This window comes from Diadema antillarum, unplaced genomic scaffold, assembly GCF_040938485.1.
Source record: "Diadema antillarum isolate AM-2024a unplaced genomic scaffold, OU_Dant_1.0 scf00000007, whole genome shotgun sequence".
NCBI lineage: Eukaryota > Metazoa > Echinodermata > Echinoidea > Diadematoida > Diadematidae > Diadema > Diadema antillarum.
Window position 1 is genome coordinate 4,295,534 of NW_027270896.1, and position 64,093 is coordinate 4,359,626.

The 64,093-nt window shown below is 37.8% G+C and overlaps 2 protein-coding genes across 2 annotated transcripts; both read right to left on the reverse strand.

Moving 5' to 3' along the window:
- Positions 1-223: 223 nt before the first annotated feature.
- LOC139717287 (development-specific protein LVN1.2-like) lies at positions 224-12,467 on the reverse strand. Its single transcript, XM_071628782.1, has 7 exons — positions 12,170-12,467; positions 9,882-9,991; positions 6,539-6,696; positions 4,383-4,473; positions 3,970-4,158; positions 2,567-2,661; positions 224-1,240 (listed from the first exon to the last, which is right to left on the reverse strand). The coding sequence occupies exons 2-7, from the start codon at positions 9,976-9,978 to the stop codon at positions 1,163-1,165; spliced, it is 708 nt and encodes a 235-aa protein (XP_071484883.1). The 5' UTR covers positions 9,979-9,991; positions 12,170-12,467; the 3' UTR covers positions 224-1,162.
- Positions 12,468-17,059: 4,592 nt separating this feature from the next.
- Positions 17,060-26,380, reverse strand: LOC139716742 (development-specific protein LVN1.2-like). Its single transcript, XM_071628277.1, has 6 exons — positions 26,284-26,380; positions 23,787-23,944; positions 21,651-21,741; positions 21,223-21,411; positions 19,793-19,887; positions 17,060-18,559 (listed from the first exon to the last, which is right to left on the reverse strand). The coding sequence occupies exons 1-6, from the start codon at positions 26,378-26,380 to the stop codon at positions 18,482-18,484; spliced, it is 708 nt and encodes a 235-aa protein (XP_071484378.1). The 3' UTR covers positions 17,060-18,481.
- Between the last annotated feature and the right edge of the window lie 37,713 nt (positions 26,381-64,093).

Below are 64,093 nucleotides of genomic sequence, written 5' to 3' on the forward strand. Positions count from 1 at the left end.
GTCATATCTGTGTAGGAAATAAATAAGAAATTGTCAAAGTATGACACCATCAACTTGGTGATTTGAATATTCATAACGACTGGTAAAGAAGTGTTTCTGAAAAAAAAGAATGTCTTAACTTCTTGATTTCTCACTTGATTTTGATCATTTTTGCATTGTTCTGCAAGGATTTTTGTTTCTCTATTTTAAAGGAAATTTATAAAATTCTGGAGTGGATTTCTTCTTTTAAAGAGAAGACATTACCAGGGCGCCCTCATTTTAAAAGTGATAGGGGCATTCCCTTGATAGAGACGGGACATAAATCACAAGGGAGACTGAAATGGAGACGTATCATGTCGGAGGAGAGCAAAGGGACACAATGTTCGAATGATGCAAAGTAAGTCAAATACTAACGTAAAAATAAAATGTGTCTGTGAGTGTGCGAGTGTGTGTGTCCGTTTCTGTCCAGTATTACATGCATAACTCTCATCATCCTACACAAACTCACACCGCCTGGCACATGAGAAAGGAGATAGAAATTGATACTAATATTGCTAAGGTAACTGCGTCACCATTTATTTCACTTAAATTTTCATTATGATTTTCCTTTTTCAGTTTATGCTTGAATTTATATCATCTTCATAAAGAGGAAGAGGTAGAAGAAAAAAACTCCAATGACTACAAGTGGTTTTACAATTATGACAAAACACTTGCTGAGAAGATCATTACACGATACTGTAACGAGTAATAAGTAACAAGTACAACGTATGACGACGAAATTGCAAGTATAACAAGCACAGTGTACAACAAAATTGCAATAAGTGCAAAAACAAAAGGACTTTCAAGGTTTCATTTATAAACACCTTTACAAGTGCAGAATGCAAACAATCATTAGAATGTTGTCATGTTCCTCTTTTGAAAAACTACCATACAGACACTGACAGAAACAAACGAACATACAAAAACTGAACACTAGGAGAACTTCTATGAAGCCTGTTGACCTCTAATTGTACAATCGCAGCCACATAACATGCCTTAACACTGCGATTATTGCTTCTTCAGTAATCATAAGCATGGAGACAAACGTAAATACAAATTCGCATTTGTCGACGGAGAATGCCAGTGAAATTGTCGAGTGACATCAAGCAGAGAGATAGAAGTGTAACCTCGTCGCTTCTCGACACTAGAACCCAGCCAGAGGGACAAAATAGTCGTGGACAGTCTGAATAGAACGAGCATGTCGGTGTGGTATTTCATTGACCTGAAAGAATTCCGAAAGCAACAAAACAGATGTCACAATAATATTGTTAAAGAAGCAACAACAAAAAAGTAAAAAGATGTCATGGTGATATTGTTATCAAAAATAGGACAAATTATGTAAGATTATGATTATGCTTTAATGATTACGATAAAAATGAGATTTAAGATATGAAATGATAATGGACAGTGGTGTTATTGATAGAAATATCAGTAATGATGCTAAACAGTTCCGATTATGACGATGATAACCATCATATTGATAAAAATACTAATAGGGAGAGTAAAACACCTTGTTCACACTTAAGGAGCATATAATTGTCTTAGAATAGTATGCATCTTTGGGGAAGAATAGATAAAAGAAGTACCGAACATTCTTCTTTCGTTCTTTAAAACAACAACAACAACAACATTAAGAGCAATCGATTCACTTGGCTGATTATGAATAGATATGCTTTCTATAAATAATACATAATGATGAATGTATGGTTTTTTAACAAAAACAGTAAAAGAAATCACATAACATTTACTTCATAACCTTTACCGCAACGTTGTTCGTGCTCGATGCGCATTTTGCATCCATGTTGAGAGATTTGATTGGATATGTATATAAATCATATACATAATATGTTGTGTATACAAAGCCTGCGAATTATACGCACGTAATGTCAGCATATAGGTCTATCATTTACAATGTATTTTGTAAACAGGCGTAATATTCATATACTGCAACTTTGACTCTGCCGGAAAATGTGCATAATTCTTGAATAACTTCACTCATTTTATCTGCGTTCAAACTTTATTTATAATTTTACCTACACTCTAGCGGTTAAACACATGGACAGTGTCGACTGAGACATCCCGCCAGACCAGTGAAACGTTGTGTTTTGGCGGTATCACCCGGAAGGGATTTAAAGATATCGTGTTGTAATTTCTTTAATCATTCTTTTCAGTCAACATCACATTGATGATCATAATTATCAAAATCTATAACCTCCACAAGTTTACGCGTAATTAAATGGAAATGTTTGCATAAATATGAAATGTACACACATGCTTGCATTTTTGTACACTGTGTATCTAAAGATTTCCTGTTTGTTGTTTTAGTCTTTTTCGAAGTTATTTATATGGATAGTATGTTCTAATGAAAACTCCTTGGAAAAAAAAACAAAGAAAAAATGTTGTTGTTCTTGTTTTGTTTTTGTTTGTTTGTTTGTTTGTTTGTTTGTTTGTTTTTGTTTGTTTGTGTGGTTTTTGTTTTTGTTTTTGTTTTTTTTTTTTGGGGGGGGGGTCACAAATATGAAAATGACTGCAGCACAGCCAAACATACCTCTTGCTGGCAGTAACTGGGGAGGGTGAACCAGGCATCAGGATCGGGGATGCCTTCGGTCATATTAAAGACTCCGGAAGTAGTCACCATGGGAACTAAATGTAGTAGGACAAGGTATGTTTGGTTCAAAATACAAGTATTATTCCATATAACAACCAATCCCGGTAAAGGTAAAACAAAAACAAAAATAATAATGCCATAAGGATAAAAAATCAATGCTGCGTAATCACAACACTACTATAGGCAATAGTAACAGAGATTTAATTTTGCTAACGCCATTGTTTAAGATTAAGCTGGCTATTGTCACTTTTTACAAGGTCAGGTTCTGTTAATTTGATACATGTTATGCTACAATCACACACGACCGGGTTTCGAACCGGGGCCATAAGGAATTAAAACCGTATCGACTCGGTTCGAGCAGTAGAGACCCGCATTGACCCGCATGGTAACCCGTGTCAATTCCTGATGGATTCCGGGGGGGGGGGGGGGGGGGGGGGTTCGATACGGCGGTGAAAAATCTTTGGTCATGTTCAAAATTTTTTCACGGTTTTCAATTCCGTATTGATATCCGAGATTGACCCGGTTCGAACCGCATTGACTCCTATCGACCCACTGCAACCCGCAGCGTCTGCGTAAAACAGTATGGACCCTTGCCGTATACCGCATTGCCTTCATGCAACGGATGATGACAAGGTTTACATCCTGGTCGGTACGGGTCGAAGCGGGTGGACACGGGTCGATAGTGGTCGGAAAGGATTTAAAACGGATTTTTGTACGGTTACCTACGGGTCATTACGGGTCTCTACCGCTCGAACCGGGCCAATACGGATTTAATTCCTTATGGAACCGGTTCGAAATCCGGCCGTGTGTGAATGTAGCATAAATTACCCCGTAGATATAAATTATAGAGTGATGTCACATTATTCCAGAGGCTAATTACATATCTGAAGAGAAATAAGGTTCGTTTTAATCAAAAGTTCGGTAATTGTTTTTACTTTGATGGATTACGAAACCTACGGAATTACAAATCTTATTCTATGTTCGGATTAACGTACTTTCGAAGTATCGAACCTGCGGAGTGACGAACATTTTCCAATCAATGCAGTGAAAAACATCGAAATAACGAACCTTATTTCATTTTCTGATAGACGAAGCTCCGAAATAACGAAGTGTAACAGTATTTTTACCCGTGTATTTGCGAGAAAGCCTGGAAGTAATTAAAAGTGGTACGCCTCATAACATCTGACGGCTGAAATTCTCTCTTATATCTATTCAAAACTGTGACCTGAACGAAAAAGGCATATTTTATTTTATTTTTTTTTTTGGGGGGGGGGAGGTAACACTTGTAAGCTCATATTATGAGATATGCAATAGTTGCATCTCTAGAGAGAGGAAGAATATACCTGATTCAGATCCCTGGTAGCGAACACCAACGAATGAGTTACCAGCTGGGTAACAGTTCTTTGGGATGACAGTGGCCGATACTCTCCCATCCACAGGGTCCTTCGGGGTGGACATCTCGTATGACCAGACGTCAACCATAAGTCCAGAAGGTCCGCCGATTGACATGGTATCATAGAACGTAGCATTCTCTAGGGAATTAGAATGGAAAAGAAAGAGGTGGCACAAAAAAGATGAAATGAGATTCAGAGTTAAACTACATGTAGATCCTTAAAAACAGCGACATACTACTTTTCGTCTCAAGACGTACATGTATCTTTTAATTAGTAATTTAGTAGAATTTTCAAGGAACTAAAAGTGTGATGAATTTTACAGTTAAGCATATTACACGCCAGATAATGGTTTCATTGCCTACCTGGAACGCAGTTCTGAAAAGCCGGTGCGGTGACTGGTTGTTTGATACAAAGTTTGTATTGGTCGTAGATGATCCACTGGAAATTTCCCGCCTGAAGTCAGTAAAAAGGGAGCGCATGTGAGAACAGACAAAATAAAAGAAAGTACAACAGTGCAACACAACACAAAGGGGGAAAAAACGCATCTCCTGATTTTAAGTGAGGATTCAAAATATATAAAACGGGACCAGATGATCAATCTTAAATTGTATATATTTTCTGAAAAAAAATCACTCTTCAATATAACTTCTAAATAACAAGCTTATGATCATAAAATTGACAATCAATTTTCTTGTGGCTTTTGTAAGACGTTTTTTGCAGAATTGTGTAATATTATAAGAATTACATACGTGTCCTTGGTCCTATTATAAAAAAAAAAACCTTCACACACTCTTTACTTTCGACTTAAAAAAAGGACCATGACGCTTTTTTAAAATTTAAGAGTTGTCATGAATAAAATGCGATAAAGAAGTGTGTCAAAACTATTAAAACTGATAATGACTCTCTTGTGGTTGATGAGGAGTATTATATTTGACTTTTTTATCCCATTTATCGCCAAGAACACAGATTGGTGAGATTAGTACTCTGATAGTTGCGGACCGTCTAAGCCAATTTTCTCAGTTAACACCTTTTGCAGTGTCTACTTTCTTTCATTCATTCAGATTTAGAGTTAATTTGTTCTGACTTTCGCATTATTTTAAAATATATAGACCCGAAATCACAAAGGTGCATGGTACAATTGAAACCATGTTTTCAACCATGGACAATTTGTGTGGAGCGCCAAGTGTCGAATGAAATTTCGTTACGAAATTAGTCATTTTGTCGACGTACTGACAATTTCGTCGACAAAAATCCTTAATATTCATTTCGTTGCAAAATGATCGTTTCGTTGACGAAATGACTGATTTCGTAACGAAATAGGTCATGCAACACTTGGCGCTCCATAAAAATTGTCCATGGTTTTAAATCATTGTTTCAATTATACTACCTTCGTGAGTTCGGGCCATAAATATTGTTCTTTTAGAATATGTCCTTGAAGAGAAAAAAAAAAACATGTGTTTCGACTTATTGGAAATGGCGGTGTTGTGTAATATGCTAACTGTCGCGGGATAAAATAAAATCCGACGAGAAATGAGGCTGGTATAGCACGCTCAAGGCATATGACATGGCATCCTATAAAAGTCAGAACAATGAGGGGGTGTCAATAAAAACTGTTGTTACTTAGAATAACTCCCATAAATATCCATAGCAAGTTTGAATGAAATCCGACAGATTTATCTTACGTGGCATCATTCCCAACCGGTACACTGAGGGCACCGCGACGTGCCGTCAGTACAAACAATTGTGTTCTAAATGTAGAATGACCACCCATCAAGTCTAAATTAAATCCGTTGAGGAACATCCAAGTTGTAGCATAAATAAGCATTTTTGCAAATTTTGACCAGCTGAGGGTGGTCGTTGACTCTGTAAAAGGTGATACAGTGGGGGCAGCATTGCCAATAGGTATTCATGTCTAGATTTGTCTATGACACATTGACATACCAAATTTGGAAGAAGAAAAAAAACAGTCTAGAAACGCGGCCAGTATCGGGCACACAATATTTACCTTTTATAAGACAGAACAAATGAGGGAGCCACCACCTACAAAAATATGCGTCTTTGTTTTACCATTATGAACCTTTATAGCAAACTTGAAGGTGATCAAAGAAGAACTGCAGCCAGTAGAACGCTTACAAGAAGCTTACAAGACGGCGGCGGCGTCGCGACGAGGCCAAATGTATAGCATCCTTCTAACTCTTTTCGGTGAATACAATAATCGCTGTATTGCACAGATAATGATTTCTAGATCATTTACGTTCTCTTTCTTTTCCGTGTGTAATAACGTAATTTTTTTACGCCATTGGTGGGAAAAAAACAAGCTCACAAGGTCCAGTTAATTGAATCAGCAGAAATGTTTTGAATGTGCATGTAATCGTGTGGTGTCAGTGTATTCAACGGGAAAATTAAGAACAGAACATGATACTAATATGACAACAGGTATATTTTAGTAGGAATGACCTAGCTCTCATTTAAGTTGATTCGAGCTAACACAGTTTGAAGTGATCCTGAGAAACATTACCGTGCTGAACTTTTGAACAAGGCGATAGCTGATGGAGGTATCATTCAGGAAAGCAATCGTCACGTTCAGTCCGAACCTTTTGTTTGTGAAGTCATACGCCCCGTAGGAGTTGGAGTACAGGGCCGTGGGTCCTGGATCGGACTCACCGATTGTGGAGCCTGCATGGAGCGAAGAGCACGTGATATATGTGACCGTGCATCACAAAACGAACAAAAAGTCGCACCCCTTGATTTTACGTGAGGACTAAAAAAAAGGTGAAATGGGTCAACTGGGTCAATCTTGAGTTTTTCATATTTTCTGGAAGAGCTACAAAGTATCCTTCTACATTACTATTTAGTTTGGGATCATAACATGAATGGGAAAGTGTGTTATCAGTTGTTTTTCTACAACGATTTTTTTTATAAGGAGAATAGAATGATCAGGTGTGTCTTTGAGAGTCCCCTTTTCATTTTTTGAAATGCTTTACACACTCTTCACTTTCAAATCTGATGACTTTTGAAGAGATAACTCTACTGCTCTGAAAGTTTGCATTGATAACACTGAATAATGGGCAGAATGTGTTAATAGAACATTCCCCAAATTCAGCTTAATCTGATAATCTCTTCATCGTTGTTGTTCCAGTGGTTTACATCCTGTGTTTTGTCCCTTTCATTACACAGCCAGCACAGCTTGTTGAAGATTAAGCGCTTGAATAGACACTGTACTTCAGAGCCTCTTTTCTCAGTTCACACTTTTTCAGAGTGTGTGCTTCCTTTTTAGATATGTTAAGGGAGTCCATTTATTTTTGAGTTATACATCATTTTAAAGCTTAGAGTTTGCTCTTTTAGAATCTACCCTAAACGGAAAAACCTATCTGGCGACTTTTTCTTGGTTTTATGGTGCAGGGTCACATAATAATAGTTATCAACGCAACATTCATCACTTCAATTTGAACATGAGCTTATAGAAGGCAAATAGACTGCAGCGCTATGATATCAGGTGCGCAATGACGTACCTTAGAAAAGACGTAAAATATAAATTGTCATTACCGTGATTCCTAAAATGAAAAGAATTTGAAGTAAATACTGATAGGCCCTAAATACACATGATTACTCACCTCGATCCCTCATCTCGATCTCCTGATAATAATGCAGACAATGAAAGCTCGAAAACTTTTATGAAAGGATTTCGAGCTACCACTCGTCCAAGTGACGTGTACTCTTTGACGATTAAAGAGTGGATGATGTACAATGTATCTCCTGGCTCAACTTCAAAATCGATGAAAATTTCGTTCTGATTGAAAAATGTTTTTGCTTGAATGGAGCGTGAACGTATAATTATTGTTTTGAACCTTAACACGAGTTTCTAAAACTAATCTTCAGCGTTGGTTCTTCACTATATTCAAATACCAAAACGGATTTTCTTTTTTATTCATTTTTTAAAATAAGATATGACACAATTTCTCGTAATTTCTTTGCTGAAATTGTTTTATTCAAGAAAAAGTAAAGCAATGATACATGAGGTGTGGGTTTTCTTCAATCTTGTTTTCCTCAACAAATGACATTTGTAGACCAGCACAAAAATGCCAGCAGTTACCATGCTGGGGCGCTGTGGCATAGTGGATAAGACTCCCGACTCCATATTGGAGGACGGGAGTTCGATTCCCGCCCAGTACTTGTCCTTGGACAAGATGATTTTACCCACAATGTCCCTCTAAACCCAGGTGTTATAAATGGGTACCTGGCAATGCTAGTGCAATGATAATGGCAGGGCCCTCTGGCAGAGCAGTGGTAACAGAAGAGGCCACCCTGGATAAAGAAGACATTACTATAATTATTTTGCCATTATTATCTTACAAATTTCATTTGTAGTGGGAAACAGGATTGAAGAAAGCTCCAACTTCGACCTTCAACCCTCTGCTTTATAATCTCTTGCTTTCATAATTATAATGAAACATACCTCTACCAGGCAACATAAAACCACACACATTGCACAAGAACACATACCATATGCACACGAAATGTAAATGATTACATTTGTACAGCAGCCATACACAAAGAACAAAGGTAAACTTTCACGAGGTTTGTTCATGCCATATTAGGCGTTTTCACATCAGCCCGATAAAGATCCAAGCTCGAGATATTTTTTAACTTCCCAAGTCAGAAAATAGCGCACTATTTCGAAACATCGGGCTGATGTGAAAACGCCTATCGACATTGAAATCAATGGAAGGTTTTGTATACCATCAGAGCCATTCTTTACATTGCACTAAACTTACTTGAAAGTCAGCAGAAGTCGAACAAGAAAGGTCAATCCGAGAGAGCTAAACACACACACACACACACACACACACACACACACACAACCACAACGATGCTAAGTTGGTATTAAAGTGACTGTTCAACTAGTAAGGTCTACTTGTTCAGCCTTTATGCATTTCGTAACAGTACAACATTTGTGAAGGTTTGCATTGTTGCAAGATTTATCTGATTGATTTTGATCTATCTTTGCAAAGATTTGAATAAAAATTATAATGGGTAGATAGTGTTGAGTCTAAGGACACAATATCAAGAAAGAACACAACAATGTACAAAATTCGAAGCACTAGCAACACTACACGTACACGGGAGACCGAACGTAAATCGGCACTCGCAAAGAAAACTTTAGGATTTTGGCGCCTACAAAACATCATAGGCCGCGTTTATAAGACTTTGAGAATCACTGTTTTGGAACACTGATTCGGAACACTGATTTGAAACACGTTTTTGTCAGGAGAGCGATTGTGCGATTTGAAACAGTGTTTCAAAATATTGTTTCAAATCACGGCTAGCGTTTACAAGATTTTTATTTCTTTGCTAGAAACACTGTCTGGCCAGAAACAGTGTTTCAAAACACTGTTTCTGACCAGAAAAATCTTATAAACACACCATTACATGCGTCGGTCTGATGAGGGATGCAAAGAATGATGTAATAGACAGAGGATTGAAACTGTGAAAAAAATAACAAGAAACACAGAGACACAACACAGATCCTCACACAAACATACCAGCACAACGTGAGGATTCAGCCACACATTACTAATAAAACAAACAAATTGGCACGAATTCACGAAGGTGGTACGACTGAAAACATGCTTTAAACCATGGACAATTTGTACTGAGCGCCAAGTGTCGCATGACCTATTTCGTTGCAAAATGACCACATTTCTTCCACGAAATGATTGATATTTCGTAACGAAATAGGTCATGCGACACTTGGCGCTCCATACAACTTGTCCATGGTTTAAACCATGGTTTCAATAATTATAACACCTTCGTGAATTCGGGCCATAGAGTACGAAAGGAAGCGAAGGCTCGCGGCTTACCAACACCCGCCATGAACTGGTCCGGAGTGCAGCATCGCTTCTGAGCACTCACTGCCACTACTGCCACCAACGTCAAAAGGAGCGACAGTCTCGCCATACTTGAATGCACGCTAAAGGTAGACACGAAGAAAAGAATGAGCCATAATGATGACGATATCAGTAAATTTTTGCAAATAGACGTGCCTTGCGATCATCTCATGAGGTTACAAGTGAGCTAATTCCTATCGCTATACAGCTAGGATATACAGACAATCCTCCCAATTTATTCTGTGAAGGAAACTTCTCTTACAAAGCCTATTATTTCGATGTATTAAAAATTGATTCTCTTAAGTCGTGGAAGTACTGAGAACTTACCCTGCTGTGCACATCGACACAATTACATAACAATCACTATTCTTTATCGTAAGGATGATTGACTCATTCTGAACTTGCACAAGTACAATTTCCTTTACCAGGACAATCGTTTATGTATGATGATGTCAGCCCTCAAACTGTCATAACCATGGTTAGATTGGCAGCTTAATATTTTGAAACTTGAAAAAAAAAATAGTGTGAAGTAGAGACCAAGAAGCAAGTCGTATCACAGCCTAACGGATTTAGTCCATGCGGTTTAAAGTCTATGAAAGGTGGTTCGTTTTTATACGAGAAACTTTCACAATGTTGGCTTTTCCCCAGTGGCTTTTGAAAATAATTGACTTGCTCATATCAGGATACAAAGATAAATCATATATTTTTAGAATGCTTCTAGATCACGACGCTTAGAAAACATCACGTCCTGGTGATCCCATGGACATAATCAGGAGCAAAGACATGATTTGATTTGATTTGATTTGATTTGATTTGATTTATTGACTTCTGTATTCCATATATGTATCATTGTACATGAACATAATCAACATACATTGTTGGAGCCACACATAAACATCAGTTGTTAACAAATTATTTTTCTTCATTGCCTTTCAACACAATGTACAGCAGAAAGGTATCAGCAATACAACCTCACAATGAATAATACAGCAGGGCTACAGCTTAAGCGTGGCTTGATTTCCGTGCAGCCCTCGTACCTTAAACACATAGAAAAAAAAATAGGAGGGAAGGATGACTTGCGCAGAGATAAGATAGTAGAAAGGAGAAAGGGAAAGGAGGGGAAAAAAGATAATGATCTTTTAGTGTGTCAAACAGACATTAATTATCAAAAAGATTCTAACAAGAAAAAAGTGGGTGGTAGAACAACGTATTCTTTTTAGGGTAAGTGTTTGGCCCTGAAAAAGGCCTATACATGTCCCGACGTTTCGGCAAGCACGTGTAGACCGTTGCACCGTTAAGCCTTTAACCACCCAAAGTTCTACCGCCACGGAAGCCTTAAAACTTTCAAGAAAATAATTGATATCACTTTGGTAAATAACCGTAACACCTAGTAAACAGACAGCAAAATACGTCACAAATTGTTCACTTTAATATCAAGCCAATAATATCAACTTTCCACTCATCATACTGACATTTCTGGAACCAGTCGAGTGGTACAAAATACAAATCTAGATGCCAAGCATGCTCACTAAGATACAGTATATCGGTAATAAAAGTCAGTATGTTTTCGATTGGGAGACAGAAAGGTCTAAGGCTAAGGCTTTCAGCCGTTTGAGCTTGTTTGGGAGCGGAGAGAAATGCTTGCATCATCTTGAAGACTAAACACTAGAGAGAAAATGATGTTATGGCTGTGCGTGGCAATTCGCATAAGTCCATCGAAAGAGAACACCGAAATCAAGATTAAAAGAAAAACCGTGCAAACTATGGTCTTGAAAGGGATCATAAATGTAGTATCGGTTGAGTTGAGAAATCCGATTTTACCTCTTTGCGAGGTACTAAGAAACCACTACATGAATATTGTTAAAATTATTTGTTAAGAAAGAAGATTTCTAAGTTTATTTGATGAACATTGGTTAAAATGGATGAGATATCCAAAACAAAATTAAACAAAGAGATCCTAATAAAAAATGGGTCCCATCATCGTTTTGGATATCTCAGACAGTTCCGTATCGATGTTCATCAAGTTAACTTTGAATTTCTGTTGGAATTGTATGCTCTTTCATATTTTATATGAAGTTTCTCATTAAAAAAATAATATAAAACCTCAAGCACGTACATCTCAACCAATTAGTGTACCATCCCTTCAACACTTCAACACGTGCACGCCTGCTTTAGTAGTAGCTACAGGTATGTCCCAGCCAGGAATTGTATCATGCTAAACTACTTTTCGACCCATATCTATCTATCGCCAGATAACTTACCGATACAAGATGTTCGTCTGACAGATTTCCGAACCACACGTATATAATTCAAGTCGCCGTCCGCGCAGTAGTATGTCTTCTTTGATACGAGCTACGCGTTTATATACATTGACCCCATCTCCCTAGAGGCTGTAAATGCTAGCGTAGGTCGTCTGCTGTCGCTTGGGTACAGAGTCCAAAAACACGGCGTCGTATAGTGTGTTGTCGGTACAACACAATAACAAGAACAAAAGCCACACTGCTTTACACTAAAGTACATAGACTATATAGTATTAGGATGTTGGCGGTGATTGGTGAGTGGTGGCGGTGGATCGAACACGTCGCCGTATCCCACGTGCTATTGAGTAAACGTTTTCTTCGGTTGATCAGGTGACGTTTTGTGCCTAAATAAAGACATGACGTGAAGTATACAATGCACGTGATATGCACTCCCGAGCCCAATCGATACATCAACCGGCTTTAAGTTGTACAGTATGTCCAGATAGCACGCAGCTATATTTGACGGCGTGTTCAGAGCGATCTCTGCTTTAATAGCTCAATCTAAGAAGAAAGATAATAACAGGGTAAAAACACAAAACTATTCGTTATGGATAACTTCACAATGCCCCTGCACCTAATTGTGAGTGTAAACAAGATTTAAAAAAAAAAAACAAGTATACATCTGTACCATGCATATCCCTCTTCCTCAGTCAGATGGTTCGGTACGCTATTACATACCAGTAACCATCTCTGTATTCAGTATCAGAAATGAGTAGCAGTTGCTGCTATCGTATCCATTTTTCGTCGATATCTCCCACTTTAAAGTCCTCACTTTGATTGTTTAGTAAATGTGCATTTATTTAGCGTACACCTATCTGCCTATAGTAATCGAGAAGACCCAGTGCGCATTACAATACTTCATAGATAAACACCAGTGGAAAACAATCAATTTTCTGAGGTTTAAAAATTTTTTAGGTGGCTGTGTAGCCACCCCAAATTTTCAAGCAACATTATTCCACGATGCTACAACAGCATAGGAGTGATCTCTACATGAACAGGTGGATGACAGTGGTAGGTAATGCTTTTCTGATTCTGGATGAAGACGTATTTAATATAATCCGTTTGTATTTTTCTAAAAAACTCTGCCTCGAAAGATTTACAACATTGCTTAAATTACGTGTCTGATCATTTCGTTTATATCATCTCATCTTATCTTATCTTATCTTATCTTATCTTATCTTATCTTATCTTATCTTATCTTATCTTATCTTATCTTGCCTTATCTTGAGTTTTAACTGCACCGTGCCAATTTCATACGTTGTTATAAAACAATGTTTTGTTTAACTTACCTGGGTCCTCAAGAAAAGCAGTACATGCACAATGATTTTAATAGCCAAAGAATTTGTGACAAATAAATAGTCACATAGCGAAACATGCAATAAGCTCTTAATAGTCGTGTTATTTCTGCAGGTACTAAAATAATTTCCAATTCGTTTGACTTCATATTCATCATATTTTTGCTTTTGTGCAATAGCCGTAAAAAGTAAAGGATTTTAAAGAAGGACAGTTTTAATAGGGCTGTAAGATTGTTATCTCGGGTGCTGTTCGCTATTCCGAAGGTTCGCTATTCCGAAGGTTCGTTATTCCGTTGGGTTGTTAATCCGAAACACACAAATTCCCCATGCCTAGATATTCGTTAATCCGAAAATGAAAAAGGGTTCGTTAATCCGAACATTTGTGGCGTTATTCCGAAGGCTTGTTATTCCGAAGATTCGTTAATCTGAAAATGAAATTCGGAACAATGAACCTTCGGAATAACGAGCTGTAACCGCTATCTTTGACATGTTTGGTGTGCACGTACACTGTAATTTAAATTACTTAAACCACCTTAATTCCCAGTAGGAACACATAGGATTACTTCTGTTGTGCATTATGTACCCAAGGGAAATGTTACCTTTTCTTCAAATTTGAATGTCCCAAAATTGAATTACCATGTACACATTGTACATGGTGATATAAGTCATCATGTTCTTGGTGATAAAAGTCCGTTAATTCATTTCATGAAGACGAATAGAGAATATTTCTTGATACGCGCTAACAGATTTTATAAGCCTCTCGCTCTCTAAGTAACTATAATTATGCTGATTTTTTTTCTTTTGTCGTTCATTTCTTTTTTTCTTGGATGGGCATAATGTCTACACGGAGAATGAACTGTTTCGTAAATTGAAAGTAAAAAATAATGAGTTCGCGCGTCCTGTTTTTTTTTTTTTTTCATATTGTTGTAAGAAAGGATATCCTCTCCAACAAGGGCGCCGGAAGGGGGGGGGGGGTTGGGGGCAGTGGAGTTACTTCCCCCCCCCAAAAAAAAAAAAAAAAAAAAATATATATATATATATATATATATATTTTACGAGGCCAAGCGGGCTTGGCCTCGTAAGTGGTGGGTACTGCATCATTGGTATATGTGAGACGGAAGGAAAACTTGCAGTATAGACGTTGCTGTGGTGTTCAGTCTTGACTGAACCCCAAAAGCTCGGGGAATAAAGGCAAGACTAAACACCACTGCATCGTCTATACTGCAAGTTTTCCTTCCATCTCATATATATATATATATATATATATATATATATATATTGTGGGTTTTTTTTTTTGATGGGGGGGGAGCAAAACGAGTTTTTGCCCCCCCCCCCCCTCTAAAGTGTCCCTGTAACAAATAATTAATAAATTATTTAAAGACCAAAATGAAGAAATAAAGGCACTTTTCTTGTCTGAAAGTTGTCAATTTCATAACTGAAAATGCAAAATTTTCATAATTCATTATTAATATACATTATAATATCTATACACCGATATCTACTTGTGAGTAAATTTAGTGTATTGATGGTAGCCTCGCATCCTCGAGTGTGCCCCCTGAAACATACCTTTAGTAAACCTTACATTTTCCCTTTCTTCTATGCTTTTTAGCAATATAAGAAAAATTTTTATTGCTCGAACAATGTGATCACATTTAAGATTTGGACTCTTTCAGTGCCGTGTTTATTTCTTGTCCATAGGTTTGTGTGTGAAATTTGTTCACATTTGACTCACTGGCAGAGAAAAGGTTAATGAATACATTTCAGACGAATGGCAAAGTGAAAGTGGCTCGCTCGCTCTGTCCGTACATTTGATAGTAAAATGAACAGTTGTCATAAGTTATGATGATAGTCCTTCGCAGTGATGTTTGTTTTACTACGTTTAATTCCCTAAAAAATAGAATTAAAAAACGCGACTTTTACACTCTGTTTTTATATAAAGTCCCTACCGTGATACCCCCCCCCCCCCCCAAACAACCTCCCCCGCTCGGTTGCTTCGCTCCCTCGCCAAGAATCTCACACCGTCACATAATGTACCCCGGTATAGGCCCGGTCCCACTGGCCGATGGACACAAAACGTATGGAGAAAGGACACAGCGGACGAGCAAAATTTCGGGAGTGGTTCCATCCGCTTTCATCGGCTCCAGAAATTGACAAAATTGGTGAAAATTTGAGAAAACAGAACAGAAAAGAACGGACGTGGGTAGTATGTAGCGGGGATGTTAACCCGTTCCTTACCGGGACCTGGTATACCAGGTTCCCGTGGGAGCAACTCATTATACGGGAACCTGGTATACCAGGTTCCCACGATGAAGATAAGGATGCCTACTGTCGTGGTCTAAATTCATGTTTCTTTGAGTTGTAATGCCCAGAAAAAAATTGGTTTGATAAAGAGATAAGAATTCTTTCTATCTCCAAATGCTCACTTTATGTTGGAAAAAATTGTATATCACAGCATTATTACTTTTTTTCTGATTTAGTTTCCGCCTGCTTTGCTCTAAAACTCGTACGAGCATGTACACAAGCGATCGAAGCTGAGCTCCCATAGAACTCTATTCCAACCCTAAAAGGCTGACCTTCCTAAAAAGGCAATCCACCCCAAAACTAAACTCTTTAAGAACGAGAAAAAACATTCCTAAAGACGTTCGAAAGGTGACGAACTTCGGGTAGAAAAAAAGGAAGATATGATATAATGTATTTTAAAATTACAACCCCTTTTTTCGGAAAATAGTTCTTGACCAGTCCTTAAGATTATACAAATGAGCGAGTTGATGATGTCATTTCCTCAAAATCTCTATTATGCAATTCGTGGAAACTTTTTTTTTTATTTTCATGTAATATGGGTAAAAAATATACTCCAATAATAAGATAAATCTGAGTTAATATTTACTTGTTCCATTTTACATGATTTATTTTTGTGGGCGGCAATTTTTATATCTGTTAAGTTGAACTATAAAATTGTTGTCATATCTGTGTATATAGGAAATGAACAAGAAATCGTCAAAGTATGACACCATCAACTTTTTGATTTGAATATTCATAATGACTTGTAAAGAAGTGTTTGTGGAAACATACAATGAAGTTTCATGAAAAATGTCTTAACTTCTTGATTTCTCACTTGATTTTGATTATTTTTGCATTGTTCTGCAAGGATTTTGTTTTCTCTATTTTAAAGGAAATTTATAAAATTCTGGAGTGGATTTCTTCTTTTAAAGAGAAGACATTACCAGGCCCACTGGAGAGACCAATTTGAAAGTGATAGGTCCATTCCCTTGATAGAGGCGGGACATAAATAACAAGAAAGACTGAAATGGAGGGTATCAGTCGTATGAGAGCTAAAGAGACACAATGTACGAATTATGCAAAGTACAGTCAAATTTCAGATACAAAGTGTGTTTGTATGTGCGCGAACGCGTGTGTTTATGTTTGAGTTTGAGTGTGCGTGTGTGTGAGTTGTCGGCTTCTGTTTCAGTATCACATGCATAACTCTCCTCAACCTACTCGAACTCACACCAGCCGGCACAATAAAAAGGAGTTGGAAATTGTTACTTATTGCTAAAGTGACTGCGTCACCATTTATTTCACTGAAAATTTTGTTACGACTTTCCTTTTTCAGTTTAGGCTTGCATTTACAATTGTTATCTTCATAAAAAGGAATAGGGAGAAGGAAAAAGAGCAAATCTCCAATGACTACAAGTAGTTTTACAACTACGACAAAACATTTGCTGCGAAGATCATTTGAAGAAAATACTGTAACAAGCTACAAGTACAATGTATGACGACACAATTGCAAGTAACATTAAGTACACAGTGCACGAAAACAACATTACAATGACTGCAAAAAAAAAGGCTTTCAAGGTTTCATTTACTAGCTTTATTACAATAACCAGGAAATGCCGAATATAATTATTAGAATGTTGTTGTGTTCTTCTTTTCAAAAACTACCATACCGAAACAAACAAAAAAACAAACAAAAAACAAACAAAAACTGAACACTACGAGATTTCTTTTATGACCATTATTATTTTGAACTATTTTCCGATATTTTCAACCAAGTTTGGTGACTTTTCCTATAATCTTATTGTAAACATTTTGATATATAATTTAGCTACGTCCGACATTGCTGGTTGCCATGGTAACCGTAAACTGACAACCATGTTCGTCAGACTTTGCAGGTTTTTCTGTTTCAATTTGTAGTTCACAATATGATAATGGATGAAATTAGGGTTTCTTGGCTGTAATTTCTGAAAGACCGAAATGTGAAGTAATTATGGTTGTGAATCACTCTGAAATGGTCCTCTTATTATTTACTTTACTTTTAAGAAATAGACATCAAACAATAGATATAATAGAAAGGATCCAAAATACAGCATTTTCCAAAGACTACCCTTTTATTTTTCGTAATTTTCACACAAGCTTAGCCTGCAATATTATTTGTGTATCACATTATCAATCTGCAAACTCAAAATTTCAATATTATGGAAATATGAAATGTGATATCTATATTATGTACCTTTTCCAAGCAAGACATCATAGGTCTCATAAGAGATTTCTTTATATTGTAATGAATAGCGCCCCCACATGCTGGCCTTGGGAAATTTCAACCAAAGCAAATGGTGAGATTTTACTTGCTTTTCCTTAGTGGCAAATATTAAAATGGTTGATATAAAATAAAAGCATATACACTGGGGTTAAAAATATATAAAGAAAAACATGATTTTAACATATTTCCTATGTAATTCCTTATGTTTCGGTAAATAGCGCCCTCAATGGGTGACCTTCAGAAATTTAAACTGTTGGGTCATGTAGAGTACGAGTTCCTCTACCCATGTGCCAAATATGACCGTGATAAAGATATATAGGGGGCCTGGAAGGGGTCAAAATAGCTTGAGCATTAAAGGGTTAACACTGAGAATGCAAGTGAAATAATCGAGTGATGTCAAGCAGATAGATAGAAGTGTAATCTCGGCGCTCCACGAATCTAGAACCCAGCCAGAGGGACAAAATAGTCATGGGCGGTCTTGATAGAACGAGCATGTCGGTGTGGTATTTCATTGACCTGAAAGAAGTCCGAAAGCAACAACACAGATGTCACAATGATATTGCTTAAAAAGCAACAAACAACAACAAACTGGTGTCAAGATGATATCGTTATTAAAAATAGGACACCAATGTAAAACGATATGCTATAATGATTACGGTAAAAAACGACAATTATTTATGATATTTAATGATAATGAACAGTGTGACATCAATAATGACGCTAAACAGTTCTGATTATGATGATAATAACCATCATATTGATAACAATACTAATTGGGAGGGTTTAACGAATTGTTCACACTTCTGAAGCCATCTTGTCTTGCAATGTTATGCATCATCGGGGAAGAATTGATAAAAGAAGTACCGAACATTAAGAGTTAACATTTCACTTGGCTGATTATATAGGTAACATGTTTTCTATTAGAAATACGTAATGATAAATGTATGACCTTTTAACAAAAACATTGAAAGATACCACCTAACATTTACTTCACAACCTTTACCGCAAAGTTGTTCGTGTCCGATGGTAAAATGATATTTGCGCATCCATGTTGAAAGATTTGATTGGACATACATGTATACATAATTATATAGATATAATATATGCATACAAAGTCTACGAATTATGCGCACGTAATGTCAGCATATAGGCCTATCATTAACAGTGTATTTTGTAAAACAGGCGTAATCTTCATATACTGCAACTTTGACTCTGCCGGAAAATGTGCATAATTCTTGAATAACTTCACTCATTTTATCTGCGTTCAAACTTCATTTATGATTTTGCCTACACTCTAGCGGTTAAACACATGGACAGTGTCGACTGAGACATCCCGCCAGACCAGTGAAACTTTGTTTTGGAGGTATCCCCCGGAAGGGATTTAAAGATATCGTGTTGTAATTTCTTTAATCATTCTTTTCAGTCAACATCACATTGATCACCATAATTATCAAAAGTTATGTCCTTCACAACTTTACGCGTAATGAAATGGAATTTATACATACATGTATTATGAAATATACACCCAAACTTGCTATTTTGTACACTGTGTATCTAAAGATTCCCTGCTTATTGTTTTAGTCTTTTTCGAAGTTAATGATTTGCTCTAAAAAAAAAATATATATATATATATATATATATATATATATTTTAATGAAAGCTCCTTGGAAATAACAAAGAAAAAAAAAGGTTGTTGTTTTTTTGTTCATCACAAATATGAAAATAACTGCAGCACAGCCAAAAACGTACCTCTTTCTGGCAGTAACTGGGGAGGGTGAACCAGGCATCGGGATTGGGGATGCCTTCGGTCATATTGAAAACTCCGGAAGTAGACACCATGGGAACTAGTATAGGACAAGGTAGGTTTTGTTCAAAATACAAGTATTATTCCATATAACAACCAATCCAGGCAAAGATAAAACAAACAAAAAATAATCATCTATGTCATGAGGATAAAAAAAAAATCAATGCTGCGTAACCAAAACACCAGGCAAAAGGAGCAAAGAAATAATTTTGCTAGCACCATTGTTTAAAGGACAAGTTCACCTTCATAAACATAATGATTGAGAGAATGCAACAATATTAGTAGAACACATCAGTGAAAGTTTGAGGAAAATTGGACAATCGATGCAAAAGTTATGAATTTTTAAAATTTTTGTGTTGGAATCGCTGGATGAGGAGACTACTACAGCTTGTGAGTCATATACGTACAACAGTATAAAGAAAATGTAAAGAAAATTCAACATATTTTCACTTTTTTCGCATAATAAAAGAGCACTTGACTTGACTCTTTCTAAAGGCAGGGGGAATAATATTACCCATAACTTTTGTCGGTAACGAGTCGGGGGGCAAAAGATGACATTTTGTGAAATTCTCTTTATATTTTCCTTATATTGTTGTACGCATGTGACATCTAAGTTATTCACACACTGCAGTAGTCTTCTCATCCAGCGGTTACTGCACAAAAACTTCAAAAATTCATAACTTTTGAACGGATTGTCCAATTTTCCTCAAACTTTCAATGATGTCTTCTACTAATATTGCTACATTCTCTCAATCCTTATGTTTATGAAGGTGAACTTGTCCTTTAAGATTAAGCTGGGTATTGTCACTTTTAACAAGGTCAGGTTCTGTAAATTTGATACATGTTAATAAGCCCCGTAGAGATAAAAAGTTTAGAGTGATGTCACATTATTCCGAAGGTTTATATCGGGAAAGAAATAAGGCTCGTTATAATCAAAGGTTCGTTAATCGTTTTTAATCTAAGGGATTAAGGAACCTACGGAATAACAAATTTTATTCTATGTTCGGATTAACGAACCTTCGGAACAAGGAATCTTCGAAGTTGCGAACCTGTGGAGTAACGAACATTATTCAATTAATGGAGTAACAAACATCGAAATAACGAACCTTACTTCACTTTCTGATTAACGAAGCTTCGAGATAACGAACTGTAACCGTATTTTCACCCATGCATTAGATGTGTACTGGGAGAAAGGCTGGAAGAAAATAATTAAAAGTGGCACGCCTCATAAACGTTTTACAGCTGAAATTCTCTCTTCTATCTATCCAAAACTGTGACATGTACGAAAACGTCATATTTGGCTTTTTCTTGAGGCCGGGAAGAGTTGGTGACACTTCAAAAGTTGCATCCCCAGAGAGAGAGAAGAAAAAAATACCTGGTTCAGATCCCTGGTACCAAACACCCACGAATGAGTTACCGACTGGGTAACAGTTCTTGTGGATGACTGTGGCTGATGCCGTCCCATCCACAGGGTCCTTTGGGGTGGACATCACGTACGTCCACAGGTCAACCATTAGTCCAGAAGGTCCGCCAACTGACATGGTACCATAGAACGTAGCGTTCTCTAGCGAATTAGGATGGGGAAAAAAGAGGTGGCAAAAAAAAATGAGATACAGATTTAAAATACATGTAGATCCTTAAAAACAGCGACATACTACTTCGTATTTTTTTTGTACATCCTATTTCGTCTCTAGACGCATAGATATCTTTTAATTAGTAATTTAGTAGAATTTTCAATGAACTGATAGTTTGATTTATTTTACAGTTTTCTATTGCATGCAGGATTATGGTGTTGTTGTCTACCTGGAACGCAGTTCTGAATAGTCGGTGCAGTGACTGGTTCTTTGATACAAAGTTTGTATTGGTCGAAGATGATCCATTGGAAATTTCCCGCCTGAAGTCAGTAGAAAGGGGCGTATGTGAGAACAGAAGAAATAAAAGAAATACATGTACTCAAACATGACCAAGGAAAAGTAGAAACATATGTATGACCGTGCAACACAACACAAAAGGAAAAAACGCACCTCCTGATTTTAAATGAGGACTCAAAATATGTAAAACGGGTCCAGATATTCATTTTCTGAAAAAAAAAAAAATCATTCTTCTACATCACTTCTAAAATCAAATAACAAGCTTAGGATCATAAAACGAATGGGAAATCATTTTATTGTACCTTTTGTAAGACTTTTTTTTGTAGAATTGTGTGACATGATAAGTCTTAGATATGTGTCCTTTTTCATATCATAAAAAAAACACCTTTACACACTCTTAACTTTCAACTAAAAAAAATGGACAATGCTTCTTCTTTGAAATTTAAGAGTTGCCATAAATAAAATGCGGTAAAGAGGTGTGTCCAAACTGTTAAAACTGATAATCCCTCTGTTGTGGTTGATGAGGGGTGATACATTAGACTTTATGTCTCATTTATCGCCAAGAACACACATTGGTGAGATTAGCATTTGGATAGTTTCGGACCGTCTAAGCCACTTTTCTCAATTAACACCTTCTGCAGTGTCTACTTTCTTTCATTCATTCAGATTTAGAGTCAATTTGTTCTGACTTATGCATTATTTAAAAATCTATAGACCCGAATTCACGAAGTTGGTACGACCATTAAAACCATGTTTTCAACCATGGACAATTTGTATGGAGCGCCAATTGTCGCATGGACTATTTCGTTCTGAAATCAGTCATTTCGTCCACGTAATGACAATTTCGTCGACAAAATGTTCATTTCGACAAATGTTGTCATTTCGTTACGAAATGATTATTTCGCTGACGAAATGACTGATTTCGTAACGAAATAGGCCACGCGACACCTGGCGCTCCATTAAAATCGACCATGGTTTTAATTGTACCGATGTCGTAAATTCGGGCCATAAAATATTGCTCTTTTGGAGCTGTCCTTGAAAAACAAAACAAAACATGTGTTTCGACTTATTGGAGATTTGTTCTGTAATATGATAACGGTCGCGGGATAAAATAACATCCGACGAGAAATGAGGCTGATATAGCACCTACAGGACATTTGGCATGGCATCCTATAAAAGTCAGAACAATGAGGGGTGTCAATAAAAACTTGTGTAACTTAGTATAACCCTCATAAACATCCAAAGCAAGTTTGAATGAAAACCGACATGAAATATGGCTGATAGAGCACAATCTGACCAATCAGACGTGGCATCAGTAAAAGCCGGTACACTGAGGGCGCCATGGCGTGCCGTCAGTACAAACTGTTGTGTTCTACATTTAGAATGACCACCCGTCAAGTCTGAATAAAATCCGTTGAGGAACATCCAAGTTATAGCACAAAATAAGCATTTTTTTTTTTTGCAATTTTTGACCTGCTGAGGTTGGCCTTTGACCCTGTAAAAGATGATACAGTGAGGGCAGCATTGCCAATAGGTATTGATGTCTAGATTTGTCTTTGACACATTGACATAGCAAATTTGGGGAGGGGGTGGGGGAAATCGTTCAAGAAACGCGGCCAGTATCGGGCACACAATGTTTACTTTGTGAGAGACAGAACAAGTGAAGGCGCCACCACCTACAACAATATCACGGCAGCTGCGGACGGGGCTGCAGCGACGGCGGCGGCGTCGCGCCGAGGCCAAATCTATAGCATCCTTCGAACTCTTTTCGGGGATACAATAATTGTTGTTTTCAAAGAAAATGATTCCTAGATCATTTCCATTCTCTTTCTTTTCCGTGTGTTTTTTACGCCATTAGTGAAAAAAACAAGCTCACGACGTCCAGTTAATTGAATCAGCAGAAATGTTTTGAATATGCATGTGTTTGCGTGGTGTCAGTGTATTCAGTGGGAAATTAAGAACAGAACATGATACTTATGACAACAGTTACATTTTAGTAAGAATGACCTAGCTCTCATTAAAGTTGATTCGAGCTAACACACTTTGAAGTGGTCCTGAGAAACATTACCTGGCTGAACTTTTGAATAAGGCGATAGCTTGTGGAGGTGTCATTCAGGAAAGAAATTGTTACGTTCAGTCCGAACCTTTTGTTTGTGAAGTCATACGCCCCGTAGGAGCTGACGAACAGGGCCGTGGGTCCGGGATCGGACTCGCCAACTGTGGCGCCTGAATGGAGCAAGCGAAGAGCACGTAATTTACAGTTATTATTCAACACTTCAATTTAAACATGAAACTAGAAGGAAATTAGACTGTTGCTCTATGATATTAGGTTCGTAATGTACCTTAGAGGAGACGTATAATATTTCATTATCGTGATTCCTAAAATGAAATGAATTTGAGGTAAATACTAACATACACTAATAATATTGCAGACAATGAAAGCCCGAGTACTTTTATGGAACGATTTCGAGCTACCATTCACAAAGTGACATGTATTTGACGTTTAGAAAGTGGATTATATACCTCCTGTCTCAATTTCAAAATCAGGGAATATTGATTAGAAAAAATTTTGGTTCGAATGGGGCGTGAGTGTAGGCCTATGTTGTTTCAAAGCAAAACATGCGTTTCAAAAACTAATCTTCAGCGTAGGTCCTTCACTTTATCCAAATACCAAAACATATTTTCTTTTTTCATTTATTTTCTCGAATGTGACATGACACGACTTCTCGGAATTTCTTGGCTAGATTTTGTTCTTTTGTTAGTTTGTTTGTTTGTTTGTTTGTTTGTTTTTTGATAAAGGAAATCAATATAAATTATGAGGTGTGAGTTTTCTTCAATCATGTCTTTATCAAAACAAATGAAATTTGTAGACCAAAGCAGTTGCGATGTGGGGCGCTGTGGCATGATGGATAAGCCTCCCGACTCCCAATCGGATCGGAGGACCGGAGTTCGATTCCTGCCCAGTGTTTATGTCCTTGGACAAGATGATTTTACCCACAATGTCCGTCTCGACCCATATGTATAAATGGGTACCTGGCAACTCTAGGGCAATGATGATGGCAGAGCAATGACAACACTAAAGAGACTACCCGGATATAGAAGATAATTGTTATTATTTTAATCATTATACCAGTATTATCTCAAAAACTTCATTATTTTAGTAGAGGGAGACACGATTGAAGAAAGTCCACGCCTCAAAATTCCCCCTCTGCTTAATAATCTCTTGCTTTCATGTATTAAATGAAACATACATGTCCCTCTACCAGGCAACATAAAACCACACATTGCACAACGCACATATGCACACATAATGTAAATGTTTACATTTGTTCAGCCGTACACAGAGAACAACGGTAAACTTTCACGAGGTTTGCTCATACCGCTTTGACTTTGAAATCGACGGAAGGTGTTTCGTACCGGCAGGGCCATTCTTTACATTGCACCAAATATACTCGAAAGTCAGCAGAAGACGAATATGAAAGGTCAATCCGAGAGAGCGAAAAGGGACACACCACGATGCTAAAGTTGGTACTAAAATGACTGTGCATCTAGTAAGGCCTACTTGTGCATCGAGTTTTTCTTCTTTTATTTATTTATTCATTTATCTATCTATATACCTATCTATCTATCTATTTATCTGTTTTGAATGAAGACTTCGGCTGAATTTAAAGACTCAATTAACCGTGACAGAAAATTATCTTGTGATAAACGGAAACAAACAAACAAACAAACAAAAAATGGATGATACCAATTCAATGTCATAATTTCTGCGTCGTGATTCGATGAAAAATTACATCAAGGAGGTACTATCAGGCGGGCTCACCTATATCTCCTTGGTTAGATCAACTAAAAGTCTGTTTGCGATTAAAGCAGTCAATTAGGACAGAAATACTGTGCACTCATGTTCTATAATGAATTTGATGCATTTCGTAACAGAACAACGTTTGTCAAGGTTTGCATTGTTGCAAGATTTATCTGATTGATTTTGATTTGATCTAACTTTCTTTGCCAAAAAAAAAAAAAAATCTAAATATGATGGGTGGATAGTGCCAATTCTAAAGGCATAATTTTAAAGAATCATAACAATGTAAGACAATTCGGAGCAATAGTAATATTAAGCGTGAACATGACATTTCGCTCTCCTACAAGAAAATGGAGAGTGAACGTTAATCGGCACTCTCAAATAAAACTTTGGGACCTTGGCGCCTACAAAACATCTTACATGTTGGGTTGTAATGAGGAATGAAAAGAATGATGTAAAAGACAGAGGATGGAAACTGTGAAAAACTAACGAGAAACACAAACACAACACAGGTCCTCAAACACAAACATACCAACACAACGTGATTAACAAGACAAACAAATTGGCCCGAATTCACGAAGGTGGTACAATAATGAAACCATGGTTTGAACCATGGAAAACTTGTATGGAGTGCCAAGTGTCGCATGACCTATTTCGGTCCGAAATCAGTCATTTCGTCGACGAAATGATTGATTTCGGTTAATTGTACCACCTTCGTGAATTCGGGCCAAAGAGTACGAAAGGAAGCAAAGGCTCGGCTTACCAGCACCCGCCATGAACTGCTTCGGAGTGCAACATCGCTTCTGAGCATTCACCGCCACCACGGCTACCAGAGTCAACAGGAGCGACAGCCTCGCCATACTTGAATACACGCTAAAGGGATTAAAGACATTATTTATACCATTTGCAGGTGAAACAAAAACCCAGCTTTAGTGCTCCAAAATAGTTTTAAATTGTGACTTGGGGATAAAAACAACCAATGTTAATCAGTATTGTTAAAATATACAAAATGTAAACAGTAGCTATGATAAAATTGCTTCTAGACTAAACCGTCTACGTTAATGGTTTATTGAGAAACTATAATGATATATCCTTGTATTTTAAGCTTTACTGTGGAATTCTTGTGTGGTAGGTTGTTTTGGGACACAACCGCCCTTCACATATGCATCAAATGTGATAACTTGATTCTTTTCAATCACAGTTCCCAAACAATACATTTAAGGTAGACACGAAGAAACGAATGAGCAATAACGATGACGATAACAGTAACTACTAGACGTGATTTCGCGATCGACTCAGAGGTTATAAGTAGGCTCGATCGACATCGCTATATAGGTGGGAAATACAGGCAATAATCCCAATTCACTAAGTTGTCTTACAAAGCCTATCTGTATCATTTCAATAGATTAAAGATTAATACTCGGAGGTATTAACGATAGTTGATCTTCCTGCACACGAACACCCCTGCATTACAATAAGCGTTATCGTATAAAAAAGGGGACAAAGTTATTTACTTATACTGAACTTTCAATTTGCACAAGTACAAAGTACAATTTTCTTTACCAGGACAATCGCTTATTTATGCTAGGCTTCTGACTCATATATAAGGCGATGTTTCAGCCCTCATAACCATATTCATATTGGCAGCTTAATATCTTGAAGCTTGAAAAAAAAAGTGTTAAGTAGAGACTATCAAGCTTACCACAGTTTAACTGCTTAGTCCCTGCGGTTTAAAGTATATATGAAAGTGATTCTTTTTTCTACTAGAAATGTTTATAATATAATAATAATGATAACAATAATAACGGGTTTTCTCAGTGACTTTTAAAAATATTTGCTTGCTAATATCAGGATATGAAGATAAGATTGTTAGTATATTATGCTTCTAGATCACGATGCCTAGAAAACGTCAAGGTCAGGCAATTCCATGGATACTCATGGAGAAATATGAGAAAAACAGGAGAATGATTATTAGTGTGTCTATGGTCACAATGGACATTTATCACAGAGATTCTAACAAGAAAATAATAAGGTGGTAGAATGCTTAACGGTGCACCACGTATGTATTCTTTCTATATATCGGGAAAGTGTTTGTCCCTCAAAAGGGCCTACCCAGTCCCGACGTTTCGGCAAGCATGTGATCGAATGGCGAAAACATGCTTGCCGAAACGTCAGGACTGAGTATGCCCTTTTCAGGGCCACACACATACCCTTATCTAAGAGGAATACTTGGTGTACCGTTAAGCCTTCTAACTCTCTAAAAAAAAATCGAGTGAAAATATTCACTCTTAAAGGAGTGAATACAAAAAAGAGTGAATTTAGAGTGAAATTGCAGTGAATTTCGAGTGAAAATGTTCATATTCACTCATTTTGGAGTGACCTCAGGGATCACTCGAAGATTTTGGAGTGATCCCTGACGTCACTCTAAAACGAGTGAAAATGAACATTTTCACTCAAAATTCACTCCAATTTCACTCTAAATTCACTCATTTTTGTATTTACTCCTTTAAGAGTGAAAAAAATTTCATGAAAATAATTGATCTCACTTTAATAAATAACCGTAACATCACCTATTAAACAGACAGCAAAATACGTCACAAATTGTTCAGTTATCAAGCCAATAACATTAACTTACCACTCATCATCCTGGAATCAGAGTTGTACATCAAATTACAAACCTAGAAGCAAGGCATGCTTACTAAAATCCTGTATATCAGTGTCAAAACTCTGTATGCTTTCGATTAGGATACAGCAATTCAGCGGTCCGATTTGGATGGGGGGCCGAGAGAAGGTGCTTGTATTACCTTGACGACTTAACACTAGAGACGCTGATCTCATGGCTGTGCGTAGCAACACCGAGACAAGGATTCTTAGGCCATGGGGTGAGCTGGTTTTTTCGCTTGTTTCGTTCCGACAACTGCGGCACTAAAATGTCTCCACAGCTACGTGTAAACAAATAACCAAAAAGGCTACAGGAAAAAGTTCGACACAAACCCTCCTGCAGTATTTTGGTAATTTAGGGGGAAACAGTGAACTTTTTTGTCACTGAGGAGCTGAATATGTACACTTTGCCGTGTACGATATTCATTCGCGAACGATCATGTGATGTATGTTATCCAATCCGAATCGAGAATTATTGTTTACGAGTCAAAATGGCCGCCCCCTGTGAGCCTGTCGACGCGTCTACGTCGTCTGCTCAGCCGAAACTTATTATGCGTTATTATGCATGTAACATCGATGAAGTTTGAAAATTTCACGGCTATGACAAACCTAAGATAGACGAAACCTATTTTGTGTGCTAAAGAGTGGATCAAATTGAGTGGGGGAGACCGTGAAATCGCAGACCAGAACGAAGTGATTCAGCTGCTCAGGGGGACTGACTGCAACCTACGTAGTAGGATAATTTACAGGTTAGTTTACGTGCGTACAGTCGAGTCGTAGCAGTCGACACTGCAGTGCAGTCTCACTCATAATGTTAATGACCATGATGACTACAAGTACAATTGTACAACGTTTAATAGCTATGTTATGAACGTTGCTTGTGTATGTTATAATGGGCGCTAATGCAGTAGCTTAGCCGTTAGCGTGTCTGTTACTTAGATAAATTATCTTGAATTTCACCTTGGCATGGCGTAGCGCCGTTATAAAATGTCGCCTAACTTGTTAGATGTAATTTTACATGTTGTTCTATGTACAGCCCAGGTTAGGTTGATGTAGCTGATCGGTGATATTGTTTTGTAAAAGTCTTGACACACAGGACTGGATTGAAAAAGGTCTAAACTGCATGTAAATTTATATTTTCATAATCATGGCCATGGAGTATTAATATTAAAAATCCATCCTGTTTCTCTCACCCCGAAATTGGCAAATCCTCCCTCAAAACACACATTTAGCATCTCATTAAATTAACTTATTAATATTTGATATAAATAGATCTAAAAGACCAACAATGACAATAACATAATTGCAACAATTAAACTCCCTAAAACATATGATTACCATTATGTTGTGCCAAACTATAAAGCAGTGGGTGGTGGTGATAGTGAAAGGCCAAGGATTACTAGTATTAATGATGATAAGGCAGTTGTATTCATAATTATGATAATTGATATTGCATGTGATCAGGTGCAGAAAGCTGTAGATGTAATTTAAAATCAGTAATTGCACTGCAAGTACAAGTTGAAGTAGTTGATGATGACAATGATCATGAGGTGTTAATGATTACCTGGCATAGTACTAGGGCCTGTGTATTGGTAATTACAAGATTCAAATATTGGCAGTCAATAGTCTACCGTACATTTAATGATATATTGAGTGTAATGTTCAACCCCTCCCTCTAGCATTTAGCCTTTTTTCCCCCTAACAAAATCCAACGGCTAATCATTGCTGTTCATTTCTCCATTGTATTAAATAGGATTCCATGAAACGTGCTACAAGAGGTTTATAGATAGCAAACGCCTGAATCTCGCTAGGAAACGAAAGCTGAAGGAGGAGCCTGGTCCGTCAGCAGGAGCATCTGTTTCCTCCCCTAAGACGCTCACATCAAGATCAAGATTTTCTTCTGGAAGCTCTTCAGGTTCTGCTGTGTTGCCTGTGAAATGCATCATTTGCAACAGAGTCAACCTGCTCATTACTTGCCAAGGGAAATAGGTTAATATGATTGATATTGAAGCATGAAAACATTGTCATGTTACTATAAGTTGTCCTTGATAAAATGGAGCAATATATAGGCCTATACACCACTGAAACATTCACACACATACACAAAGAACTTCAGTGCAAAGTTCAGAAACAACAGAATGTACTGTATATGCACCAATGCTTTGGTCAATGTGATTGATATTCAAGAATTGACATCTTACCAAAGTTGTGCATGATAAAGTGTCTTTGTAATACAGATTGCTTCCTGTATTTTGAATGCCAATGTTTATGCAACATGTTTTGACTCCTTGCCTCAGTATGTGATTGTTCGCCCTTTAGCAAACATTTCTGCCCACTATTATGATTTGATTAGGGTTGAATTATTCTAAGAACAAAGATGTTTTCCTAAGTGTGTTTTTTTTTTCATAAAACTGAATGACTACGATTAAAATTTGTTTCTCCCACTCTGGGGAAAAAAAATATGTAACTATTTAATACTGAAACAGAATGTTCATGTAGAAAGGTCAGTACAATGTAGGTGTGAGTACAAAATCAGTTTGCTAAAACTAATACACACCAGCCAAATGAAAATTGTGCATAAGTTGAGTCAGGTTTGCACAGATCCTCTGATATTGGATGTCAATTGCAATGTTATCATAATTTTTAATGCCAAATCTGTTTTATTCTCTCCAAGATTTTCAGGTACACATTGCCTCCAATGCAGAATCCAACAGTTTTCACTCATGAATGGGTAAACTATAATTTTGCCTTTATTTTATATATTGGCATTTTTCAAAACTTTTACACCCTTTCAAGGATATTTGGACCATGGAATGTTCCAGGAAATTTATTAAAACTAGAAAATTTGACTGATTACACTGGTCAACAACATATTTGTTGTCTGAGTTTTTTCAGCTGATTTAGGGTAAACCTGATGCGCTGAATCCAAAAATGACATTGGTTTTGCTCAATCAGGTCAAGTTTTTTAGCTACGGCTACATGTCGTTTTTTACGTTTTTGTTCACATTAAAGCATGTGTGGAGCATTTTAGAAGAAGTCGGTGGGGGTAAAATGCCATTTTGATTAATTGTTTTGATTAGAAATGTTTATCTTAATGACAAAAAGTATTCGGGTCCGATAGTTCTGGGTGATTATGTCAAAAAGGGATCAGTTTGTAGTCATAAAAACCTTGAAATCTTCCATCACTCACTCAACTATATACTGAAGGAGAAGTATGAAGCGGTGAAGTATGTGCTGGAGAAAAATTGGTTATGATCAGCATAAGTGGTTTATTTGTGTTGACCTGAAGATGGTGAACTTTTGTTGGGACAACAGAGTGGGTTCACCAAGTACCCAGGTTTTCTGTGCTTGTGGGATAGTAGGTACCGTGCTCAGCATTGCACGAAGAAGGACCGGCCTGTACGAGAGGAATTGGTGCCTTGCAAAGAAAGGAATGTCATCAACGACCCTCTGGTGGACCGAGACAGAATACTCTTCCCACTGCTGCACATCAAGCTCGGCTTAATCAAGCAGTTCACCAAGGCTCTGGACAAGAATGGTGACTGCTTCACTTACTTGTGCCAGGCTTTTCCAGGATTGTCCATGGAGAAAAAGAAAGCTGGCATCTTTGATGGTCCACAGATCAATCAGCTCATCAGAGATCCAGAGTTCGAAAACTCAATGAATGAAGTGGAACTGGAACCTTGGGAAGCATTTGTTCTGGTAGTGAAGAACTTTCTTGGCAACATTAAAGCCAGAAACTACGCAGAACTTGTCAACAACATGCTGACTGCTTTCAGAAACCTTGGCTGCAACATGAGCATCAAGATGCACTACCTATTTTCACATATGGACCAGTTTCCTGAGAACCTGGGTTCAATGAGTGACGAGCAGGGAGAGAGATTCCATCAGGACATGTAAGAGATGGAGACCAGGTATCACGGTCGCTGGGACGCAGTCATGATGGCTGACTAATGTTGGGCTCTGAAGAGAGACCTCCCTGATGCTGAGCATTCCAGGAGTTCGAAGAAACGGAAGTTCAAGCCCTGAAGTTTGAACAATGCTGAAGCAGCATGCAATTTACGCGTATACTTACCTTTATCAATGCCCACCATTCAGTTTACAGTAATTGATGTTTCTAAGATCAGGTAATCAATATTGTTGTTGGAAAAACATTTTTTCGTCCTAAAAATATATTTAGGGTGATATGTAACAAAAATTAGCTGATAATACCACAAAAATGTAATCGATTTTGTCACAAGATCTATTTTTTTTTTCCAAATCAACTTAAGCTGTTGGCCACTTGAACCGAGTGGTCCCTGTACAAAGTCTATGGGAATTACAGAATTGAGTATTCCAGGGGTTAACACAAAAACTTGACCTGATGGAGAGAAACGGATGCCATTTCCTGATTCAGCACTACAAAAATACCCTAAATCAGTTGTAGAAATCAAGACAACATTCAAAAAGTTAAAAATTGTTGCCCAGTGTTATCATTTTGAGCTATCTTACATGAAAGGAGGTAGTGTCCCACCATGTTGTAACCTAATGATAGCAATGAAAACCTCAGGAAATTTTATGAAGATTAAATTTTCTAGTGCTAAAGTAATGTATAATATTTCATGAACAACGTGATTGCTATGTGATCTAAGTATATTAAAGCTTCTTAAGAAGAAGAAGAAAAGAAAAACATGTTTACTGATAAACAATATGATCTGTTTAATAGTAATGTCTCGTGTGTAAATGAGTTTGTATGTGTGCGTGTGAGTGTAGATATGTCAGCGTTTTTGTGCACCTGTGTATGTGTAATGCACTGATCAGTACATGTATTATATCATTGTGTGTGTTCATGTTTATGATAATCTTTTTTATGATGCTGATGTGATAAATGGCCAAGGCATGAAGAATAATATTTTAATACACTTGGGTATATTGAATCTTCATAACTATGTGTGTGCGTCTGTGTGTGTGCATGTGAGGGTGTGTGTGTGTGTGTGTGTGTGTACAATAAGATTCTCCCACATGCACGCGGACACACACACAAACAAACACACTGATTTTTTTAAATTTTTTTTGCCTTGAATGATTAGTCATTTGATTAATAACATGTCTTTGAACAGAATATAAAGCATTTGCCTTGACCTCTGACGGTCAGTCAGTGCTCTCTCTCATAATATGGTCTTGAACCACTTTGCTCTTGTCCTCCTTTGCATAGCCAGCATCAGGAAAAGCTGAAACATGAGATATAATGCAACTATTAAACCAAAACTTCACTTTTTTTTTCTAGGTATATGGCTAAAAGCAGTGCTTTACAAATGTGTACTAGTATGCATTTCAGCTTAGAAACACTATGAGAACTATACTGCGGCTAGCAGCCCCATACGCATAACTGCGGCTAGCAGCCCCATACGCATAACTGCGGCCAGCAGCCCCATACGCATAGCGTCATGGGGCTGTGAACTGTAGCATACAGGATCATGACGGATATTTTATCGCGGACAAATATCAACTTAAAATCGGGAAAAATCTTCAATTTGAAGACTTATTAATAAATTTGAAGTATTGATAACAGAGTTCGTGCAAGGTTTGCTTCTACAAATAGTTCCTTTCTGTTCAAATTGATGACTAAATGTGACTCGGTCGAGAGGAAACTGGGAGAGCTACACTGAATTGACGGCCAGCGCATGCACACACAGACATCTAATATCCAGTCAATGGATACGAAATTTGTGCGCAGTGATGTGTGCGCCTGCGCTGACCGTCAATTCAGCGTAGCTCTCCCAGATTCCTCTCGACCTAGTCATATTAAGTCATCAAATCGAACAGAAAATGACTATATGTAGAACCAAACCTTGCACGAACCCTGTTGTCAATACTTCAACCTTACTTGTAAGTCTTCAAATTGAAGAATTTTTGTTCGATTTAAGGTTGACATTTGTCCGCGATACTTCCCTGTCATGATCCTAAATGCTACAATCCGCAGCCCCATTACGATATGTGTATTGGGCTGCTGGTCGCAGTTTATAAAATATGGATTTTCGCAAAAACTGCAGGATATTTCGAGGAGAACTTTTTACAGTATATTTAGGATGTACAAAACATCACATTTCCGCATTCAGAAAGTAGTGCCAGTGTTGCTGGAACGAAACCCATTTTCTAAGCCTCTTTTTCAGCTTCACCCCATGGCCTATCTTAAAGAATAATCGTGGAAAATATAATATTATGGTCTTAAAGGGATGTATATGAAGAGTTTGTTTGCAAAAACCGAAAAGTCCATTTTTGAAGATTTTGAAGTACGGTCTCTGTCATAAAGTACAAAATAATACCTTTTAAATGATATATTGGTCACTACATATAAAGGTACATTTTTTAAGTTATGGCCAAAAGAAGCAAAAAAAAATCTTATTATTCTCTTTAGTTTGCTTGACCTTTAATGGCAAATATGTCCATTTGACAAATATGGACTTATCGGTTTTTGCAAACAAACTCTTCATATTTTGGTTGTGGTGAGAATTCCGCTTTTACCTGTTTGTGAGGAGTCTTGTACTAAGAAGCCACTGCATGAACTGTTAAAAAAAAAGTATGACATTGTAAGAGGTATTCTAAGTTTATTTGAAGATTAGATGATATTTGATGATTTTTTTTTCAGATACTCAAAAACAAAGTAAAACAAAGCAATCCTAATAAAAGGTGGGTCCCACCTTTTATCAGGATTTCTTTGTGTTACTTTTGAATATCTCAGCCAGTTCAAAATCGATTTTCATCAAATCAGCTTTGAATTCATCTTAGAATTATGTAATATGCTCTTTCATATTTCATGAGGTTTCTCATTATCTAAAAAAAAAACTATCATAAAGCTTTGAAAACCTCAAGCCCCATCTCCACCAAAAGTATAGGCCCTACCATCCCTTTAACACATAATTACACCTGCCGAGGAGCGGGAAGAGTTCAGGTATTATTTTAGATATGAAGTACATGTAGCTAGGACTGATATGAAGTGAATGCATTCATTCATAGGGCTATCCTTGGTTTTAGGGGTTTAACTTATTTTTGGCTTTTAATTTGTACACATGCTAAACTACTTACGACCTATACCTATCTTATCTATCGCCAGACAACTTACCGATGCAAGGTGTTCGTATGAGAGATTTCCGAACCACACGTATAATTCAAGTCGCCGTGCACGCTGTAGTGAGTCTTCTCAGATCTGAGCTAGACGTTATATATACATTGACCCCATCTCCCGAGAGGCAATAATTAATGCTAGCGCAGGGTCGTCCAATGTCGCTTGGGTACAGAGTCAAAAAACATGGTATCGTGATGTGTTGCCGGTACAACACAATAACAAGAACAAAACCCCCACTGCTTTACACAGTAAAGAAGTTGACGGTGACTGGTAAGTGGTGACGTACGTAGATCGAACACATCGGCGCATTCCACGTGCCACTGAGTAAAGGTTTTGTTGGTCAGGTGGCTGTCTGTTTCTCAATAAAGACATGACGTAATGCACGTGATATGCAGTCCTTAAGCTGAGAGAAAAAAAAATATACATGCTATGTAAGGCGGCTTTGAGTTGTGTGTCGAGATAGCACACACTGTAAAAACATCGGTGTTATAAATTCTTTATCGTCTTGTTGAAGTTCAAAATTAACAAGAAGTGCAATAACTAAGAAACTATTCAAAAAAAAAATAAATTTTGAAATGACACCCGGAGGTGTTAATCTAACACCATGAATGAGCACCGGAAATCTAACACCAGCTCGGTGTTTTATATTTAACACCGGACTTTTTGCAGTGCACCATTGAAACGATGGCGTTTTCAAAGTGATCTCTGTTGGTTTTTTTGTGGTTTTTTTTTTTTTTTTTTTTTTTTTTTGCTCAAACAAAGAAGACATGATAACAGCTAGGGTAAAATTGCAAAAATATATCTTATGAATAACTTCGCAATGGAACATCTAATTGTGAGTGTGGGAGTGTAACTTTAAACAAATATATATATATATATATATATATATATATATATATATATATATATATATATATATATATATATATATATATGTAATTTTCATCTTGGAGTTTTCCACGTGTTGGACTTCGAATGTTATAATTATAAGAAGAATGAGTCTCAAGTACGCCATCTGTAGATCCAACAAGAAGGTTTTTATTCACAAAATTTTCAACCCGCCTCGGGCCTTCGCCAGTGTACCTGTAGTGTGTATACTAGTACAATGATAAGTTATGATGTTATGCTGTTACTCTCTAAAAAAGAAAGAGTGAATTTTCACTCGATTTTCACTCCCCTTGGTAGTGACGTCAAGGATCACTAGAAGTGGAGTGAATTTCGAGTGAACAGAAATTTCACTCCAAAAGAGAGTGAAAAAAGACGGAAATGTTTTTGGTGGGATGTTCACTCCTTTCTCACTCTAAATTCACTCCTGACGTATTTCACTCTTTTGTCAGTCGTTTTTCACTCCTTTCTCACTCTCAATTCACTCCTATTGTATTCACTCTTCTTTAACTCCGGAGGTTTTTCACTCCTTTTTCACTCTTTTTTTCAATCCTTTTTCAATCTTTTTTCAATCCTAAACGGAATTACACTCTACATGAGCACACATCTCTATCACCATTGATCACAGCACTCAATGCACTAGTTATTCAACCCTGGAAGAAAAAGTGACAATATGGTGATGAATTTGGGAATAATCTAGGTGGTCTGGACTCATTTTTGGAATAATGAATACCAATCAAACTAATACAAACAAAAACAGCAAGCTACTTTCATAATATAGATATTTGTTAATATTAATGCATGTATTTAGAAGCCAACGATCCACCACTGGTAGCCCAGTGCATTGCCAACTTTGTGTTCCAGTTTTGAAAGTAATTCCTATCCGAGCTGGATCAATACATGAAACTGAATAAATATAAGCTAGTAATCCAAATGATTGTTGTTTCAATCTTTCTTACTAATTTATTCTTTCTTTAAGTAGCATTGAGGGGGATATAAGAAGATAATGTACTAAATGCTACGCATGTTATGTTTTTTTTTATGAGCTGATTCTCTATATTAAATAAATGTGTGATGTCCACTGGATCACCTGAAATTAAAAAAAAAGGAATATATCTCTTGAAATATCTAAACTTCAACTGCAGAGCAGTACACCATTACAAACAGTCTTCATGTGCTGAGTATCTGGTTTTCCATGAATTATGTGGCCAATAATAATTATACATATTTTTATCATTTAAGAACAACTGTCACCATAATCATCACAAGGTCCCTGTAAATAGGCTATTCTAGCTGTCATTCCCAAAGCTCTACAAATGAAGAGTTTGTTTGCAAAAACTGCTAAGTCCATACGTGCCAAATGGATATATTTGCGATTAAAGGTCAAGAAAAATAAAGAGAATAATAAGAAAATGTTTGCTTCTTTTGATCATAACTTAAAAAATGTACCTTTATATGTAGTGACCAATATATAATTTAAAAGGTATTATTTTGTACTTTATGACAGAGACCGTACTTCAAAATCTTCAAAAATGGACACATCGGTTTTTGCGAACAAACTCTTCAAATATTAACATCACACATTTCCCCGAAAATATGCCAAATTCATAAAGTTTGTGCAAAAGTGAAAAATTTTACAAGTACCCTTCCTGAACATGTTTAATTTTTGACTACAAGTGAATATAATCATTGCATGTTCAATGATAAGCTACAAAAGACTTGCAAAGTATAGTCACCATCATCTATATCATAATACAAAAACAATTACACATGTAGTAGGAATTGTGATTGCTTCGAAAAATTGACAAAAATACAGAAATTTTCAATACTGCATGGTTAATCAAGTTTGGATCCTCTGTCATGTGACACAGTGATGCTCTACAAGTACATTGTACAAATACCTAAACATACTCGATCAGAGAAGCATGGTCTTGACTTTAAGTAGGCTTTAGGTGGGGTATTTATGTAGATGATAGAGCCAGAGGGGGGCCTCCCTGGAACCCCCAGACCTCGGCCATCAACCGTGCGATCATTACAAAATCCACACACAATTTGCCAGTGACATAATCTATAAAACGGTAATGTTGATTTTCAACAACAAAAAAAGTCACTTGGCTAAATTATGCTAATTTGAGCATGAAATCAGACCATTTGCCATAAATAAAGTTCCAAAAAGGCACATTTTTTGTTTTTTGTGTAAATATTCTTTCTAGTGTCCATAGCAAATGAAAGAGAAAAAACTGTGCCATCAAAAAATTCTGAAGTATCTATTTTTTTCTATTTACTCATGTATTTCTTTGTTTCTTACTTTTTGTTTTTCATTGCCTTTTCAATGAAATTTGTCAGCAACACGTCCAGCATGAAAATATTTGTTATTGATTACAATCAATAACCCCCCAAAGTAATCATGCCTTCATGAAATTGGGCATGGAATGTCAAAGGGGAGGAGGGCTTGTAGCCCCCCCCCCCCCCCTCAACCAGGCCTACTATTTATGGAAAAAGAATTGCAATCAATACAGTTGACACAACATGTATCATATCATTGATCTTCTTCACCTAAATAAGGCATCATTGTACAATATTGAACACTTGTAATCCTTCCGAGTTTTGCCAGATGTAGCAAAAAATAATGCGTGCAAACTGAATTTCTTATAGAGTGATTTCATGTGACGTCATGTTGGCCACCATAATGGTGGCTTCCATAGCAAAGACGATCAATATTCATTCATGCATGCCTCTCTAACAAAGGTGTTCTTTTGCCTTAGGTTTCCCTGAAGTAAGCATTGCTGCAGCTTTTGTATGCAGTCTTGATTTCCAGTCGGTTTAGGCAATTGACTTCATTAGGCTGCGTTCACATAGAAGTATACGGTATTCGCTATTCGGGCACCCAGTACACCATCATCCGCACCGTCAACTCGCCATCCCATGCAGTGAGGATTTCTTCCTCCTACATCCCAGCAAATCTTATCAACAATTTCTAAACTGCATCAGAATGTCAGTCTACATGCTTATTTTTGCTAAAGGGCAAATCCAGACCAAAATTGTCATTATTTCATAAACGAGAGACGGTATACACTGCAAGAAAATCGAACAAGCTCGATTCCCACTTTGCTACACTATTCTATGCTATTCGGTACATTCAAATAGTGTCCTCTTATGTAAACCGGTGTTAGGAAATCCTATCGTTCGATTCAAGCTATTCGTGTGCCCTCGAAAACGAGTCCCAAATACCCAAATAGTATACTTCTATGTGAACGCAGCCTTATGGTGGGCAATTGTGACATCACTGCTAACACTCTATATCAAAATATGATTGTCAGTTGCAGGTTATCTTAATAATTTGTTACGAGATCAAGGGAAGAATTATCCATAAGTTTGACTTGGCACATTAGTGAACTAATCTATTTAACTCCATCTACTCTAATGCCGTGGATTTATCAATGATGGGCTGCAGATGTTTCGTGGAAAAAGAAGTTGAACCAATTGAGCTTCTACCCACAAGTTTTTCAAAGTACAGTACATCAATTACATAAAAGGTGAAAATGTACAAAATAACTCTTGGTCCCGTAACCCTAGGGATCAATGATTCCCATCAATTTTGTTTTATTTTTTTTAAAGATTTTCCCCCTACTCCAAAGAAGATGGATGCAATAAACTTGAGCACATGCATATTGTACTGCATCAATGCTAATCAAAGGGGTGACAAAGGTATGTGGTAACTTAATCACAACATGGAGACCTGATCTTCATCCCAAGAGCATGGATGACAATTGAAAGATTCTACTATTTAGCTGCTATTTGTAGCATCCCCCCCCCCAAAAAAAAAAAAAAAAAAATGATGGAAAGAAAAAAAAAAATTACATACGAGTGTCTGTCAACAGTTTTCTCTCTTGAATATTAGACCATGAAAAGGTTTTATTAAAGCAAGTCAGAATTGCCTGGAGAGAAGGGGGTGCTTAATCATGAGCGCAGCCAGATTCGTATCATGCGGAATGCCAAGCTGTGTGTGGCCAAACATTCTTTGATATGCTTGGAACACCTCACAGATGAATGTATTGATTAACTTGTGGCAATGAATTGAAGAGGGGATTTGTTTGACTACAGTATGTAAGTCAAAAGTATTTTCAGTTACTAGTATATACAACAATCAACAATTTAAAGCATTAACAATCACACATTCTATGCAACAAACTCTTTTCATCGGCGAGCCCTGTTCTACTTTTAATGTTGAAGTGCTGCAGAACATCCTGGTAACAGCTTCATGCTAAACTACCGCTGAGCCTGATGAGGCTGACTCTTCAACAAGAATGTAAGTTCCAACGTCAGCGGAGTATATGATGTATCTCAAAAGAGGAGAAAGCAAGGGTATTTAGACCTATACATCGATGGTAGCTGTCTCTTCTCATTGGGCTTCTAATCTAACGTTGGAATGGTGCTCGGTCAGGGGCTTGGTGGGAGCTGCAACTACTCTCTCTCTCTCTGCCTGAGGTGATGTGTGGTGTCATAGCTCCTCAAGGTCTTCAAACAATACTCAATGAATCCATGATCCTTGCCATACAGGTATACTCCTGAAATATAAGAATACATTGTAAGTCAAAGCTTTTTCTTGAGTCTCAACAAATTTGACTTTGGCACAGAGTTGACTATAACTGATGAAGATCTGATAGCAGTAGAAATACATGTACCTGTAGTGGCATTCTTATGGAAGAAAATGAGAATAGGTTTATTATAAATGAACGGCACAACTGGCATGTTGGAACTTAAGTTACATTACGTTACGTTGAAGTTAACGTTCATCGAACCTAAGTCATGGAATCAGGCCAATCTGCACACAACTTTATTAGACATCTATGAGAAGGTACATCACAATCCCCACATTGCCTGTATATTTGCACAATGAGTTAATTAAGAAATAGATGCAATTTCCCTGTAAAGGCCATTTTTTTTTTTTTTGGGGGGGGGGGGGGGGTCATGCCCATAATCTGAAAAAACTTTGGGTCCTTGCCCCCTAACTAAACAAGGATGATCAACTCCTCGTTTGGTTGCTTAATTCTGTCCACTAGCTCTTGAGAAAAGTTGAAAATGTTGAAGTTTTTGCAAGCTAGATGAATAAGATACCATGTATGTCACTTAATCTTTCTGCTAAAGAGGGCTAAAAAAAGTTGTAGATCACATAAACTTACAAGTATAAACTTACATGTCCTTTTGCACCTTGTGTGGTGTCTCACAAAGTGGGGTACTGCATCGCAACTGCCTTGGTTACAACATCCTTTGCTCACGACTTGGTATCTGAATTTAAAAAGAAAGCAAGAAAAATGTTAATCATATTCTACGACGCAAACATCAAAAATTTGGCCCCTCATTTTAATCTTTTAAGGGGCTGAACTATTTTTATGTTTTTTTTTTCTTGGCATTAATTTCTATTGCTATTCAGTACCACTGTTTCAAGTACATTTATTGCTACTTGAGCCAGATATCAGTTAATACATATGAAAATTTCATGCAGATAGGTTAAGTGTGAATGTGCACAGTTAGTAGAAAAATTTATACAAGATGTGATTATCCATTTGAACTTCATGGCACATCAACTCCCACTTTTTTATTAATCATTGTGATGATTAAATCATAAGTATTAGGACTATTATCAAATCAAATATACATGTGGCCCGATGGGGCTACCACGAAAATAGGTCAGCGGTGGAGTCTTGTACGTACACTCTGTTTACATGTTTCATACAAGTATACCAGTCTTTATTTTTAAATCTATAACCATCACTTCATTAACAATGTTATACTTACTGGTCCCTTCTACTTTCTCTCCCTCCCCCCCCTTTTTTTTTGGTGGGGGGGGAGGGAATTTTAGGCTGCTTTTCTCTATACTTGAGAAGACAAAAAAAACACACAACAACAACAAATGAACAGGCAAATTACATGGTTATATACTTGGACGGAAATGTACATTGCAGGTACATGACATGACAATGGAAACTGGTATTCCAGACCAATTTTCAAATTATAATGATAATATATGAATAATAATAATATTTTAAATAATTGAACTTACGCTGTACAGTTTTCTGCTTCCATTTTCAACAACAAATATGCTGCAATGATCTGGATGTGCAGATGTCTCCTCGGAACAGTCAGAACTCCTTCCCTCTGCTTGGAAGTATCTCTTCCCCCTTGAAGTGATGTGTGTGTTGAATTCCTGGGCAAATAGAGTAGAAATTTAATGGTTTTATGAATAATACAAATGGCATGAGGATAGTAGGTTCCTCCAGTTTACATTATAATACTTGAAGAGCAAAATCATTTAACATACATATTGACATAAGCAACAGCTCTACTTACACAACTCAAGACTGACCATAACATGGTTTTTCACTTCTGTCGATACAAGTACACGTTACACATTTTCTTAAATACAAGTACTAACCTGTCAAGACATTCATTGTAAGAGGGAAGGATCAGCTCCAAAACTGCTCCATGAAGTATCTTGAAAATCATTTCTTCAAACAAAATAAAAACCAACCAAGCATTCAGTCTCTTGATGTACATGTAGCCTCTTATGTAATTACTAAGACTCTAGAATGTAAAATTAAATGTAAATCAATTTCAAAGTAGTCTCCCTTAATTAATCATTGTGGAAAACAACAGAATAGCTTACAGCAGGGTTAATGCAATGGAAGTCCATATCTCAGAGGCTCCTTCGCTGATGTTGGGCCCGGTGTTTCCAGCATTCGTCAACCCTGAATTCAATGGCTAGTCGTTGTATGACCACATCTGGTACTTTGCAATCTGGTGATTTGCACCCTCTTCGTGTGACAGAGACTGTACAGCTATCAATATCTGTCTTTGTTCTCCAAATGACCCTACACCGAGTTCCTTTAAATCACCATCACTCCCGAAGAAAAGACCCAAAGATGATCTCTGCCAAATTTCAATACCTACTGTAAGGTCACATGTAACTTTCATAAAAAACAATGTTGAAAATAGTACCAGTCATCGTCTGCTACAAGGGGGATCGATCTCCATGATGTGTGAGCATGCTGATCTTCAGCTAACGTTTTTAGAAGTGTGATCGTCACAGTGGACCAACACTTAACGCGAACAGTACACGCATCATACTTCTTACCTAGTACAGAAGTAGATGATCACGACACATGACGTGGGAGCTAGTGTACGTGGTATTCTGCCAGCTGTTTGGATGCTCAAAACCAAATGTAGCGGCAAATAAAAGTCCTTTTTACTACATATAATGAACAATAATCATAAATCACCAAATTTCACCATTCTTTATTACCGTACTGATCGAGATCACCATCTCATCTGGCAATACAGACTAGTATCAGTGATTCGGCTGTCAACTCAACAATAGCAATGTAGAGTATGTGTCTGGCGCTAGGCGCTTCTAATGTATTGCTTTAATTAGCACAGCTTAGTAACAGTTAGGACCCTATAGTATAAGTTCGATCTCAACACTCGACCACAGTAATCTCTGTGTGATGATATGCTTACGAATGTCAATTCAATGACTAACGACCAACGTTTCATTCATCACTCATTTTTTTTTTTTTTTTTTGAATACTGGTACTCGTAGTTCAAGCCCTAGATCCCAACGTGTAAAATTAAAGTGTTGTCTCAGAAGACTCAACGTATTATTAGATCCCAACACCTAGCGTGTACCATCAGCTGAGTTTCGGCCTCGGATTCTAGCTGTTGGTAAGGTGTTCTATAGTATGACCAGCCCCATAGCTAACTGTGTACAAACCATTGTACATTAATTGTTCGAAGGAGCGCCAGTACGGGCCCGGGGTTATTCGTATAGAACCCTGGCCTAAAGGTAACTTACTTATGGTCGTTTACTGAGAGGTATAACTAGATCGATCTATGGTTTGCTTACCTTCAAAAATGTGAATAATATCTCCGCCCCACTCAATTTGAAGACAGACATTTTCTCCCGTCCATCACGACATCCAGGCTCAGATTCTCACGATTGCACTTACACGCACGTAAATCTGTGATCCTATGCATAATACACGCACAGTTAGCACACAGCACGCAATTGCACACAGTCCACGCACAGGCAACGCGTCGCTCTTCAGGTAAACCTGCCCGCGCCCAAGCCAGGGGAAATTGCGGCTGGTGATTGGCTTAGCGTAAACACATGACAGGGGAATTCTCAATTTCTATTGGCCTAGCCAAATGCGTTTAATTATGTATTCACTCAAAATTCACTCGGCTTAATTTTCACTCGGAATTCACTCGGCGAATGGGTTTCACACAGATTTCACTCGTTACAAGAGTGAAATTCACTCGACAACTAGTGAAAGTCACTCTTAATTGAGTGAAATTTTATTCACTCCTTCCGAGGAGTGAATTATTCACTCGAAATTTTTTAGAGAGTATGATTCATATCTGCAAAGACTTATCATAGTACTAGTCGGTAATGGTCGACTGCAATTGAGAATCAACGGCTGTATGTCATGTATGTGCACTTACATTGTTTACATAAAGCAGTTAACAATTCGTTTCGGGGATTCTTTGATATATCCAAGCCGGGTCATTCTTTCCATCCCATGGTATATCCCCACGCTAGCAGGTTTTTTAAGAATATATGCCATCAGATCAAGAAACTCAACCTACCTTCATCATTTTGACATTTGTTTCTACTAGCGAAATCATAAGTTATAAGAACGTGATCTACTGGTGTGTGGCACAGGGTCTTGGCTTTGCGTTCAATGTGATCGAGGCTTATTTCACTTGCCAGGGCTTACGATCCATCTAAGAATGTTGGATGGATATAGACGATACGTACGTGGAAGTTGTAGGGTATGTGCCTTGGCCGCACTCTAGAAATAAAACTAAAACGAAACAAGAAACAAGCAAACTAATAAAAAAGGCCAAAATCCCATTTAAAAAAAAAAAGAAGAAGAAGAAATGAGTTCCTGTTTTCAAGAAGCACCGAGAAACCTATTAGTCGCACCCACGTGATGTAAATATGCGGAGGTGGGCGTGTCCTGGCCTCACGCGTTTCCATTTGATCTGATTGCACCACATTTCGTCATTGCAATGAAATGAAAAAGGAATATGTTAAAGGAACTATGTGCACAATGCAAATACATGATTGCATATTGACTGTCTTGTTTAGGTTCATGATACCCCCATTCATGTGGCCAAATTAATATCTAAATAATTATCTGTGCCATAATATACATGTATTTCATAATGGTTTTCCAATCTCTTTTCTAACATTACTTGAATACTCCTACAATAACAGCGACACCAACAAAAATAAAATCTTTCATACCAAGATTCTGCCCCTGACACCCCTTTACCTGTCAATCATTGCAGGATTACTAATAATTATGATCAGTGGCGTATCTAGGGAAAACGGCGCCCGGGGCAAGCGCGAAAATTGCGCCCCTAATTTCTGAAAAAGTGTTCAACCCCAACCCCATCCCGGTAGGCCGAGTCCACATGATATGCTTTTTCAAGCGCTATAAAGGGGTCTTTTGAGGGTGATTTAAATGTAATGAATTTTGATAAATTTTGGCGAGCGAGCGCAGCGAGCGAGCCGAAAATTTTGGTATTTCAGCTTACAAAACATGGAATTCTTGTCATTTTTTGCTAACCAAATCTTACAATTCCAATCAAGATATTGTGACGGCCTTATAGATAACGATTTACACCAACAAACTGCATGAGGAATTGCAAAAGTACTCTAAACTAGTACGCGCGAGTTAGCCGAAATTTGTATATTTCCACGTCATCATCACGTTTTGTTCTTATCTCTTTTTTCTTTCTTTTTTTTATAAATTTTGGCGAGCGAGCGCAGCGAGCGAGCCGAAAATTTTTGTATTTCAGCTTTCAAAACATGGAATTCTTGTCATTTTTTGCTTATCAAATCTTACAATTCTAATCAAGATATAATGACGACCTTATAGATAACGATTTATACCAACAAACTGAGGACTTATAATATTAGTACTCTAAATTAATACGAGCGAGTGAGCCGAAATTTGCATATTTCCGCGTCATCATTACGTTTTGTTCTTAACTTTTTTGATTTGTTTTTTTTTTGCGCCCCCCATATGTTCGAAACCATTGGTGTCCTCTCTTGATCCAATCGACGATCGCTTCAGAACGAATGAAATTGCAGCCGCTGCTCCTTGTAACATTTTTCCTGCTTAATATAAAATGACATGTGTGAACACAATAGACATTGTCATTTTGTGCGCGTCATGGTCACGTTTTGTTCTTATCTTCTTCTTTTCTTTCTTTTTTTGATAAATTTTGGCGAGCGAGCGCAGCGAGCGTGCCGAAAATTTTTGTATTTCAGCTTACAAGACATTGAATTCTTGTCATTTTTTGCTTATTTAATCTTACAATCCTAATCAAGATAATAGTGACGGCCTTATAGATAACGATTTATACCAACAAACTGTGGAATTGAAAAAAATACTCTAAATTAATACGAGCGAGTGAGCCGAAATTTGCATATTTCCGCGTCATCATTACGTTTTGTTCTTAACTTTTTTGATTTGTTTTTTTTTTTGCGCCCCCCCCCCATATGTTCGAAACCATTGGTGTCCTCTCTTGATCCAATCGACGATCGCTTCAGAACGAATGAAATTGCAGCCGCTGCTCCTTGTAACATTTTTCCTGCTTAATATAAAATGACATGTGTGAACACAATAGACATTGTCATTTTGTGCGCGTCATGGTCACGTTTTGTTCTTATCTTCTTCTTTTCTTTCTTTTTTTGATAAATTTTGGCGAGCGAGCGCAGCGAGCGTGCCGAAAATTTTTGTATTTCAGCTTACAAGACATTGAATTCTTGTCATTTTTTGCTTATTTAATCTTACAATCCTAATCAAGATAATAGTGACGGCCTTATAGATAACGATTTATACCAACAAACTGTGGAATTGAAAAAAATACTCTAAATTGTACGAGCGAGTGAGCCGAAATTTGCATATTTCCTCGTCATCATTACGTTTTGTTCTTATCTTGCTTGATTTGTTTGCGCCCCCCCCCCCCCCCGTATGTTCGAAACCGTTGGCGCGTTCTTTTGATCCAATTGGCGATCGCTTCAGAACGAAAGAAATTGCAGCCGCTGCTCCGTGAAACATTTTGCTTGCTAAATATAAAATGACATGTGTGAACACAATAGACATTGTCGTTTTGTCCCCGTCATCATCACGTTTTGTTCTTACCCTCCTTATTTATTTATATAAATTTTGGCGAGCGAACGCAGCGAGCGAGCCGAAAATTGTTGTATTTCAGCTGACAGAACATGGAATTTTTGTGTGAACACAATAAACATTGTCATTTTGTCCGCGTCATCATCATGTTTTGTTTTTATCTTGTTTGATTTGGTTTTCTGCCCCCCCCCCCACCATTCTCCCTCCCCCCCCTTTTCCGGGCGAGTTTTTTCTTTTTCTTTTTCTTCTTCTTTTTTTTCTTTTTTCTTTTTTCTTCTTCTTCGTTTTTTTTTTCTTCTTCTTTTTTTTTTCGTTTTTTTTCGTTTTTTGCGCCCCCAAGGAGTGGCGCCCGGGGCACGTGCCCCCCTTGCCCCCCCCCCCCCTAGATACGCCACTGAACATGTGGGGACACTTTAGGAACACTCCGTGGGGCCCCGTACGGCTATATAACTGGTTACGGTGTTTTTGATACCTCGTTGAGTACTACTTCCATTGCAAAATATATTGTAGCAGTGATTCTTTTCACTTAGAATAAGATAATACGGGAGCACTTTCCAGCTACTGGCTGGGGGCCATTGTGTTTTACGTATCTCAGCTGTTAATTCCACTAGCTGCCAAGGAAAATAGGCATACATGACTCTTTTCACCTAAAAACACTTAATTCATATGGGGTGGGAATACCTTGGGGCTATACCTGTCAAGGGCCCTGCATCCGGGCCAATATCACACCTCTTTTAATCGAATTCTTTAATGTTGAATTAAATTTAGCAAAAATTTCGCCTAGATGACATGGTAGTTCAATGTCATATTAATCTCTTCATTCAAATTTATTTTGAAACATTCACATTACCTCTAACCTTATATTCTAAATAACAGTTTTTTCAACTGAAGACAAGTACCATTCCACTATCCGTTCATTCATAAATTCATAATGATACAGTCACGTGATTACCTGCTGCGCTCGTTCATTCAAATTGATTTCTGGCCATCTAATTCAACATGTTCTGCAGTCAATTAAACAGATATGTTCATGCTTGGCCTCTTTCCTTATTTTCTTTCATCGTAGTTATTGTTTTGTAAGCATCATAGCATTTCATGTTTTCGTATTCGTTTAAGAGACTTTGACACCATTTTTTTTAACGTGCTTTTTGAATCCAAAGAAGTAAGAAGCCACAAATTATCTGGCCGTTACGAGCGCTTTATTACGAGCGGTCGGCAAGTTCCAAGAAGTCAAGGTTATGATCCTCAAATGTTTTTTTTTTTAATAATTCTTTCTATGTCTTCTAGAGATATACGTCTGTATCTATTGTGCTGTCATGACTATAAAAAAATGAAGTTAATCTGCAGTACACGTATAGGCCTATAATAACATGTATATGAAAGAGAAGGAGCGTTACCAGTCTGGTTACAGAACAACCAAATCCAGTTATACTAGATAAGAAATTTAATTATGATACTTTTACTGCTTTATAACAGTAATTCATAGATGAAACGAAAACACACATAGAAGGACATGTTAAAATGATCTGAAAGAAAGAAATAGCATGATTTGAATTTGAATGAAAACGTTTGGAATTTGACTGTCTTTCGCGAAATTTAATGGCTGAAATACCCTTTTCGGCAAGTCAAGGCGAATTTGAATGAACGTAGGGTACCAGCCAATTTGAATACCCATTTTACGAATTCGAACCTTCTATCAAATGAACCAACAAAAGTGCGAAATTGGCTGGGAAAACCTAACTGGCTTTGATGTTTTGGGTATCTATGATGTAAACTAAGGCCTACTTCGATTGTAAAAGAAAGACTATGCCTCTTTTCAGCTAAATGATGTCATAATAATTATGTGGGGGAGGGGCACTGTATGGCTACTGTAACCTGGGCCCAGTACAAGATGAAATGACTGGTTTTCGTAATTATGGTCATCTTAGTTGTGCACTATACAGAAGTATGCTTCCTTTGCAAATTTCTTGAGTGTTTTGCTACTGTAACCATTATGGGACCCCGTATACAGGATAAGATGACTTGCTTTAGTGTTTGTGATATCTCTGTTCAGTAGGCCCTGATATTAACGCTACAAAAGAATTTGTAAGACCATTTTCAGCTGATTCACAGTACATGTATAATGGATGGGACACTGTGGAGCTACTGTCTGGGGCTCTGTGCAGGATAAAATAACTAGCCTTGGTGTGTTGAACATCTCTGATAGGTACATGTACTTCTTCCAGTGCAAAAGAAATTACCCGTGTTTGGGGCTATACTGTGCGGGGCCCCGTACAGGATAAAATAACTGGCTTTGGTATTTTGGATATCTCTGATGGGTACTACTCCCATTGCAAAAGAAATTAGCCGTGACCCTTTTCAGCTGAATGAAACTAATATGTGTGTGTGTGTGTGTGTGTGTGTGTGTGTGTGTGTGTGTGTGTGTGTGTATGTGTGTGTATGTGGAGGGGGGGGGGCACTTTGGGGCTACTGTCTGGTGCCCCGTACAGGATAAAATAACTGGCTTTGGTGCTTTGGATATCTCTGATGGGTATACTTCCATTGCAAAAGAAATTAGCCGTGACCCATTTTGGCTGAATGAAACTAATGCGTGTGTGTGTGTGTGTGTGTGTGTGTGTGTGTGTGTGTGTGTGTGTGTGTGTGTTGGGGGGGAGGGGGTGCACTTCGGGGCTACTGTCTGGGACCCCGTACAGGATAAAATAACTGGCTTTAGTGTTTTGGATATCTCTGATGAGTATGCCTACTACTTCCAATTGCAAAAGAAAGTAGCCATGACCAATTTCAGCTGAATAAAATCAATGTGTGTGTGGGGGGGGGGGGGGGGGGGAGGGAGCAATTTGGGGCTACTGACTGGGGCCCCGAGCAGGATAAAATAGCTGGCTTTGGTGTTTTGGATATCTCTGATGGGTACTACTTCCATTGCAAAAGAATAGCCGTGACTCTTTTCAGCTGAATGAAACTAATGTGTGTGTTTGTGTGTGTGTGTGGGGAGGGGGGGGGGGCTCCTTTGGGGCTACTGTCCGGGGCCCCCGTACTGGATAACATAGCTGGCTTTGGTGTTCTTGGTATCTTTGATGGGTACTCCTTCCATTGCAAATGAAATTAGCCGTGACTCTTCTCAGCTGCACGAATGAAATCAATGTTTGTGTGTGTTTGTACGTATGACCTATTGGGGGTGGGGCACTTTGGGGCTACTGTCTGGGGCCCCGTACAGGATAAAGTAGCTGGTATTGGTGTTTTGGATATCTCTGATGGGAACTACTTCAATTGCAAAAGAAATTAGCCGTGACTCTTTTCAACTGAATAAAATCAATGTTTGTGTGTGTTTGTACGTAGGCCTATGGGGGGTGGGGCCCTTTGGGGCTACTGTCTGGGGCCCCGTACAGGATAAAATAGCTGGCATTGGTGTTTTGGATATCTCTGATGGGAACTACTTCCATTGCAAAAGAAATTAGCCGTGACCCTTTTCAGCTGAATAACACCATATTTGTGGGGCCCTTTGGGGCTACTGTCTGGGGCCCCGTACAGGATAAAATAGCTGGCATTGCTGTTTTCATGATAAGTACACCCAAAGGAACAATATCCACCAACTTTTGTCCGTGACCCCCTTCGGCTGAATTAATCCATTTTTCGGGGTCCCTTTTTGTGGTCCCTAGGCTTACGGTACAGGATGTGACTTGCCAGCAATTCATTTTATTGACCCTTGGACACATCCTTATATGATGAGACCATTAAAAAGTGTGACCCTTTTCAGCTGAATAAATCTTCTGGGCCCCCGGTCTATAGGAGGAATAAGTAGGGAGTTAATAGTGCGCGTGATCGTGTAGGCCTACCGGGTGGACTTGACGGCGCATAGCGAATAGCGAATAACGAATAACGAACACCGAACACCGTATACTTCTATGTGAACGCAGCCTTATGAGCGTCTACTAGCTGTGATATGCTGTTCTTGTGTCTGCCGTTAGGCATTATTTACATGCTGTACTAGTAGCCTACTGCCTTTTGCTTGGCCTCTCTCACTCTCTCTCTCTCTCTCTCTCTCTCTCTCTCTCCCCCTCTTTCTTCGATTGTATGTCTTCCCTTGTTCTTGTAATTCATAATACATTGTATGTTTATTTGATTTGCTTTTGACAATCCTTCTGATTTCGTCGACTGGAAGTGCTGTCTGATTCTCAGTTTCATTCCCCAGGGCGAAAATCCAATTGAATTCCCATTGAAAATAATGCCATCAATCATTCACATCACTCTCTCTCAATTCAAAGCATCCTAGGCATACACTCAAATGTACTATAACTACTTACAGTTATACCGTTAACTTCCGTTTAAAGTGAACACATTAAAATTATATCGAAATTCCGCTTACGACATTATCCACTCTGGTTTTTTTTTTTTTTGCTCGATTATAAAAACATTTTGATGTAACAAAAGAAAACTGCTGATCCCAAGGACTTCAGTACAATGGGAGGCAGTTGTATCCATTCTCTCTATTTATAGGCCTACGTAACTAGGCAAAGAACCTCAGATACATTATTACACGTATACCATTATAATTAATAAGTACTTTCAATGCCGGTAAATTCTTTTTATATTAAAGGACAAGTTCACCTTCATAGACATGTGGGTTGAGTGAATGCAGCAATATTAGTAGAGCACATCAGTGAGAGTTTGAGGAAAAACGGACGATCCGTTCAAAAGTTCTGAATTTTTGAAGTTTCTGCTCAGTCACGGCTGGATGAGAAGACTACCATAGCTTGTGATGTCACATGAGTACAACGATATAAAGAAAGTAAAAAGAAAATTCAACATATTTTCACTTTTCTCGCATAACAAAAGAACACTCGACTCCTCTCTTTCAAAAGGCAAGGGGAATAATATTTCCCTTAGCATGCGTCATTAACGAGTCGAAGAAATGTGCACTTTATTCAAAAAGTAAAGTTTTGTGGAATTCTCTTTTTATTTTCCTTATACCGTTGTACGCATGTGACATCATACACTGTAGTAGTCTCCTCATTCAGCAGTGATTGCGCAGATACTTTAAAAACTCACAACTTCTGAACGGATTGTCGGATTTTCCCCAAACTTTCACTGATGTGTTCTACTAATATTGTTGCATTGACACAATCCACATGTATATGAAGGTGGACTTGTCCTTTAATAACAACAGAGAAAGGAGCACAATCGACAAGTTGTTTTCCTTTATAAATGTATATACGTATCCATATATTTATTACATGTAGGTATTGAAAGAACTACATTGTAGTTAAGTTTCAAGGTACCGGTATCCATCAATCTTCAGGGCAATGTATCATGACACACGTGACAAGAATACGTGTTACCAAAAGTAAGAGCTGCATAAGCAGTCTACAGTTTTACATACTTTTTAGCAGCATGGTCAAATGTGGTTTAGACTATTTTATTTATTAATCAATTTATCTATTATGTATTTATTTATTCATCCATTTAATGTGTATTTATCAATTTATTTATTCATTCATTTATTTTCATTTATTAATTTTTTGGTGGTGGCCTTGGTCTCAGTCTCCGGCCAAGTCATATGTAAGATCCCTATGCAATTAAGGTACAACTGTCAGCGGTCTTGTGAGTAGAAACGCGAGTAGGAACAGTCTGTCTCGACTACAACAGTGATGTACATTAAACATTTAAAAAAATAATAATTCTTCTGGTGCAGCTCAGTAAAAAGACAAAAGCAAATGCATGTACCAGGCAGTTTGAACAATTGCAGAGCTACATTGTATTGAGCAGATCTGTACCAATAATTTGCTGGCAGCAATTGTTTACATGGCAATAAACAAAACTATACTGGTACCAATGTTGCACAAACATGAAAGAGTTGTGAATATTGCTTGAATATTTTGTAAGTGAATAAAATAAAGCTAGAATACCACAAATGCTTTTGAGGCAATACACTGTAAATTACATACCATCTACACTTTTGGCAAAGTTTCACCCAATTGAGACAGAGATAACTTCATTAATAGTCCAAACTACATGAACGTTTGAGGGTGTACAAATGCAGTTGAGTACTCTGAAGGCAGGTACGTGTAGTATTCACATCCTCAAGGTTTCACACATGCATATAAATAGAGGGTCACATAAACTGGCAGCTGCAAAAGCAATTTGAAAGTGTACGATACATATGAAGTGTATTTACTGTAAACAAAATAAAACATGTACAAAAATATTAACTTCATCAACAGTCCAAACAGCAGAGAATGTTTTGCAGGTGTACATAATATGGATATGCCCTTAAATACTTTGAAGGCAAGTATCTATTGGTCACACTGTCTTACACACATAAACTGGCAGCTGCATCAACAATTCAAAAGTGTACAAACAATCATGTACATAATATGAAGTATGCTTATTGGAAACAAAACAGATATAGCATTTCAATACACTTCAAAACATCAATATTACCGGTACTAGAAATCAAAGGAGACATATTACAGTACAATTGGCCCTTATTTGCAAAATATTTATGTGAAGAACTCTTTCATCCCCAACTTTACCATTATACTGTATACAATCTTATCCGAAATGTCCAAAGGCAAACTAATCATCCCAACATCTCTGTCAACTGAATACACATGTACCGTAAAAGTGGAAATTTTCGCGCATTTCGCGCAACCAGAAACTATAGCTTCAAAATAAAAGCACGCGAATATTTTTGCTTGCCATTATATGTTCCTGTGCGTGATGTCTTTGTTCCACAGATTTAAAAACACGCGAAGCTCTTTTTATCTGGCCAAGTGCGAAATTATCTATCCACTTTTACAGTATCAATACATGTGTGCAAGCAGTATCATACATATTTGAAATATATATGTATCACTTGTTTCATGGTTATGAATAAGTGAATGATATTCGACCCCGTTACCAGTAACAACACTCAACCGCCCTGGTGTGGAGTATAGGCCAACATGAAACCCCCCGGTGTTATAACAATCTGCTCATCTTACCTTTCACAAGGTCCACAATTTTTCTTGATAGGTATCTGATAAGAGCATGCTCGTTCATGCAAACATGTAAAACTTTTGGCCGATTTGGTGGAATTGCACATTTGTACATGTAATGTATCATCTGTCTAACTGCTGTGTCAGAATCTTCATTTAATTTTTCCTTATCCCTTCTTGACCGTTCATTTCCTTTTGGTGACAGACCTTGTGTATATACCTGATCAAACAGAATTCTTTTATCTTTGAAACTTCTCCTGAAATGGGTCAGAACCCAAATATCAACAAGATGAATACTCCCTAAACCTCTTATAGTGCTTCAGTGGTGATGTACACATTAAATTCATACATTCAGCGGCAATTAAGACATACCCCTTGTTGAGTATTGGCTGGAGGTCCAGATACTACTTTATATAATGTACTCGCTTCCATAACGTTTATCAAGAATATCATGAAGGATAATACCTAGTTTAATCAGGGCACGCAACATTTGAAGTTTCATCCCTCATACTTCTGCCATCTGTACAGACTCCAAAGGAATTCATATGCACACAACATAACATACTTGCATAGAACAACCATACATTGAATATCTGGAATGGTCAAACTTCACATTTACTAAAACATCCTTTTGCTTTTCAAAGGATATAAATGTACCACCGTCTTTACTAAAATTCGGTAAAATAAATTTTCCTGTAAAGATGAATGAAGAGTAAAGTTGATATCACATACATGTATGTTATATCAACTTCATTCTTCTTGTTGTATCATACCACATATTTAGCACCTTTCTGAGGTAGGTTATCATGATCACATACTGTTCTAGGTTTTTCAATGAACTGACAAAGTATACTTCGTATGTAATCGATGTTTCTATTCTTGTTAGGAAGTCATTAAGCGCTTGTGAACAACAGTGCTCTACTTGATAAAATCTGTCAGAGATTGAATTGTGTGCATCCAGGAAAACAACATCTAGAAGTGTGCAAATGATAGTGTAGATCTTCTCGTTTATGTCATGCAACAGACATGGAAACAAATCACTATGTTAAGCCCTCACATTGTATGCTTTACCTATCAATACTATGAAAGAAATGCAAGACTTTGCTGGAGGTTTTTGCATTTGGACTAACCAAACATCTGTAAAAAAAAATGCTAGTGTAGTACATATTGAGAAGGCAACAGATGTGCATGAAAGCACATCTGTCGACACAATTCTTTGTTTAGATGTGTATACATGTAAGTCAACAGCAAGAAGGCCTACATCTACATTGATATAACTACAGCCAGAGCAAGCAGCATGATTGGCTTTCTTCGTCGTAATCTATATAATGCACCGAGAAATGTTCAATTACAAGCATATAAGAGCCTAGTGCGTCCCCACTTGGAGTATTGCTATACAGTATGGGACCCCTTCACTCAACGTAACATCTCTAAGATTCAAGCAGTACAAAATAGAGCAGCCAAAATGATCTGTAATGATTATAAGTGGAAATCTTCTGTCTCCGGAATGATGAAGGATCTCAAACTTCATCCACTCCCAGAACGACGCAAGCTTTTAAGGCTATCAACATTTCATGAAATAAAGCACGGTGACATTGATTTAAAGCTCGAGGATTATATCAGCCCCGCTCAAGCACCGAGAGGTATGTCAACCCGAAGTTATCATCCTGATAATTATTCTACTTCATCATGGGCGTCACCAGGGGGTGCACGCTGGGTGCGAACGCACCCCCTTCAGAACCTAACCAAAACAAGAAGAAAAAAAAAAAACCACTTCAGTCTGCGAGCGACCTCAACGCCGGACGCTAAATAATTTTTTTTTTCTTATTATTTTTATTTTTTTTTTTGCATCAGGAGGAAAAAAAAAAAACCTAAACAAAAACAAAAACAAAAAACAAAAACAATCGCACCCCGGCTCTGGCAGCACTGATGCTATGCATGCATCACGTGTTTACTATCTATCGCCCGTACTGTGTACGTAAGGTATTATTTCATTCATTGTGCAACGGTTTATCAATTTAGAAAATACAAAAGTTCCGTTGCATGGGAGGGAGATAACCCGCCCATACCCTCCCCGTTATAGGTCTCCAATCAGTGGCGTAAAGGCGGGGGGGGGGGGGGCACACACACACACCCCCCCCCCTATCCGCTGGTTTAAAAAAAAAAATCTAAAAATCTAAAATCTAAATTCAAGGGTTGGTAAACTGATTCTAAAATTGACATGAAAGGGTGAGCAAGATTTTTTTTTTTCTCTAAGATTTCTTTTAACCACAAATAAAGAGGCATCAATAGTGTGAAACATTGCTCAAAACGCCCGGAGCCGAAAAAAAGATTGTGATTCAGCGTGATTCCTGGTTGGCATTCTGAATGATAAGCAGGGTGGAGCAGTGTACTCAGAACATCCGAATGGCAAAGAGTCGCTGCAATGTTGCGCAATGTGATGTAGAATGTACACCTCTGTATCTTACACTTTGTTTTATCAAAGCTAGATCACTGAGTGTTGCTTTACATACTATAGTATATATAAAAATGCCTTGCATTGCCAATAATAAGACGACCTGGGCTATTTTCCAACTTTTCCATGTATAAAACCCACACACACACAAACACGAACAATTAGGGGATGCTCTAAAGTGCAGATTTTGGACATACTTTCCCCGCTTGGTCACTTCGACGCCCCCTCGCTGGTCATACCTCCCCCAATCATGAACATAAACCGACATATTTGACTACCAGTGGCGCACCGCCCCCCCCTTAATTTCCAAAGCGAAAAAACATAGCTACAAACGGCAGTTTTTAGACTGTAAAATGTCAAAATTTTCAAGCTCGCTCGATCCGCTCGCTCGCATTTTAATCAATTCAATTAAATTCAAACTTTATTTCTCTTTTCGAAAAGAACATAAACATTTCACTTTCTTTGGTAACATAGAATAAGGTTGCATAATCAAAACAAAGTAAATTGAAAAAAAAAGATAATTGCGGAGCCTTGGGGTAACAAGGCAATCGCCAAATTGTGTCTCGCCCATTCGCGTACAAGGAATTAATATTTTTTATAACTCCCAGAAGTTAATTGACCTGCTTATGACCTTTGACCTTGTGGTGACCTTCAACACCCTAAGGGACATTTACCATCCAAGTTTGGTCATAAACGGACAAAGGGATCAAAAGTAATGAGTCATAATCGAAATGCGCCATAAAAACTTAACATTGGGCCCTAAAAATTTGTTGACCCCTTTCTGTGACCTTTGACCTTGTGATGACCTTGTAACTCCCCAAGGGACATCTACCGTCCAAGTGTGGTCACAAACGGACATAGGGATCAAAAAGTTATGAGCCACAATTAAAACGCACCCTAAAAACATAACATTGGGCCCTAAGAGTTTGTTGACAACTGTCTGTGACCTTTGACCTTGTGACGACCTTCACCTCCCCAAGGGACATCTTCAATCCAAGTTTGGTCCTCACAAACGGACAAAGGGATCAAAAGTTATGAGCTATAAACGAAATGCGCCCTAAAAAACTTAACATTGGGCCCTAAAAGTTCGTTGACCCCTGTCTGTAACCTTTGACCTTGTGGTTACCTTCAACTTCCCAAGAGATATCTACCATCACCCAAGTTTGATTGCCATTGTAGAAACATGTGCTGAGTTACGTGTGATAAGAGAGTCTTGCAAGTAAACTTTAACGTATGACCTCAAATGACCTTTGACCTTATCATGTGACCTCTTACGGCACCATAACATGAAGGTACCCCCAGTGCATCCATCACCCAAGTTTGATTGCCATAGTAGCAACATGTGTCGAGTTACATGTGATAAGAGAGTCTTGCAAGTAAACTTTGACGTATAACCTCAAATGACCTTTGACCTTATCCTGTGACCTCCAACGGCACCATAACATTAAGGTACCCCCAGTGCACCTATGACCCAAGTTAGGTTTTAATCCAAGCAACTTATGTGAAGTTATTTGTCAAATGAGAGTCTTGCAGGTAAACTTTAACATAGAAAAGAGAGTCTTGCACATACTCTTTAATATATGACCTCAAATGACCTCTGACAACATCACATGACCTCTGACGACACCATGACATGAAGATACACCTCGTGCTTCTATCACCCAAGTGTGGCTACCATTGCTGTAACAGTTGCAAAGTTATGCGTCATAAGAGAGTCTTGCAGGTAAACTTTAACATTTGTGACGGACGACGGACGACGGACGACGGACGGACGAAGGACAGACGACGGACGGACGCCATTTGGATCCCTTAGTCTCGCCTTCACCTCCGGTGGGCGAGACAACAAAAACGCTGTAAGGAAAATTGAATGACTGAAGTGATACAGACGATATAATCGTTATGCCGTTCTCCTGATGTTGCTGCCAGTAATTGCCAGCAGTTGTGCCCGATGCGCCACCCCCCCCCCCCTTAATTTCGAAAACGAAAAACGTCGAGAAAGTTGGTTGAAATGGGCACTTGGCTTCGATGTAGCGTCATGTTGCTTAATACACAGAGGCTATGGGGGATGTAATAGCTCAGTGGATAGCGCATCCGACTTTTAATCTAAAGGTCGCGGGTTCGAGGCTCACCCCTGCCAATTCTTTTGCTTTTTTTAAACACTTTGTTGGTTTTTTTTTTCCTTAGTTAGTCTTATTCTCACTTCCTAACTTTATCTTTTTCTGATTTTTTATGCTTCTCCTTCAAATTTCTATACAATACCTTAACTTTTTCTTTATTTTTCTTCCTTTTTTTCCACTTTCTGTCCAATAAATCAACAACAATAGTGGCTAACAATCCCATATTTTGCACATGTTTAGTTCATGTCACGAACATCATTTTACAAAAAAAAAAAAAACTACTTTCTCGGACACCATATTGGGTATGTAAATTAGGGTCAAAAGTCAAAAATGTTTACTCCTGTATCTCCGTGAGTACACGTCTTATATTTCCCACATTTTGCACGCGTAAGTACCAGATTGCAAGAATTATTTCACAAAAAAAAACAACTTTTTGCTCAGATGCCATCTTGGTTGTGTTAAGTGGGGTCAAAAGTCACATATACTTCATTCTGTTACCTCATAAGTGTACAATGGTTTCACCGTCATGTTTTGCACACACATGGGCCTCGATAGATGATCATTTTGTTAAATAACAACGCTTTGGTCGGACGCCATTTTGGCTGTGCAAAAGAGAAGGAAATTTTTGTGGGTTTGACTTCCCCTTCCATTATAATTTGCTGGTAAGATGTTTTTCCCTGAGTAGTTCTTTTAGTAGAATAAAAACATGTTCGAACAAGGAAATCCGATAGATCCGGGTTCACTTTTTTTCTTTTTTTTTTAATTTCACGTTTGCTTACTGGTGGTGCAGTTTAAAAGCGGTTTACCAAACCGTCAGTAAATCATTTCCCTAAGCTTACAAGGCAGCACTTTGTGAAAAACGTTTTGATATTGCTTTCTTCTTTCAAATATTGTCCGTTGCATTTTGCATCTTGTTATCACTTGGATACCAGAGTCATGATTCGGAAACACCACAGTCTCCCAATGTTTTGTCTCTTCTTGCCAATGTTTGCTATGGGTAAGTAGGACGGTTTATCTACATTTTTTTAAATAGAGATGGTACATTCTCTGTGAAGTGATTTTGTAGAATGTTTTGTCATATACTAGGATGAACAGATTATCCTAAGTTCATATCTTAAAAATGAGAGTCTTGCAGGTAAACTTTAACATAGAAAAGAGAGTCTTGCACATACTCTTTAACTCTTTATGTGCCACGTTCGCACGTCCGACTCAGTCGACGGCGCGCCAACTTCGCATATTCTGCTCAACGAACAAAGCCGCCAAAACCAATCGATAAATCGCTAATCCTGCGGTACAATTAAAGCGTTTCTTGCCCTTTTGTTCCTCTCATATACGACTTGCATTCTATGTGGTGAATGACTATCAAGCGGTGTTCCCAACTAGATTTTGCATGTACACTTTAAGTTTCTGTCACTATTTTATGTGCAAAAGTCATTTCTTTACAGTAATGTAGCAACTGGTAATTCAAAAGAAAAACTGAAAATAGAATTGTTATACATTGTATATGGAAGCAAAGTTTGGTATTCCTCTTTAACTTTGCTTACTATTATGTCCGGCTTAACAGAAATTTGTAGAGGTTATACGGATTGGAAAAACAGAATTCTTTCTCTAAGCATGACTATCTTCGTGTCTCAGAATAACGTGGCACACAGGGGGTTTCCACCAGCGCACATAAAGAGTTAATAATTATATGACCTCAAATGACCTCTGACATCATCACATGACCTGTGACGACACCATGACATGAAGATACACCTAGTGCTTCTATCACCCAAGTGTGGCTACCATTGTTGTAACAGTTGCAAAGTTATGCGTCATAAGAGAGTCTTGCAGGTAAACTTTAACATTTGTGACGGACGACGGACGACGGACGGACGACAGACGGACGCCATTTGGATCCCTTAGTCTCGCCTTCACCTCCGGTGGGCGAGACAACAAAAACGTTGTAAGGAAAATTGATTGACTGAAGTGATACAGACGATATAATCGTTATGCCGTTCTCCTGATGTTGCTGCCAGTAATTGCCAGCAGTTGTGCCCGATGCGCCACCCCCCCCCCTTAATTTCGAAAACGAAAAACGTCGAGAAAGTTGGTTGAAATGGGCACTTGGCTTCGATGTAGCGTCATGTTGCTTAATACACAGAGGCTATGGGGGATGTAATAGCTCAGTGGATAGCGCATCCGACTTTTAATCTAAAGGTCGCGGGTTCGAGGCTCACCCCTGCCAATTCTTTTGCTTTTTTTAAACACTTTGTTGGTTTTTTTTTTCCTTAGTTAGTCTTATTCTCACTTCCTAACTTTATCTTTTTCTGATTTTTTATGCTTCTCCTTCAAATTTCTATACAATACCTTAACTTTTTCTTTATTTTTCTTCCTTTTTTTCCACTTTCTGTCCAATAAATCAACAACAATAGTGGCTAACAATCCCATATTTTGCACATGTTTAGTTCATGTCACGAACATCATTTTACAAAAAAAAAAAACTACTTTCTCGGACACCATATTGGGTATGTAAATTAGGGTCAAAAGTCAAAAATGTTTACTCCTGTATCTCCGTGAGTACACGTCATATAATTCCCACATTTTGCACGCGTAAGTACCAGATTGCAAGTATTATTTCACAAAAAAACAACTTTTTGCTCAGATGCCATCTTGGTTGTGTTAAGTGGGGTCAAAAGTCACATATACTTCATTCTGTTACCTCATAAGTGTACAATGGTTTCACCGTCATGTTTTGCACACACATGGGCCTCGATAGATGATCATTTTGTTAAATAACAACGCTTTGGTCGGACGCCATTTTGGCTGTGCAAAAGAGAAGGAAATTTTTGTGGGTTTGACTTCCCCTTCCATTATAATTTGCTGGTAAGATGTTTTTCCCTGAGTAGTTCTTTTAGTAGAATAAAAACATGTTCGAACAAGGAAATCCGATAGATCCGGGTTCACTTTTTTTCTTTTTTTTTAATTTCACGTTTGCTTACTGGTGGTGCAGTTTAAAAGCGGTTTACCAAACCGTCAGTAAATCATTTCCCTAAGCTTACAAGGCAGCACTTTGTGAAAAACGTTTTGATATTGCTTTCTTCTTTCAAATATTGTCCGTTGCATTTTGCATCTTGTTATCACTTGGATACCAGAGTCATGATTCGGAAACACCACAGTCTCCCAATGTTTTGTCTCTTCTTGCCAATGTTTGCTATGGGTAAGTAGGACGGTTTATCTACATTTTTTTAAATAGAGATGGTACATTCTCTGTGAAGTGATTTTGTAGAATGTTTTGTCATATACTAGGATGAACAGATTATCCTAAGTTCATATCTTAAAAATGAGAGTCTTGCAGGTAAACTTTAACATAGAAAAGAGAGTCTTGCACATACTCTTTAACTCTTTATGTGCCACGTTCGCACGTCCGACTCAGTCGACGGCGCGCCAACTTCGCATATTCTGCTCAACGAACAAAGCCGCCAAAACCAATCGATAAATCGCTAATCCTGCGGTACAATTAAAGCGTTTCTCGCCCTTTTGTTCCTCTCATATACGACTTGCATTCTATGTGGTGAATGACTATCAAGCGGTGTTCCCAACTAGATTTTGCATGTACACTTTAAGTTTCTGTCACTATTTTATGTGCAAAAGTCATTTCTTTACAGTAATGTAGCAACTGGTAATTCAAAAGAAAAACTGAAAATAGAATTGTTATACATTGTATATGGAAGCAAAGTTTGGTATTCCTCTTTAACTTTGCTTACTATTATGTCCGGCTTAACAGAAATTTGTAGAGGTTATACGGATTGGAAAAACAGAATTCTTTCTCTAAGCATGACTATCTTCGTGTCTCAGAATAACGTGGCACACAGGGGGTTTCCACCAGCGCACATAAAGAGTTAATAATTATATGACCTCAAATGACCTCTGACATCATCACATGACCTGTGACGACACCATGACATGAAGATACACCTAGTGCTTCTATCACCCAAGTGTGGCTACCATTGTTGTAACAGTTGCAAAGTTATGCGTCATAAGAGAGTCTTGCAGGTAAACTTTAACATTTGTGACGGACGACGGACGACGGACGGACGACAGACGGACGCCATTTGGATCCCTTAGTCTCGCCTTCACCTCCGGTGGGCGAGACAACAAAAACGTTGTAAGGAAAATTGATTGACTGAAGTGATACAGACGATATAATCGTTATGCCGTTCTCCTGATGTTGCTGCCAGTAATTGCCAGCAGTTGTGCCCGATGCGCCACCCCCCCCCCTTAATTTCGAAAACGAAAAACGTCGAGAAAGTTGGTTGAAATGGGCACTTGGCTTCGATGTAGCGTCATGTTGCTTAATACACAGAGGCTATGGGGGATGTAATAGCTCAGTGGATAGCGCATCCGACTTTTAATCTAAAGGTAGCGTGTTCGAGGCTCACCCCTGCCAATTCTTTTGCTTTTTTAAACACTTTTTTTTTCTTTTTCCTTAGTTAGTCTTATTCTCCCTTCCTAACTTTATCTTTTTCTGATTTTTTATGCTTCTCCTTCAAATTTCTATACAATACCTTAACTTTTTCTTTATTTTTCTTCCTTTTTTCCACTTTCTGTGCAATAGATCAACAACAACAGTGGCTAACAACCCCATATTTTGCACATGTTTAGTTCATGTCACGAACATCATTTTACAAAAAAAAACTACTTTCTCGGACACCATATTGGGTAGGTAAATTAGGGTCAAAAGTCAAAAATGTTTACTCCTGTATCTCCGTGAGTACACGTCTTATATTTCCCACATTTTGCACACGTAAATACCAGATTGTAAGAATTATTTCACAAAAAACAACTTTTTGCTCAGATGCCATCTTGGTTGTGTTAAGTGGGGTCAAAAGTCACATATACTTCAGTCTGTTACCTCATAAGTGTACAATGGTTTCACTGTCATGTTTTGCACACACATGGGCCTCGATAGATGATCATTTTGTTAAATAACAACGCTTTGGTCGGACGCCATTTTGACTGTGCAAAAGAGAAGGAAATTTTTGTGGGTTTGACTTCCCCTTCCATTATAATTTGCTGGTAAGATGTTTTTCCCTGAGTAGTTCTTTTAGTAGAATAAAAACATGTTCGAACAAGGAAATCCGATAGATCTGGATTCACTTTTTTTTTCTTTTTTTTTTTATTTCACGT

Coding starts and splice junctions, on each gene's coding strand:
- LOC139716742 (XM_071628277.1), bottom strand. CDS start 26,380: ATGGCGAGGCTGTCGCTCCTGTTGACTCTGGTAGCCGTGGTGGCGGTG. Junction 21,742..23,786: donor TTATTCAAAAGTTCAGCCAG/GTAATGTTTCTC, acceptor TACTGACTTCAG/GCGGGAAATTTCCAATGGAT. Junction 18,560..19,792: donor CCAGTTACTGCCAGAAAGAG/GTACGTTTTTGG, acceptor GACTTCTTTCAG/GTCAATGAAATACCACACCG.
- LOC139717287 (XM_071628782.1), bottom strand. CDS start 9,978: ATGGCGAGACTGTCGCTCCTTTTGACGTTGGTGGCAGTAGTGGCAGTG. Junction 6,697..9,881: donor CCAGTTCATGGCGGGTGTTG/GTAAGCCGCGAG, acceptor CGCTCCATGCAG/GCTCCACAATCGGTGAGTCC. Junction 4,159..4,382: donor TTTTCAGAACTGCGTTCCAG/GTAGGCAATGAA, acceptor CTAATTCCCTAG/AGAATGCTACGTTCTATGAT.